This window comes from Diospyros lotus, chromosome 14 (assembly GCF_014633365.1).
Source record: "Diospyros lotus cultivar Yz01 chromosome 14, ASM1463336v1, whole genome shotgun sequence".
In the NCBI taxonomy this organism is placed as follows: domain Eukaryota; kingdom Viridiplantae; phylum Streptophyta; class Magnoliopsida; order Ericales; family Ebenaceae; genus Diospyros; species Diospyros lotus.
Window position 1 is genome coordinate 14,637,417 of NC_068351.1, and position 72,089 is coordinate 14,709,505.

Here is a 72,089-nt window from a genome sequence, read left to right on the forward strand (position 1 = left end):
TCTTAGGAGTTATGAATTCTTTCTCGTTACAAAAAGATTCAAACTTCATGTAACTGATGGAATCTAATTGGAAAAATGTTGATGCGAGTGTGTAATGTGCATCTAGGGAAATTTTCTAATGCTGTTGATAATCATGATAATTTGGTGCAGTGCTCTGCCACCACCTCTTCAGGCTGGCACATTTTCTCGTGGTGTTGTCACCATGAGATGTGATTTGTCAACTTGCAGTTCTGCCCACATCTCACTTCTGGTGTCAGGTAGTGCACAGACTTGCTTTGATGATCAGGTAATTTAAAGAAATTTTATTACTGTTTTCCTTTTTACGTACTATTAAGAGAAAGTATTATGGTCCTGGTGTTTTGGGAACTGAACTTTCCTGCCTTATTTATTTTAGCTCTTGGAGAACCACATAAAGAATGAAGTTATTGAAAACAGTCGGCTAGTCCATGCACGACCAAATTGCGGGGAAAGCAAACAACCTTTGTCAGAACCGCGAAGATCAGCTGCGATAGCCTGTGGGGCATCAGTGTTTGAAGTTTGCATGAAGGTCCCTATGTGGGCTTCGCAGGTTATTTTCTTATATTCATGTCATTTTCTTTTTTTCTCAGTACTGTACATATCATTTCTTTGGATTGTTTCCTTACTTTTGGATATTTGCTTTGAAGTTTCTATGGATGAATGAAACCTTGCTTTTAATATATGACGTCTGTCAATTTTTTGTGCACTCCCCTTGCTTGTTTAATGTTCTCCTTTAGCAGAGCAAATACTGTTGCATATCAACAATGAGATATTGCATTTGGTAAATACTTATGGTTTACTGTCTTCCTAGAGGTGCCATAATGTTAAATAGTGGAATGACTCTCCTCGACTTATTTTTCATGTTTTCCCTTTGAAAAGAAGGTGGAAATAGAGTTGGAATCAGTCCTATTACAGACAATGAGGTGTGTTACAACAAAGGTTTACAGTTGGCAGGCTAAGGCAATTAAATTCACTTGTATAAGTGGATCTTTAGTGCTTGTGTTGTAATCTGACATTGCATTGGCTGTTGCAAGATTCTGTTTTTGTAATAATCCTGTTTTGCAAACTTCCCTGTCTGATAAAATTGTGATGCTAAATTAAATTTGCATAGATGCCAAATATTATATTTTGATAAGTGTATAGATGCCAAATATGTAAAATGCATAAAATATGTGTCTTTTCCCGTAACATGGTTGAGATTTTGATAGACTGGTCATGTAACATGGAACCCCAATTGATAGGTTGATTATTGGTCATAATGCAGGCTTTCTTTCTTTTCTTTCCTTTCTGGACTTTTTATGCTGGTTATATAACCAACAATACACCAAGCCTTAATCCCCTATATGGGTTTGACTACATGGCTTTTAGCCACCAATCATACCAAGCCTTTTTTAGACTAGTTGTTTTTGTATAACCTGAGCCCATATTTTTCCCCCTTATCCTTTGTCTTGTTGCGTGGCTGATATTTTGGACTCAGGAAACATGTTTCTAATCAGTGACAGATTCTCTTGAATGAAATGGGCCTATTTTATTTAATGCCTGACTGTATTAATTTATTGGTATAAATAAATGTGCTTGTTTTCCAGGTTCTGAGGCAGCTGGCACAGGATGTTTCATATCGTAGTTTAGTTGCACTTGGCATTGCCAGCATTCATGGATTAGCTGTTGCTTCATTTGAGAAGGATGATGTGGAACGACTTATTTTCTTCTGTAATAGGCAGGGGAAAGATCTCGGTCTAGGTAATCCTTATTTTAACAGCAGCGCTCCTACCTGGATGAGACCGCCTGCACCTTCAAGAGAGAGATTTGAAATGTGCCACAAAGCAAGTCCAATCTCTAGTAATGGTTTTGTCTTTGGAAATCAAGCTTCTGTCTGTGAGGTTAAGCATACTGGATTAACCAATGGCTTCACCATGTCTGTAATACCTGGCAGACAAAAACGGAAAGTCACTGCAATGAGGCCTGTTCCTCATGTTCGTCACAAGAAAATGCTGCCTTTTTCTGCCTCAGCTGTGGTGGATGGGCATGACGGAAGCCAATTAAAGGCTAATTTATCAGTCGCTCCTTTGCCCAAGCACAGTTTAGCGGGATCCAATCCTGTTACGCATCGAAAAACTAGTTTGAACTCACTTCAAGCTAAACAAATTATTTCATTGAATCCTCTACCTCTGAAGAAACATGGTTGTAACAGAAGCCCTATTCATGTTTGCTCTGAGGTTAGTTCTACCCCCTTTTTTTTCTTTTGTTCCTATTTGGCTCTTCCTAGGTTCTAAAACATTAATTTTTTTTTTTATGAGTGGTATAATATTCTTCCAAGGCAACAAACAAGTTTCATGTCAAAAATGCTCTCTTGCCCATGGTCAGTGGCATTCTTTCTGTTTCATTCTGCCCTTGGGGCAGAAAACTCACTATAAGAGGTGGCATCCCCAACTGTGGACCCCCCTCATGGAGGAGTTAATCCTTCCTAGGTCATTGAGTTAATCTGTTATTTTAAATGTTTATATATTTTAGGTTTTAACCTGTTCATTTTTTTTTTCACACTTTTGTCTTTCAGGAAGAGTTTCTCAAGGATGTAATGCAGTTTCTAATCCTTCGTGGCCATACACGTCTCGTTCCACAAGGTGGGCTTGCAGAGTTCCCTGATGCTATACTCAATGCAAAACGCCTTGACCTCTTCAACTTGTACAGAGAGGTGAATAGCACATCCAACTGTACAAATGTGAAATTTATTATCAGCTGTTTATTTTTCATGTTACAAATATGGCAAATCAATTTTTTAGGTGGTTTCAAGAGGTGGCTTTCATGTTGGCAATGGCATCAATTGGAAAGGACAGGTTTTCTCGAAGATGCACAATCACACGGTGACCAATAGAATGACCGTATGTCCTCAAACTTGCATCCTTTTCTGTTTGTTATTGATCTTCAGGACATCTTACGGGGCAAGACTTGTGAGAAAATGTAATTTGCAACTAAGGGGATGAAAGTGTTGAGTAGTAATCCTGATTTTAGTCTTTTTTTGCTATGATTATGTTTATTGATGGTAAACCTGATTGAACACACATCCATTGGTTAGGGACATTTAAACAACCAAAATAAGCTCTTGCTAGGTACACAATATTATCCTTGTATGGATGTCTTCCTAGATGTGAAAATCTGTGGGTGTCATTCAAAGTCACACTGATATTGAATTATGAACCATTCTCATTGATTTAACGGTATTTTGCTGTTCGATCTGATGGCTGCTAGCCTATTGGTAGTTGTACAAGCTTTTATCCATTGAAGTCTTTGATTTGGTGAAAGGCTAACAACTCACTGAATAACTATTTGAATCAGGGTGTTGGGAACACACTAAAAAGACATTATGAAACTTACCTTCTGGAGTACGAATTGGCACATGATGATGTGGATGGAGAGTGCTGCTTATTATGTCACAGGTTCTCTTTCTGTATTAGATTCTCTGCTGAAATGGTTGAATTAAATGATATCATAATTATTTTCAGGTATAATATCATAATTATCTTTCGGGTGTAATATTCATATATGATCCTTGTTTGCAATCTTTCTCCAGTAGTGCTGCTGGGGATTGGGTGAACTGTGGTATATGTGGCGAGTGGGCTCACTTTGGCTGTGACAGAAGGGCGGGCCTTGGTGCCTTCAAGGTAAGTCTCTGTAATCTCAATCTTGATTTCAGAACCGATATTACAATCTTTATGCCTTCTTTCATAACTTAAGCCAACTTTTGACGGTTGTTTGACTTGGTTGGCGCAGGATTATGCAAAAACAGATGGACTGGAATACATATGTCCACAGTGCAGCATTTCAAATTTCAAGAAGAAACCCCCCAGAACTACAAATGGTGGCTAGTCTTGAACACGTTACTATTCCACCACCAGTTGGATCGAGTTCCCCTGCCCTCGATAAATTTTCTCTCCTCTTTTGTCTCCATGTGCGAAGCGCAAAATTTGTTAATTTGTTCAATGAGTAGGTCTAGGTGTACAATTTGTTCAATGAGCGCGGGAGGGGAGGGGGGAGGGAACGGACAGGCATGAATGCTGGAGAAAATGGAGAGAGCTGATGAGGAGAGTAAAACAGCAGCAGCAGCAGTAGCAGGAGAGGAAGGCTTAGTTTGGGATTTAGGAGTTGGGCTCCCTTCTAGTGAAGACGAAGGGTTGTTATGTAATATCATATGTCCTTGTTACAAATATGTTGTTTTTGTAGATTAATGAAAACAACACACCATTGGTAGTTTTGTTATTGCATCTCTTCCCCCTCCTGTTTCTTTCCTTTTGGATCATGGCAACTCCCTTCCCTGCTAGTAAAAGTGATGGAATATGAAGAGCAAATGTGAATGGCCGCCCCCCTCCACCCCCAACCAACTTCATTCAGTTAGAGATGTCATCTACCAAATTGGTTCACTAACCAATTCATCCCCATCCGAAGGAACCCATGATTTGATGCCGCTCAACCTTATTTATAAAAGTTTTTTCACGAACAAAATAGTGATGTTAATGCATGTATTTACGGATTGAAGTTTATCATTATTATGTTAAATTGGAACACTAGGAAACAGTTGACCTCTGCACGTGAGCCCCACCTGCATGGGGTCACGCCCCCTTCACTGGCGGGCAAATATTATGTTGCCCGTCAGTGGGCAACATAGCATCACTATAGTATAATATATGATATTTAGACTCAACTTATTTAACTTAAAACAAGTTTAATTAGAGCTTATTGTTGAGTTTGTTTGTAAACAATAAATTAATTCATTATGTTAAAAAAAGATGATCATAAACTAAATAATAGGCTTATTTTGGTAGATAAAAATTACATATATCTTTTTAAATAAACAATAATTAAATTTATATATAAATGAGAAACAAGTTTGTTTATAATTAGACGAGCTTTAAAATTTTCAATTAATTTTTTTTGTAAATGCATTGTAAATTTTTTTAATTAATTAATCAACAAATATAAGTGATTTAAAAAATCCAGCTTATTGATGAGAAAATGAGCAAGCAATATTTAGTTTATAATATTTAAATCTCCTAAACTTGTCAAATTATTAATGCGAAGCAAAATAATAGCAGAATGCGCTACTAATAGTAGTGAGTTTCAAAAAAACTCACAACTGTCGTTAACAAGTTCCTGGTGATCCAACACTTAGCCGGATTTTAATTAAACTACAATGAATTTTAATTAGCTGCCATATTGTGTTACCTCTGAACACATTTTATATTTAAAAAAAAAAATCGACTATCTTAAGGATAATCTGAATACACTCCGAATCCCTCAATGGTGCCCCTTGAGTTGAGAATCTTCTTCTATGTATATATATGAAGGCCAGTACATATAAGAGCTCAACCTGCAGTGCAGAACAGGAATTATTGTTATTAGTGGCTGCTGGAACAGCCAAATTAAAGCAGCCTCTTCCAGGCCACCCAATACTTCCTACAAAATTTCCATGGATGCTTCAAAACCAACAACATCTGGAATGTTGAGGAAGACGAAGAAGAAGATGATGATCGTGTTGAAGAAGAGTACTCTTCCGAAGATGAAGAAGAAGATTGTTATAATTCGGAAGAAGACCAGTCTTGTGAAAGACACAGTTAGGGGGTGTGCAAAATTGTCTGTTCAGTTTGGTTTTTAAAAAAATTCGGTTTAGTTTTTTTGTTGTTGTTGAAAATTTCAGTTAATTGATTTTGGTTCAGTTTTTGTGTTGAAAATAACCGAACCGATAATTTTTACAAAATGGCATCGTTTTGGGCCGGCATTATCATCACAGGCACTGAACGCAGAAGGACATCAATGGAGGGAGTGGGATAGAGAGCTGGGATTCATTGGATTTTGTCTCGTATTTGACAGTTGATTTTTAATTTGTTGAGATTTTGCAATTCATCAAAGGCGGCCATGGCAAGGAGGGCAACTGTCTGTAGGTCGGATGTGTAGTTTTGCAGTTGTCCTGAAGAAAGGAAGAACATTAAAACAGAAGTCAGAGAAGAATAACCCTAACCTTTCGCCTTCGATCTATGACCAACGGCCGCCGGCCTTTCCTCTCCTCAGCTCTGACTGCTCCGGTCGGGCGTCGCCCTCTTGACCAAGAGGCTGTTTGGCTTATTCTTTTTTTTTTATAATTTTAAATTATTTAACTTTTAAGTTAAAAGTTAAATACTTTTTAAACTGATGATATATTTGAATAAATGTACTTTTAAATTATCAATTAATAATTATGTATTTATTTTGAAAGAATCGATAAATGATCAAAATTTAACAAAAGACTAAAATAGATATGGTGTTGAATGATGTAAAATTTAATTATTAAATATTGATAAATTATACATAACATTTAAAAATATATTAATATAATATTATTATACATATAATATATTGCTACTCTGTTTTATATATATATATATATACATGCGCGCAACAGATGGGGGTGATTGAGGGCATAGATGGTCGACAATGAGGATGGGGACGACAGTGGAAAGCTGTTGATGGGGTGACGGAGGAGGAATTGAGGCAGATAGGGCAAGCGACTGATGGGGGTAATGACCAGTAGGGGCGATGGTCGATGAGAAGAGGCCGATGGAGGTGACGACGATGGTCGATAATGGCAATCAGAAGAGCTGGGGAAGCAAAGCCAAGGGAGACAAAGGTTGAAGAAGAAGGGCATGGTTGAAAATTAGCAAAAATGATAAGGGTAAAATTATAATTTCGTCAATCAACACAACTTATGTATAAGCACTGTTTTGCAAAAGTTAGCTCTCATCCACTAACTTTTGCAAAACATTGTATAACAACATTTAAATTGCATAGCTTAAATGCTAGTGAGGTGCACCCAAACACCTCACCAACTTTTTCTTAATAACTTATAAGCTGTATAAGAGGTCAAACCGGTAAGCCAAACACCCTCCAAGATTCACATGTTCTCTTTGCTCCCGTCTACTGCCTTTGTCATCGCCTTCCCCTTCACCTTTAGCCCTTCCTCTTTGTTTTGATTTAGGTGTTCTCAATTTGTCTTTGTCTTTGACTTTTTGGCCCATGTTTATTTTTTATTTTTTTGATTTATTAGTTTGTTCGGTTTTTGTTAGTTTTTTTTTTATGTTTTTCCAATTATTTTGGTCAATTTGATTTTTTTGTATTTTTTTTCAATTATTTCAATTTATTCGATTGGTTCAGTTTGATTTTTTTAGTCTACTTCAATTTTTTCGATTATTGCATTTCAGTCCGTTTGTTCACCCTTAAAGACACTGTCACTCGAAGAACACTGATTTTTTTAAAAATACTGTATGGAAAAAAAAATAGGATTTAAATGACCCAAATTCAATCTCTAAATAATTCGTCATAGAATTAGAAATCGAAAGTCAGTTGCATCACGAACAGGAAGTGGTGGTGTTGACTGATCAGAGGTGAATTTTGACTTCTATCTCTATTTTTAGACAAATATATTACATCTCTAACGAAAAAATATTCATCTTTGATTTGATTTAGAATCAATTTTTTATTCTATTATAAAAATAATAAAATTTAATTAAATATTCAAAAATGAAATATTTTATGTCTCTAACCACACAAAATGTAATTTTTTTTAATGTAGAGATTGATTTAGATTCGTCTCTAAAGTGTCAAAAATTAAGATTTTTTTTTAATTTTCATCTCAAAAAAGCTTAAAAAATAGCCTTTTAGAATTTGAAATGAAAAAATGTCGTCTCTTATGCAAGAAAAATTCATTTTTACTTAGAAACAAAAATAGTTCTATCTTTAACTACAACAAAACTTTGTTACCCTTTTTCTTTTGATTTACAAATTTCACAAATCTAAAATTTGCTTTCAAATGAGAAAAAATTTATTACCAAAAGTACTTTATATATATCCCCAATTCCTACAACACTCACACCAATAATGTTCCATAATCGTCCCTAGGGTATAGTTTAGCGATCAGGGGCGACTCCAATAGATGGGTATTCCGCCCTCACGTTTGCGGGTGCGCCTGAGATCGAAAATTGGTGTTGAATTTCTGATTTAATTCTCTACCGTACTGTGGGGCCAATTGATGGGGGCGTCAGTGATAAAGTGTAATCTTAAAAAAAAAAAATAATGCTCCACAATTTTGAAGTCAAGAATCAAACTATGAAAGTCTCTAAAAGATTATATAAAACAATCATACAAATCCACAAATTAAGGTTAAAACTTTCTTTGAAATTGGGATACCAAACATGGGATGAGACACGTACGTAATCCCATCACTACTTAATTCAAAAACCAAACCAGCTCTGATCCAAATCACATGCTACCTATGGAGAGTGGGTAAACATCGTTTTGATTTAGTCAAACAATCAATGGTATAAGCTAGCGGCATGCACAAGTCTTTGTTGGAAAACCACAAACTTATTTTACTAATTACTAAAATTGAACTTTAGAAACTTTGAACGACAAGATGGTTATGAAAGACATGTTAACAACTATAAAGTTAAGTATCTTAGCTAAGATCAATATTTTCAATATTAGATAATGACAATGGGGTTGAAGTGATACATTGGGCACTTAAAAAAAGAAAGATTGATATGTATATATATATATAGAGAGAGAGAGAGAGAAAAGATATATTATATAAGAGAGAGAAGGTATATTATATAAATATCTTAGTTAAGATCAATATTTTCAATATTAGATAATGACAGGGTTGAACTGATACATTGGGCATGTGAAAAAAGAAAAATCGAAGAAAGATTAATATATATATATATAGAGAGAGAGAAGAGAAAGAAGGTATATTATGTTAGATCAGCCAACCATGATAGAATTGATGAGGTTGTTATGGTAGAATCCCATTGTCAATGAGATTGTGACTAAGAAAGAAAGACCTCTATCAAGTCGTTTGTTGAAAATGTGAGTGAGATGGGGGGAGGGCTCCTAAAATATACAAGTTTTTTTTTATTATTTTTAAATATTTAACTAAAAGTTGTGAAGAAATTATAACGTGATATTGAAATGCAAAAATATTGATCATATCTTTTAAACATCAAGGATAATGACTACATTTACCTTAAATCTCAATATACCAATCACATGTTCTTCATAATCTATAGTGTTTATTTTGAGATTTGATTCAAATGTTTGATTGAATTTGAGCATTTCCAAACAATTTATGAGATAAGGAGTTACATCATGGATTTGGACAAAGGACAGGACTTACTAGGTTTAATATTAATTTATTATCTAGTAAAAAATAATTATTATTTAGACTTGTATTATTGAATTATTTTTCTTTATGTAACTCACTTATATATTCCATAAAAAATTAGTTTTTCTTAAATTTTTTAGTAAATCACAATTTTAAGGACAATTGATTGTGCCAAAATTTCTAAAACATTATAGGAATCACGTTTCTCGTACTACCCAAGTCATTATTATAAGTTAGCTTCGATCAAACATTCAAATTGATTTTAGTCTATTCTAATTATCAAGTCAATAAAATTACTCCGTTAGAATTTCAATCATCTAAATTATTCACGAGTCACATAGCCAATACTAGATACGAGTCACATAGCCAATACTAGATAGCCAAAGAGGAATCCTATGAACTGGATAATTGATATCTAGGCTCAAAATCAATCTAATTGGGTGATGATGTTGGAAAAAACAAGAAAATTCAAATAAGAGAAAAGCCCACGTCACCATAGCCACATTGGAAGTGAAAGCCTCGACAACTTAAAGTTTGACCTAAATGAGGCAAGATGAAATTCATCTCCAAGTTTCTCGAGAATACGAAAACCTAATCAAGGCAGAAGATGAACATCGAATTATTCTCCAAAGATAGATAATGATAGTAATTTTCCACAAACACAATCTATTTTGAAGACTTATCTGTTAAGCTTCAACTTGAGGAAACCCTTCAAATTTAAGGAATGGATAATTAAATTCAAACTTAGTATGGAAAATAAGAAGATATACATCCTCAGTTTTCTTGATGCCACATGTCCTAACCTTCATAAACCTAGATTATCTAGCAATTTCAGGTCAACTCAATCCTGAACTTGTGAAACAAGAGAGAATTAACTAATCCTCTATGACATGTTAGTTCATTCTTATTATCATTATCATAAAGCTCAACATAAAAGGTATAAAATAACCTTGAGTGGTAAGCTAAAGATACGATATTCAATATTATTCTTATAATTTTAATCTTCTCAAACTTTAATTGACTGGTGTCATCCTGATTGAGCCCTAGGTACATCATTCTTGTTTTCTGTCCACGTAAGCACTCGTAGTCTAAATCAACCTAACACATGATTGAGATCTTGCCTAAATATTATAAATTCAATTATGACTAATTTCTACTTCATCAATTTGGCACTATCTATTGAAAATAAAGATTTCCTTTATCGATTTGGTGAAATGACAAATCACCCAATCGATCATCCTATTATCAATGACCACCCATCAAATCCCGAAACACATCATGAAGAATGTGTTGGATGAACTAAAAAGCATCACCTCAGCGACCATCCAAAAGCATTCGACCTCATAGCTCTTATATAGTTGGATGAGCTAAAAAGACTAGTTCAAATTCTTGTCAATAATGAAGATAGGTGTAGCAACACTAGGCAAAAAAATAAAACTTACATCAATCAAAGCAACATATCAGACAATAGTTTCTTTAATTATGTTAATGGAGACTAAATTAAAAATCATGATGAGTAAAGTGTTGAGCCAACTTGCTCTATTCAAGTTCTAATTAAGTTTTGATAAATGACAAAAAATGATATTTTGAATAAATATACTAATTGAAGTACTCAATTATTTTAGATTAATTTATAAAATATTCTTTCATAGAATATATATTATCAAAAGTGGTATTTTTCAAGTAAAGTAAAAGTTTATTTAAAAGTATTTTGATTGTTGCTACAATATTTTAATCGTTTGCTACAGTGACTTTTTTACCATTGCTATAGTAATTTTTTAACCGTTGCTACAGTGACCATTTGCTACAATTTTTTTTAGCAATATTTATAAATACCCCAACCTCATTTTAAAGATTATGAATTACACATTTTGTATATCCAAAACACGCAAAAACTCTCAAACACTCTCAAGCTAATTTCCGAACAATCTAAGACTCTCAAAACTTTATTGTTCATCCAACAAAGAGCCACAATGTAAGAGAATAAAAGTTTTTCAAGTTTACTACGACCAATCTAAACTTCTCCATTTGAGCTTATCGATTTATTTATTTAAATATTATTACATTGTATATTTATTCTTAATTGTTGATTTATTCGTGTGCAAATGTGGACAAATATTTGTACCTATTTAAACATTTATTGTGGATTGTATTGGTTGTCTAGAACTATTAATATCTAGGAGTGTATCTAGTTTTCAAAGTAAGTTAAGGAGAAAATTTTGGTGTTGGTGATTACATAGAACCTATTGAAATCTATGTGTGTATCTAGTTTCTAATGTGAGAAGGGAAAAAGCCTTTGTGAAATTGGTTAGTGAAACCCTAAGAATGGTTAGATCTTGAGAGAGTGGAGTAGGTGTATGTGAAAATATCAAACCATTATAAATTGCTCATTGTCTCATTTTATTTACACAATTGCAATATTTTGTGATTTGCACTTATTATTAATCTCAAACTCACATATACTAATATACATATCTATATAAGATTAGTTTGTATAAAATTACATAACAAGAATTTTAATTAAAAAATTTGTTAAAAAAATTTATTATTTAATTCACCACCTTCTTGAGTGGCCATTCCTGAGAGGACCTACATGAAGGATTATTAATGACGCTTGAGGTAGTACATACCCTACCTTGACAGTTTCCACCCATAATCCAAATCACGGTCAAGAAGAGTAAAAATATATAAAAGAATAGGATCACCAAAACTGAAGAAGTCATTCTTAAATTAGGAGCGACGAACGCATAAGGAATTAGGATCATTGTAACACCCGAAGCTAGTCTTAATCTTGAAGCAAAAGCATGAATGAACGCAAAGTACGCGATGTCATGCAATCTCTAGTGAAACCTTCATGGAAAATGTGAACACCAGGCAGGGCCAGCCTAAGGGCTCGTGGGGCCCTAGGCAAAAATAATTTTTTTTTAAGAGGGTGGGGCGCTGTATTTTTTGGAGGCCCCTAATTTATTTATTTATTTTGTTGAGGAGGGGAGGTGGTTTGTTCTCTGGGGGGAATTCTGTGTGTAGGGGGGGAGGGGGGGGGGATGGTGCTGGTCAGTGGCTGTTTGGGGCCCCAAATTTTTTGGGGGCCCTAGGCATAGGCTTAGTGGCCTATGCCTTGGGCCGGCCCTGACACCAGATAGTGGTATTAACAATCATTCCTCTATTTGATTAACGTGTTGTTGATCATTTTGAATATTCATGCATAAATAAATTTTTTGGAACAAAAGATTTGACTGCACATGTACGACTTTACCTAGATGATGATATGGAGGGCAAAGGGGCTTCCAATACAATGCTTTGTCGAGGCTTACCTAAACTTTGCATACCAAGGTGTAAGATTAGTAAAACACCCTTGCCAAAGGCAACATCAAAACGTTTGTCCAATTAGAACAACAATTTGTTGAAAGATTTCAAGGGAATCAACACCCTATGAAATCTAGTTCTATATTTCTTCAAGTCAAACATAAGTGGAGGAAATGTTGAAAGAATATAGAAAAGTTCCAGATTGTAGCCTCCAAAGTTGATAAGGTCGACGATTAATTACTCACAATTATTGCAACTATTTCCAATGAATTTCAAGACACCGGTTTTGGCTTCCCTTTATTGAAAATTAAATCTTCCCAATATGTTGAATCACAAGGTTACATCAATGCCAAGGAACAACGTTTCGAACGAGGAGCTCATATTGATAACAACAAGCCTAGAAAGAAAGAAGACAAGCCCTAGAAAGGTAAGCTTTCATCCTCGGAACATATTGCCTACAATCGACCCCCATCCCAAATGCTTGCAAAGGTTAGTGGCAATCGTTGGTCTCAAAGGCCTGTAAGAGCAAAACACACTAGGGCCGAGGATGGACCCAAGTACCATTATATACCGAGGCATCATATAGATGATTACAGCAAATTGCAAAAAGAAATAAAAAAACTTACTACATTGAGAAAGTTACTAGCATGTTATCGATGAGTAATATAAAAGATGAAGAGAGCAACATGGGAAGTTACTAGTATGCTAGAGATTTTGCTCAGTTAGAAAACATGCAGGGGGTCATCCATATAATCTATGAGGGTCTCCCACCGCGACAAAGAGCAAGAGTTGAACAATAGTTGGTGGCGGTTCGACTCAACCTTGTCTATTTCCTTCTCTGAAGAGGATCTGGAAAAAATTACATTTCCACCTGACGACACAATTATGAGAAGAGCAATTATTAGCAACTACTGGTATTTTTCATACTTAGTCATTAGTAAGTCAACCAATATTTGGTTCTCTAAGTCTTTCAATTAGTTAAATTTGGACCTAAAATAGTTACAGCATTCGGTATCGCGCATCGATTTCAATAGGAAAGCTATAACTCCACATAAAACTATCACCTTACCCTTTCTTGTAGGGACCAGGTTCCAATAGCGGACCATCACAGTGGTGGACTTTGTGGTAGTCTAGGGACCCAACAACTATAGTGCCATCCTCGAATGACCAACACTTAACACCCTCGAAGTAGTAACTAGTCTCCACTTTTCATTTAAAAGTTATGTTTCCAGCCCTCAAGAGTGTGGGAGTCATGGTAAGAGACCGCAATGGATTGCAGCCTCCAGTTAGAAGGAGTCACAGTGTCCAAAGAATATCAACAATCCTCTCTTCCTCCAGTTGAAGAGCTAACCTTTGTTTCCTTAACTAAATTGGATCTCGAGAAAGACAAAAAAATCGGGCAAACTTGTCTTTCGAAATCAAATCAGAAATTTTGCAATTACTTCACAAATTTTTTAGACTTGTTCACATGGCAACCATCAAAACAAACCTAGCATTGACATCATAGTAATCGAGCATCTCCTCAAGTTGGATCCGAAAGTGAGGCTGGCTGTGTAAAAAAAGGAGAACTTTGCCCATGTGAAGCAAGATCCCATTGAAGAAGAAGTTGATAAGCCCTTAGCAGCAGATTTCATTAGAGACATCCACTCATCGACCTGGGTATCCAATGTTGTCCTGATTGAGAAATCTAGTAGCGATTGGAAGATGTACGTATATCTACATCTTTAATTTAAGAATTTTTCTTAAATAAAATGGTATTACAAGTTAAATAACTAGATCATCTTTCTAAAAATCCTGTAGCCTACACTTAAGATAACAATCAAATTTCTAACTGGTAGTCATTCATTCATATTTATACAATTGTCAATTGTGAGCCATTTTGATAGATATAGATAGGTAAATTTTCTGTCTAATATACATACATACATATATATATATACAAGAATGTTAATAAATCACCTTAAATTTTGCACAGTATCTTAATTATATATCACTTTGCTATAATCTAATTTAACAACAAATATGTCACTTCCCTTCGTTTTTATATCAATTTATCTAAAAAAATTTATGAGAATGAAGATCTCATTTTCCATCTTCATTGGGGTTTTTAGGACACTCAAGGGAACCGATAGTGCAATTCAGAAACGAGAAGAGAGGTGCAGTGCAATCTAAAGGGAATGCAAGGAGTCGCAATTAATACGGATACGGATACCCCTTGGATATACCTTAGATAGAATGGATCACCAAATTCTTCTTTACACTGCTATGATGACAATGGAGTCTCCTCGTATTTAGACCCTTCCATTCAATATTGTGCGACCTTTGAATTGACATGAAATTCAATAATAATAATATATGTTTTGTAGTGAAAATTTGATGTGTTTTTTGAGAGAGGTGTGGATGTGGATTTTGCTACAACTACGGGTCAAAATGGAACACCGCCCACGGCTCTCGCCACTATTCTCCATCAACAACAAATTAAAGCTAAAGCTACGTAGATTGGATTGTAAAGTTTAATTAATTAATTAATTATGGAGGCAGTGGGTATGATCTGATGTTTCAATTTGTGAATTATTATGCTCTCGCCACTATTCTTCATATTGTTTAATTAATAAATTGGAAGTGAAGATCAAACAATTGTAGCCTCCCTCTCATAAAGCATGCTTCTTAATATGTAGTGTGGGAGTAGGAGCTGTGTTTGAATTAAATGGGGTAAATATCCATTGAAAAAACAACTAGCTAGGATACCCAAAACAACCATGTCTACCCCCATGCCGCCCATGGTTGACCCTCTAAATCCCTAGCTCTCGCCACCCAGTATTATATATTTAGACTCCATCAACACCGACCACTAAAATTCAAGCATTAGAATCAAAACAACAAATTAAAAAAAAGAAAAGAAAAAGAATTGTCAATATCTATCCTGCAGTCTAGATTCAAGCTGTGCCAGAACTCAGCTGGCATTAATTAATGGTTGGAACATCCGAATTAGGTGCGGCCTCTTCCAGACCCAATGCTTTCTGCAAAATCTGCATGCATGCAAAACCAGCAACTGAAATGTTCAGAAACAACACTTGCAGCCATTCATTCTGTGCGGACTGCATCAGCAAGCATGTTGCTGTGAAATTACAGTCCTAACGTTTCAACGGTTCGATGCCCCGCGGGACTAAACTGCCCAGGAGAATTGGGGCACGAGGCTTGTCGTTTTATTCTTCCTCGACATCTGTGGGGCATTGTACTGGGGTTGCAGAAGTCCTACGGCTCATCCAGAGGTTGCCAAGCCCTGCAGCCTGCAGGAACATATGCCATTGCAGCTGGCTGAAACCATGAAATGGGAAAGATGCCCCAATTGCATGTTCTATATATGTGGAAAAAGATTAGTGGCTGCTTCCGCATTAACTGCAAGTAAAAAACTCTTCTCTATGAATTGAAAATGACGGGTGTTTCCATATATAGATTTCGAAAATAGTTACAGTTTGAAGTGTCTGGCTCAAAGAGTGAGGAGTTTCTTACATTGGAACGTTCTAATAATTGGTTGGTTACATGCACTGCAACTCAATTATACTTTCAAAAATTATTCTTTGCTCTGCTCTGAGAATTCTCCTGTCGAGCTTTGTAGGTGCGGATATCAACTTTGTTACCACTACGGATCAAAATAGGAACTGATTCACAACTGCCAACCAGCATGAATGAATGAAGAATTTGGGGGTTAAGGATACCTTCTTAGTTAATTATTAGGGTCGTAACGTGTTCTGATATTTTTGTAATATGTTATTTCTTAGTTATGCCAGTAAGGCTGCTTTGAAATTTATATAGAATTATTATACTTCGACGTAAAGCATGAGCTATATACCTTAATTTTAGACTTATTTTGCTTTATTAATTATGTCAACGAAATGAAGACCTCTAAACTTCAAAAGGTGAATGGTTAATATAACATAATATAGGAAATGGATTCGAAGAATTCAACTCAAGTGATAGGGACAACTATATAGTAATAGAATTGAATAGAAATAAAATGAAACAATTTCAATCTATTCTTTTCAAAGTTCTATTTCGTGACTTAATTAACTTTAATAAATTTTTAAATTTTAAATTTGTCTCCTAACTTAAAAATACAATAATTTTCCATTAAGAGAAGGTTAATGGTCAGCCTTTAACATTTTTAAATTTAATCTATTTTCATACCATCCTTAATTGAAACTAAAGGGGGGGGGGGGGGGGGTATTTTCATTACAAGAATACAGCTTAACTAATCAGTAATGGATTTAGCGAACAAAAAAAGTTTAGTGAAAGACTTTAACTAGTTGTAAAATTGCTCGTCATCAATTTTTTGTGACAGAATTCTGGTTGTGTTTGCTAATTAGTTTCTAGATATGTTCAATGCAGGCTGTTTGACCAACTTGTCATGTGTTTCATCTAACTTCGAGTTTAAATAACTTTTAATTTTTTTTAACGATTTTCAACAAAAATAGGTCATACAATTTCGTCTTTGTCGTCTATGGAGTCCGATATTGGTCTCGACCTAATTTGGTTCGATCTATTCTACTTTCGAGTTCAAAGTTGACTCTCTAGTTTATTAAAATTAGCTTCTTTGTAAATTTGATAATTTACACTTTGACTCTAAATCTTTTAAAAATTTTCATTATTTCATCAAAATTCTTTCTCCCTAACCCACTAATTTTGTTGAATTACCATTGGGCCTTATTTTTATTATCTTCCTATTATTTTCTCGAAAATGTAATAACCAAAAATCTATCAAGATATTTTCAGATATTTCAACTACTGCTGATAATTTTGAGTGAGCCTTACAACTCTTCCACATGGTTGCTTTTGCTATGGCCAACATTGCATAAAATCCCAGGAGCATTACTATCAGGTTCCTTCTGTTTGCTTTCACAAATATTGACTCCAACCGAGAGACCCCTTGCATCCATCACTATCAAGTCATACTATTCTAAATTCTATATGTTACTATATTCGATGAATATCATTGGGTCAGTTCGATCAGAATAAACTTTTAATTTGATAAGGATGACTCTCATGTCCAATAGTAATAGTTAGTCATAAATTACTTCCTATATAGATGCAAGTTTACCGAGTTAACTTCTAGTAATTTTGTGCAAAAACACTTCACACACGAACATCCTATAAACATACATGCCATCACAAGTAAACTGTGGTCAATTTCAAACATAATTTATAAAGTCCTTAACCCCGTACAAAAACTCATATGTTAGCCCTTAATGAGATATTATTCTATTGTACATTCATTTTTTATGCTCAAGTACATCCATAGTCTATACAACAAGTTAAAATAGTTACTATAACAAATGATAATATTGGTGGGCATTGAGATAAACCCTATAGAATGTGTCAAGTTAGTATCCGATTCTTGGATATGAGTAATCTCACTAGTAAAGGCATACAAGAGCAACAAACTTCTAGAAATTTTGATAGCCACTTTCCATGGTTCTCGAAGTATATGACACTATGCTATAATTCAAGAATAGATATATATGTATCTTGCTAAATTCTCTGATTTATCTCTCCTGCTAAAATCATGGGGCTGAACAACGGGGGACGCTCATGATGGTGCGTTAACAAAAAAAAAAAAAAAAATAGATAACATAATCATGGAGAAGTACATGTTATCAAATGACTCACAATTAGTTATCGAATATACCTTTACTATCTAAGAGAGTTATCCTATTTAAGAATAGTCCCCAACATTGGGAGTACCCAATATTTACACATTGAGTAAGCCTAAGACAAGTTTCAAAGCTTCCCAAAAAAAATTGAACATGGGACAAATTGAAAAAAAAAAAACTAGAGTAGAATCACTATAATCAATTTTGTTTTGTTCGAATAATTACTTTTATGATCAATCTATTTCCATATAAGCAAATATACTTACCCATAAGGAGTCAAACCTTACAACAATTTATGTTGTATATTATTGTAATACCCTGAGAGTTCAGAGAAGTTAGTATATATCGAAGATAGTGTAAGAAATGAAACAACACCAGCTGAATACCTTTTGAGCTGAATGTTGGCAAGGAACTCCAGGATTAAACGTGCTTGAGCTGGGAGCAGTTCAAGGATGGGTGACCCTCTCTGGGAAGTTCGTGTAGGCCCATCAAGGTAAGTTGTTCCGGTCTTTCCTATCGCTCGATGTGGGATGTTACAATTATATTCTCATAGAACACACAAATGATTTATCATAAATTTGGTGTGTATTCCTAATTATCATATTATAAATAATTTGTATTCCAACTTAATGACCTAAATAATATAGTTTAAAAAGTGAATCAAATTAAGTTTTAGACAGGAATATCAATCTCCATTGAATCTTAATTTGAAAGTGTCAAACAAGTTCCTTAGTTTTAGGGATAAATTAATTGGAATGAGTTAAAATAGTCTATTTTGCCTAGTTAAGGAACATGGCATAGTGACAAGTGCATTTCTTACCGTCCTTCAATCATTTATGCTACCTGTTTGATAAAATTCATCATCTCTAAGTGTTCTACATCTCTTGGTCTTTTGAGACTATAGAAAAAAGTGTAGTTTATGTGGATTTCTATTTATATTTACTAAACATTTTTCAATGTTTCCAAAGAAACATAAATGAAACTTATTAAAACATTTTTCAAATAAAAAGGTGGGTTACAACATATATTCCTATTACAACTTTTCTATTAAAATAAAATCTTATTTTTTATTATTATTAATATATTAAAGTAGAATAGTCTATCAAAATTTTTTGTCAAGTGACAATCAATGGTTTACTATTTTTCCTTCAAAACTTGCATTAAATTAAAAGTAGTGATTAATTAAAACTCCTAAAAATAAAAGAAGAATAGGTTTTCCAATACTAATTAAAAATTCTCTTGAAAATTTTAGTTTCTGCTCTTGAAATTTAATTTCTGCAATGATAACAAAACTTTGAAAATATAAATTTGGACTTATTTTTCTTTCACTATGTATTAATTTTCTTCCATAATCTTGAAAATATGATATATTAAATCTTAATTAATATTGAAAAACTCATGCATTTGACTACCTTAAAATGTTTTTTATGGATTTGTTATTTTGCTAAGTGGCAATTAATGATGAACTATTTTCCCTCCAAAACTTGCATCAAATTAAAGTTAGTGATTAATTAATTATTAAAATAAAACCATTTATTATATTATAGTTTTAAAATGTGATATCTTAAATCTTAATTAGCATTGAAAAACCGTACAAATAAAGCATGGGTTTTTCAATGTTAATAAAAAAATTCTTAACATATTTTTTATAATGCTCTCCTCGCTTTAATTTCTAGCTTCTCCAAATCAAAATGAATAATGCTCTTAAAATTTAATTTCTGCAATGATAACAAAATTTTTAAAATATGAATTTTCAAAATATGATATCTTAAATCTTAATTAGCATTGGAAAACCCATGAATTTGATTACGTTAAAGATTTTTTTATGAATTTGTTTGGTATTCATGGGTTTTTCAATACTAATTAATATTTAAAATATCACATTTTCAAGATTATAGAAGAAAATTAATGCATGATGACTTATTCAATTAACTATGCAAGTTTCCTTACGAGATTAATACCATGCAATGCATGCGTTTCTGATAGGTTCATTGGGAAACCCATGATTTTGAAAACTAGCATTAAATTAAAGGTAGTAATTAATTAATTATCAAAGTAAAACTATTTATTATATTATATTTATCTATAAATGTAAATTAAAATTCCTAAACGAGAGGAATCATGAGTTTTCAATGCATGGGTTTTTCAATGCTAATTAAAAATACTTTTGAAAATTTTAATTTATGGTCTTTAAATTTAATTTCTGCAATGATAACAAAATTTTAAAAATATAAATTTTGAATTTTTTTTACTATCCATTAATTTTCTTCCATAATCTTGAAAATGTGATATTTTAAATCTTAATTAGCATTGAAAAATCTATGTATTTGACTATCTTAAAGATTTTTTTATGAATTTATTTGGTAGAGCTCACACACAACATAGAAATGACCTAACTCCTAGACAAGAGGAAACTTAAGATGCAAACTTTCCCAAGGAATCAACTATAGTTACTATTTCCCAATAAATTTATATAATAAGTTGTTTAGAAACAAACAACTAAATTTTTAATATATATATATATATATACATAAATAAAAAAGAGATTAACCTTAGCTTCAAAACAACTCTAGAATAACCAACTTCTTACAATTTCTCTACCAATAAACCTACTAGGAACCCATGCATTGCATGGTATTAATCCCAAATGGAAACTTGAATAGTTAACTAAATCAGTCACTATGCATTAATTTTGTTTCATAGTTTTGAAAATGTGATATCTTAAATCTTAATTAGCATTGAAAACCTCATGAATATAAAAAACAATCATAAATGTTTTTTAAGGTAATTAAATCCATGAGTTTTCCAATATTAATTGAGATTTAATATATCATATTTTTAAAATCTATATTTTCAAAGTTTTGTTACCATTGCAGAAATTAAATTATTTCAATAGCATTATTCATTCTCATTTGGGGAAGTAGGGAGAGCATTATAAAAAATATGAAAAGTTTCAATAATTATAAAATATATTTAAATATTTAATGATTTGTTGTTCCAATGTAATGGCTTTTTTGTATAAATAGAAAATTTATGTCAATTTTTTTTATTTATATAACACGATGCAATTTAATAAAAATCTCTTTAAAATAACTTTTTAAAGTATTGATGAAAGAGTTGATTTTTGTTATTTGGCTTTTATATATTAGTTTTGATGATAAAAAACATATATTGGCTTAATCCCTAAGTCATGAGTCAAGGCTATGATTTTCAACATATATCAATTTTAATATCAAGTTCTATTTTGTTTAAATGAAAACCAAATTAAGTTCATTCTTATACATATAGAGATTTGCAAAGTCAAGTATTTAGTCTTAAAAGAATCTCCTAAAATGATTTTCAAAATAGCTTTGAAGTCGTTGGTCAACATAGAGTTAAAATTGTTCTAAGACAAAAGACCAACTAGAACATAAATGTGTTTGATGAAAAGTATGAAAAATTATTTATGTCAATCTCATATTTCGAAATAAGTTTTTCATATTTTGAAACATGCATGAAAGGTTTTGGCCCAAAATTCAAATGTCTGAAAAATCCTTTAGTTCATGCATCATGTTTCGAAACTCCTTTTGATAAGGTTTCAATATTTTTCTAAGTCTGAAAGGTTAGCTGTAGCGGCTCTCTCCCGGATAATCCCGCTAGCATAGGAAAATCCGAAAGGAGGTCGTCACATAAATGGATACAGAAACAAAAACTCAAATTAAACATCAAATGTATTTTTTTTTTTTACTTGCTCACTGATCATCAAGAGCCAAAAGAAAGCATTTCCAATGGCGATTTAACTTACACAATTCTTTGGGCTCAAGGCCACACAATCAAAATATAAGGGCAAATATCATTTACAAAATAAACCTTACTCTACATGCCCTCAAAACAAATCACTCCCATGAACCTTTTCAACTGAGATATCTCTGTACACAATTAGACCCGGGCTCTAGCCTTACTGGACTCGTCCTTAGCAATTGCTTTTCCCTTACCTTGAATGATAGGAATAAACAAGGTGAGCCACAAGGCTCAGCAAGTATGTATTACAACAAATGAAACAATAGAGTCAAGGCATGGATAAACCAAAGTGGAATAGACCCAACTTCCCAAGTACGAGTAGCATTTCCCATTAGATCCCATCATTATTATCATTTCCATGCTTTTGTCGTTATGCATTTTATGCATCATTTTATTTCTCATGAATATATAATTTTTCATGTAGCATATCAGCCCTCACGGCCTTTCATTCACATGCATGCATACATATACATAAAAAATCATTTAGCCATTCACTTGGCTTGAGCATCGCCTACTGGGTTTATGGCCACCTTACCCGGGTCAGGCGCTCTTTAGGATATCCTTTTCTCACCCCGCGGTATATAGCCGTCGCGCAAAATAATAAGTGCGCAAATAATAATACCATGCAATGCTCATGTAGGTTTCAAGTAAACATATCAAACATGCTTCATTATTAGAAATGTTCTCATCATGATCATCATGCGCACTTAGACATTTCAAGATTATATCCTCACATGAGCCAATGGTATTTTCATCACATAATTTAACATCATTCATCGAAATTCATTTCCATACCATTTCTCAAGGTCAAACAAGTTGATTACATGAATTAACCATTAAAAACTCATGATTTACATTTTTAATTTTCATCATTAATTAACTTCCCCATTTTTGGAACACATATATATCCGCGAGATGATTTCGAAGCTAACTAAAACTTCACGAGAGCTTTGGGGAAGAATTACAAGCATTAGAAAAGAATCGAACCAAAAAGAAAGAATTAATGCATTCTGTTGGTTGACCGAATAAAAGAGTTAGTTAACCGAGTGAGGACTTAGTCAACCGATGAGGAAGAGTTAGTCGACTAAATAGGGACTTGGTCGACCGAGAAAAAACACTTGGTCGACTAACAGAAATTTAAATTATCACTTGGTTGACTGACTGAAATCGCTTGGTCGACCGACTGAAACACTTGGTCGACTAACAGAGACTTATATAATCACTTTGTCGATCGACTGAAACCACTTGGTCGACTAACAGTCCACTTGGTCAACCGACTAAAACACTTGGTCAACCGACTGAAATACTTGGTCGACTAACAGAAGCTTAAATCATTACTTGATCGACAGACTAAAACACTTAGTCGACTGATTGAAATATTTAGTCGACTAACAAAAAGCAAAACATGTACTTGGTCGACCGATAGAAATACTTGGTTGACCAATCAGAGAACAAAACACTTAATTGGTCGACCGATAGAAATACTTGGTCGACCAACTGAAGAACAAAACACAAATTTGGTCGACTGATAGAAATGCTTAGTCGACCAACTGAGAACAAAACACATACTTGGTCGACCGATAGAAATACTTGGTCGACCAACAGAGGCCTGAAACTTAAAAATAACAACGACAACTCACAAAACTCAACAGCCCAAGCAAGATACACTAAATCTTGTTTCTCTAACATTCCTAATCAATCAAGTGTCATTCCTTTGAGAATTTAGGGTGAACTAGACCCTAATGAAAACTCTTAAAAAGACCTACCAATGATAAAACACCAAGTTAAGGAAATGAGAAAATAATCCACTAATCAATATAAGCTCATGATTAGATCTTCTAATAAAATAGAAGATTCGAAGACAAAGGAACCAAGAAGGAAACCGACTTGACCCAAGAGAAAAAGAACCAAAGTTTGCATTATCAAGGAGAATCAACGTGAACATGTAATGTAAAAGGAATAGAGTAGAAACTTGCATAACAAACAAGAAATGCAAGAAGAACTTGCCTTAATGATGCTTGGTCCAACGATAAGAACAACCAGCTGCAACTCCCACATTTGAAGCTTCAATGGAGATTGGAAATGGAAGAAGAAGAAGAAAAAGAAGAAGGAGGAGGAAATGAAGATGAAGATGAAGATGATGGCCGATCGGGAGAAGAGGGAAGGAAAGAAAGAAGAAACATGGAAAATAAAGAAGTACGGGAGAGGAATGACCGCCCATCAACTTTCCAACCACTCCCTTAGCCAAATTACTACTTTGACCATCTCTCTTACACACACACCACAACTCATTAAACCCATTTTGGTCTTTTACCTCTCTTTTTTTTCTTTTTCATTTTCTTTTTTACTCCATAATACTCATAAATTCATTTATAATAATACTCATTTATGAAATGCCCATTTCACCCTTACTTTTCACACACACAATGAACAACATCAAGCCCTCATTAGACTTTTTATAATTCATTCATTTTGATTAATTAAAATACACAAATCTTTATGCTCATAGACCCAATGCCCATTTCATTAGCCCAACACAATGGGCCCAAAATATATTCTTAGACCCAAGGGCTTCTCAACCTCATTCTTAAATAAAACACAACCCAAAACAAATGGTTTCAATCTAAGTTTTCTTTAAAAACCCAATCCCTTAAATTAAGCACTTCACAATATTTATAGCATCTAATTCTTGAGGCTAATTTATCACACATAGAAAATCATAATTCAAGTAAAACTCTAGACCCACTAACGGGTCATTACATTAGCACCTTATAAGAAGACACATAAGAAAATATTTTCTTTTTAGAAAACTATCTTCTGATATTTTAATAACTAATATCCATTGGTGTTAAAATGATTTTTAACGAATTTTTCAAGAAATAGAAAGTATATATCTTGGAGGTGGTAAAATCACAAAATCCTAAGTTTGTACTAAAACCCAAATTCTACTTTTTTGTTGTTATGAATTTTGATTTTCTAGATATTTTTATTAAATCCAAATGGGGGTACTTTCTTATTTACATTTATGTATTAAAGTAAATGGAATGTAAAATATAAATAAAATAAAATAAGAACATTTTATTTTATATCCTGAAGAATGGCTTCATCTGTCAATAGATACCTCATCATCTGTTGACCGGCCTTATATTTTTTATGTATCTGTCGACCGATGCTTTTGCATCTATTGACCATCAGAATGCCAATCCTTGATGCTTCTATGGTGAGCAAGCCATTTGTCGACCGATGCCTATGTTGGAAATGTATGCCCTAAAGACACGTTTTGTTTAATTTATGGTAATGATGTTTCTTTTATTCAGTTTATGGCACATATAATATTTGCATTTAATTGTTGGAAAAGTGTCCATGCTATTAAGTAAGTGATTCATGTGATGGGTCGTTCTTCACAGTTAGGCATGAATCATGGGTACTTAATAAGTAAGAAAATATTACTCTTGATCTTTTGATAGAACTGGGCATTCTATCATGATAAGATCATTGTACAATAGATCCTAATGGAGGATGGCTTGCCTTAACCAGTAAACAGTCCGTTTACTCTAATTGTACAAACGCATTTGGAATGCATAGAGTGGACCTGTGATAGAAGCTAATGACAAAGTACCAATTATCATGGAGCTAGTCTATCACTGCTACTACGTGGACGAGTACTCTAATACTTGAGTATTAGTTGGTGGTCTAGTGAACCTAGAGCTATATTCTTAGATTCACTGTAGGTGAGGTCTATCAAAGATCAATAACCTTTTGAGTTGGGAGTATGGTTTCTAATTAGCTAAGACAGACTAATACAAGATAGTTTCTGTGATTCACCCCTTGTGATTGTCCAAGAATAATCAAATAATCCAGGGCCCTGGGAACGTGACTTAAGAGTGTGTGCTTCTGGGTAGCTCCCAGTGATAAGCAAGTACATTCGAGTAGTCACGGATTATTGGACTAGTGATCTAAGGATGGTAGAAATCATTTAGAGAGGTGTTAGTACATTATTCCTTTCTAAATGATGGGTGTTACGCAGAGGGGTATTTTCGTCATTACACTAGTAGGTCAAAGACATGGCATATGCAAAATTATTCGTGGGGTCAGTGTTACCATATGGTGATAGTTGGAACACTTAGAATGACAAAATATAGCTACTAGGTAGCAGGGATATTTTGGTCATTTTAGTAGCCGTGAATAATTTGTCTTTTGGTCCCCGGGGATAGCTCGATATAACTCATGTATTATTTAATACATTTGGCTTGTTGGGTGAATTACATTGAGAGAGAATTATTTTATTCAGAATGGTCCATAATTAATTGGGCTAGAATAAAATAATAGTTCATTAGTTTTTAATTAATTAATTGGGCTAACCCAATTAGAAAATTAATTAAATGGACTTGGCCCATTAGGGTTTGGCCCACTAGGGTTTTAACCCTAGGGTTCTCCCTATATATTCTCTCCTTGGTTGTTTTTCATCAAAAAAAAAAAAAGTCGATTTTTACTCTTCTTCACCGAAAGAGAGGTCACGAGTTCGAGTCATACTTCGGAAGATCGAAAGAGAGCCTTCAAGTTCTGATGCAAAGGAGCCGAAGGATTGCAAGACAGCCGTCGTCTCCACCACGAGAAGAAGCTCCCGCCCATCCTCCGTCTGTCGCTTCATTCCGTCCGGTAATCCGTAGGAAAAGTAAGTTTCCTAGATTCTAATCAATACGAGGAGAGTTTTTTTTGGAAAAAAAACGCTTCCGTTGCATGCTATGTATCCTCGAGATGATCCTTCAGCCTATACATCTTTTGACCGACAAAATGCTTGCACAAGGAACTATCGATAGTCTCAAATGATTTGTCGATTGGATTTTGAATTTTTACTAATCTGTCGTTTGATGCCTAGCATCTGTCGACCGTTTGTGTAGCAGAAACCCTCAACGACTAGTTTTTCCACTTATCGAAAATGCTCTTTTCAATTCCAATGGCAAGATTCGAGAATGGGCTCTCAAGGCACTATAAATACAAGTCAAATGAGTGATTCAAACTAACCAAGATATTACATTACAAGCTCCCAAGTGCTAAGATCATTGTTGTGCTTCATTGGTAAATTCGTTCTCTTTTCAAGGCATTGTATTTATTTTGTAAATTTATTATCAAGCCTTGTCTTTATTTTTGAGAGAATTTGTAACTAAGAATATTGTTACTCATATCCTCTCTTATCTTGTATCTCTTTGTATTTTTCCTATCTTGTTTTGCTAGATGGCCTACATTGCTTGTAGGACAATTTTGATTCCTAGCTTGTTGTGCTAGAGGACTTGCTTATTGAAGTAAGGGGTTGAAATACCTAACTTGTTGCTAGAGGGCCTATTCGGAGAGATATGAGATTTTTAGTGGATTGATTGGAAAATCCTTAGTGAGAAGCTAAGGTAATTGATCGGACTTAGTTTAAGCCAAACCATTGTATATCGTTGTGCCTCTTATTTGCTTGTACTCTTTGTTTCATTTATTGTTTCAAACATTTCATTAATCTTTACTTATACTAAAATCTCATATTTTATTAAAAGGATTTTCAAGTTCAATCAAAATTTTAAAACAACTCAATTCACCCCCTCTTAGTGTTGGTGCCATTGATATTCAAATCTAACAATTTTGTCAATCAAATCAACACTAGCGAGACGCAATGGACGTTGAAGGTTCGAATTGTGAGGCTTTGGGAGATTCGATGTTTTGAAGATAAGTTAGAAACTTATAGCATTGAGATGGTTTTCATGAATGAACATGTTTTTTTTTTTTCCTTTATAAATTTAATGTTAATTATTTATATAATATCTTTTGTTTTGTATAAATTATTTAAGATTTTGCAATCAAATTTATAAAGTAGAATGATTCATGCAACAATCAACTGGCATTGGTTCAATCTTTCAAAACATTGGTTCGTGAAGGACAATTATATTTTATGTGCAATTTTGTAGTTTGATACAATAATATGAAATACAAGACTATAAGCTAAACTTTATGTCAAAGACTAATGTTGTAGATGTTATGGATGAAAGTTTTTAATACAAAATTTTATCTGCAGATCATTTGCTGATATTTTAAGTGCAATTGAAGTCGACAAAAATGAATTGTTTAGTAAATATAAAGGTGATTATGTAATGATTTATGCTCTTATAATTGACATCTTTTTTTAAGAAAATTTATTAAAGATATAATTGGAGATGTCATTCGCAAAGACAATACTAACTGTCAAGAATCTTGTGAGAAGACAAGCGGGCTCATTCATATTGTGCTTAAGGAGCTAGAGTATACTTCATCCATAATTTTTTCAAATGTTAAATAATAATTTTATTTGCATATACTATGATATATTTTTTTGTAGATGAGGTTAATGGTTATTTAGAAGCTGAAAAAGCAGAACCTATAATTATCATACTCCAAATGTATCTTGTCAAAAGATTTAAAGTTTATATTTATAATTTCTAAAATATACATACATTCCAATTTAAAACTTTATTTATCTAATATACATGCTTGAATTAAAAAATATTTCTTTGCAGGTGAGGTTAGAATATCTAATACTTATTATATTATGAAGCTACTAATGAATGCTCCTATCAAGGAAGTTAATAAATTTCAAAACAAGTATGGCTAATTTTTTTTTTGGCAAAATGTTTGACTATTAGTATCGTTATTTTCTTTTATTCTAATTGAATAATTAATTCTTGTGAAGATTGTTGAATGAAAGAGATTGTAGATCTCAAGTGATAAGTCAAATATCTTCTTTTATCTATTTACTCTATCTCTACCAACCTAGCAAATGAAGTAACTCATGTAAAAACTATTGAAGAATTGGTGAAATATATAAGGGTAAAATAAGTAAATCATAACTACATATATTTAGTACTCGTGTTTTGCACTTTATTTTTTTAAATAAAATTGTTTTATAATTATTTTATTATTTTTTACTACTATTAATTTGACCATATTTTTATAATTTTTTATCCTAAATTGGTAATTCTTGAGCCACACACAAGGTCTATCAAGAGAGAAGTCTCTAAGACCCTAAAGATTCCCAAATTAATCATGCATATTCTTACCAAATTAGCAAAGGGCAACATTTTAAGTTATCTTTCATGTATGAAGAGGGCCTTTGTTGTCCTCTACTTGTTTTTTTTTTTCTTTTAAGTTCATCTTCTTTGTACTTACATTTCATTTTGCTTTCATCATGTTGCCCTTGAAACCTCTTCCTCTCACCTCTCATGGATTGTCAAGCCCACCAATGTATACCCTAGAATTTTAGGAAAAATCTAATTAAGCACATATTCATGTGTGATTGATTAGTGTCGTCTATGAAATTAATAACAAATAAAAAAGTTTATAATTGTTCAATAACAAGGGTAATGTTGTCACTTTCAAATACCTACACAAAAATGAAACTTTATTTATTTTTCGTATTGAGAAAATAAAAATAAAAATTATAAATCTTTTGTGAATTTAACAGCTTCCAAAGCACATCTACCTACTCAAAAATGGTTTTTTGACTCATCCATGGAATGGACAAACAAATTATTAATGATTTTGCTTGAACTCTCTTTTTCAAAGAAAGAAAATACAAGTTATATAACTCATCTAGAATATTTGGATAGGCAAACTAGTAAAGTAACGTTTGTTAAACTGAGTAAGATAAAATTATATTAGCATAAAGTTAAAATATTTTTTGAATCAAGATAAAATTAAGAATTATTTTAAAATTTTTATCAAATTATTTATTAATTTTTTTACAATGCACTAAAGGACGTAAGCGTTATTTTTTTTTATCTATAAGGTTCTATAAATGTTTTTTTTGAGGAAAGAGAAATAAATATATCTGAAAAATAGCAAATAAAAAGTCACGTGACTTCTTTTTCAAGGATCGCTAAATAAATTTAATAAATATATTAAAAAGAACAAAAATCTAAAATATTTTTTATATTTTATTTTTTCAATCTATATCTTAATTAATAAACCCTAATTAAGTAAATTAAAAATTTTAAAATTACACAAGTCACAAAGTTCAATAGCGACAAAAAACAGTTCATAGAAACATCCAAACCATATGATTGAACGATAAAGTCCAATCTCCCATGGTTTTCTCTTCACTTTCTAGCCCACCGTACCTTAATCATTGCCGCATCCTTGCGTGTGTAATTGTTGTCTTCTATTTCTTCACGAAATTGCCCAACTACTATCACTTCTCCATGTGCACATTTGTCAGGTTTTTTTTTTTTTTTTTTAATGTTTGTTTTTTTTATATATATTATTTTTATTTTTTTTACCTCTCGTAGATGAAAAAATATATATATATATATGTGACATTATAATATTATATTAATGTGATATCATAATCAAGCTTGTAGTTGATAAAGTGACAAAATCATATAATTTTACTTAATAGGTAAAGTTTAACTTCGTAGACTCAACATTTTCGACGACGAATTCTTCTAATCTCGTTAATCAAATTATTTATCGTAAGTTACCAAGATAGCAATTATAGGTAAAACGTAATAGTCGTAAATAATAGTTCAGAATTAAAATTGAATAAAAAGTTAAATGTCCTAATCGATAAATTTAAAAATTAAAAATAAGATAAAAATTAGGCATTTGTTTAGCTATACAAAGCATTTTTTTAACTCTAATTTTTGGTTCAATAATTAAATATATCATTAAAATATAATTTGTTTTTGAAATTAATAATTTGAAATACTCAAATTTTAAATGAAATTTTTATGATTTTAAATTTTAATTACATTAACATTTCTTATTTTTCTATATAATAAGTATATATACATATTAAAAATATTTGTAATCATAATTTTACCTTTATTTTTTTTAATTTTAAATTATATAAACACTTATATGCTGCATGTTATTTAAGAACACTTTGATGAATGGAGATGTCAAATGGGCCAAGCAAGCAGCTCGTGGGCCTCTCGTATTGACCCATTAGGGTAATAGATAGGCTAACTAGTCAAAGGACCCAGCCTGGCAAGCTTAACTGCTTAAGACTCCGACACGCGGCCTAGCTGGACATATTTGACATAGCATTTCTCATTTGACATTTCAAATGCTTCATTTTTCTTATAAACCAGCGTTGGATTTAAATAAAACCAAAAAAAAAAAAAAGGAAAGAATTTGGAATAACATTTATGTTTGTGTCATTTCAAACAAACACCTATTTTGGTGTCATTTTAATCATTTTCATGTTTCTTGTTCACATGAATATAAAATTATATTATTTATATATCGAGAATTATATCTTAAACTATATATATACGAGTAAATGATTAAAATATCCCTCGTCCCTCGCATCGCTTTATCACTTTGGGTGAGAGAAATTTTAATCATTTGTGCATGTATGTGTAGTGGAAGATATAACCCTCAATGTATAAGTAGTATTTTTTATAAATATAATACTAATATATCCAAAAAATAAATTTAAATGGTTAAAATCTGATGATAAATGAAAATAGCTACATAACCTTATATACAAAAATTGGCTCTAAAAAAATATATTCATATAAAATTTAAAATTTTAATTGATGAAGATAAAATGCTCATAAAAAAAGTCCAAAAACACTACTTTGATTTTGAAATTCGCACCTCATGTCACGACACCAACATTTGCAATTGATGCAATTGACTTTCTCTCTCGCGTAAGTCATGGAATTGAGTTTTTATTTCTTTTACAACAATGAGTATCATTTTCGCGTAGGCAAATGCCACGTTGTTTCTTGTCATGTCAAATTTATTAACTATATCCAGTTAGGATTACGTTCCTTGTCTTTTGGCTCTATTATTTTATTTTACATTCATGAAAAACACACATGTTGTCTTTGTTGTCAATCGATTCACATACTGAGACTCTCATATTATTGTTTACGTGTCCCAGTCATATGTTTTAAAATTAGACTAAATACAAATGATTTAATAGTTGTTTGACATATAAGAACATGTAACCCACACAAGGCATCGATTAAAAGTATTACCAAATGGACTGCAAAGTATTGCACTTAACCTCGTATCTTTAATATTGACCTTTCCTTGTTACATAAAGTACACATTTATGCGGGACATAATATAGGGATAAAAATTTGTTTGAAGTTGATTAAGAAGAAAAAATAAATTTAAATAAAAATGAGAAGGGTAGGCCAAATCAATAATGTAAGAATGGTAATGGAATATTTAAAACTCTAAAATAATAATAATGTAGATATTGACATCTTTAAATAAGAATATTCTTCATATATTATGAGAAAAATATTCTCCATACATTATGAGAAACATCACTAACAAAAGCAATCGAAGTATATTCTCATTGTAACTCTTTTTTATCTTATTTTTTGGTGTATTTATTTCTTAAGCCAATTTTATTACTAATTTTGAATTTCACTTTTGTTATATAATTTTTAAATTGAGATGATGGGTTGGAGGGTTAAAAAAGTATATATTATTTACCAGCAGAAAGAATAATCTTAAGTAAGGGGGTTGGAAGTAGAATTTTTCAAAATTGAGGTGTGGAAAAAGTAGTTGAACTAAAAAGTCTGCAAGTAGGTGTAATTTCAAAAACATAATCCTCGCTGTCGCTCAAAGACAGCCCATGCTTCGGTGGTGGAAGGTCACGCATCCCAGGTGTTGAGTTGCTCGAACTAAAGTACAGAATTACATGCACGACTCGTTCCGAGTCACCGTTCGACTCGGCTCCCTCGGCACCGTTCGAAGGGTGACGTCGTGGTATTTTGGACAAATAGGGAAGCCAAGTGCGAAAAGGAAAACTTGAAGAGTCCCGGCAGTATAAAAGCCGAGGAACTTCGCTTAGGTATTTTTTTTTTTATTTTTCTGTGGATGCGGTCGCCGGAGCTGTTCCTTTCCGTGTTTCGCCTCCTCCTCTCTCTAATTCTCTCGCTCGCTTGATCTGAGCCTCTGAACTGCACGGGAAAAGTTTGCTTTTTCTTAGAGCTTTCTCAGGTTTCATCTCTCCTGCCACATATCTGTTCATCTGTGCGTAATGTGTATATTGGCTTGTTCTAGTTCTTCATCGTTTTTGTCGCAGCTCTCTATTTGGGCCGGTCATAGCTTTGCTTTTACTTCCCCTTTCTACTGATTGTTTTGTTTCGTAGATTCAAGTTTGAAGCTGCTGCGCCGATCGCATTACGTAATTTCGTGACGGAAATTGAAGTTTGGAATTTGGTTCTTGTGCAGGAAACGACGTGGCAAAAAGCGATGCGTTTCAAGCTGCGAAGCGAAGTCTAGGGCTTATGGTGCTGTCTTGACCGCGATCTCTCGGTTTTTCTGTATGTGCGTGTGATATAGTCCGGGCCAATGGCTTCGGACAATGGGCAGCAGGCTTGGATCGAAGTGGAGGGGCCGAAAATTCCTCCCTATTTGCGCAAGTTCAAGCTTTATGAGACTAACTCGGTACATTTTGGCTCTTCGTCCTTCAATTCTACCCTTCTTTCAGATTTGGTATTTGTGAGCTGTTTAATCGCATTTGTATTTGTTAATTTCTGCTTGCATGTTAAGATTTTAATGTTCGGATTGCTTTTGTGGCTTTATGATCAGTAATTAATGCCTTCTTTGGTTATGTCTTGTTTTTAATGAAAATAAATTTCAATTAATGATAACTGAAGTGCAACAGTTTAGATTTATCATTTATGATAAGATAAAATATAAGAGGTCTTTACTGTGTGTGATCACCCTGTATGGTTGCAACTACTATTTTATCAATTTCATCATATGGTTATCCACTCAATAGTTCAGTTTCATTGAGATTGTTGGTTTCTATTTACTTTCGGCTTGATTGAATTTGTTACTAGTTTTTATGTGTTTGCCTTTAGTGTTTTGCGATTACTTTTGGATTTCTTTTAAAATTATAAGAACTTAAATATGTTTTTGATAATATTGTTAGTTTTAAACTTAAAAAGGGTCATATTTGATCGAAGTTTTGTTTATTTCATATAGTTATTAAATATATGTAATGATTTAACTTATTGGCCAAAACACACCCTTAACTTTATAATTTTTGCTATTATTCTCTTCCTCCTTCCTTCTTGACCAGTGGCGCCACTGGTTCACCAGTTGGAACCCAAATATGAGTTTGATCAACGAATTGAAGCCCACCAATCATTCTTCTCCTTTTTCTCTCCATTGCCAGTGAACCCATACTTGTGTTCTTCCTAAATCCAAATGCTGGTAGGTTTGCAAATCTAGTGAACCCAAACCAAATGTGAGTTTGAGAAAGAACCCAAATCTGGCTTGGCCAAAGAGAAAAGAAAAAGAAATGACCAAAAAAAAAAAAGGGGAAAGGAAAGTCAAAATAACTTATTTTCCTTTATCATGAGAAAGGTTTAGGTTCCGAAGAACTTGGACTTGGTTTGGCTGAGAAAAAGAAGGAAAGGAGCAAAAAGGGGAAACATAGCCTTCCTTTGGCTCTACTGCAAGAGGAAACAAGGATAGGGATAAGCAGAAGTAGAAGATTGAAATGTTGTTGTCGGAGCCTTGGATACAATGCATTCTTTGACTATGACAAATGTGTCGGAAATGTTGCTGCATGCAAGGAGAGGAGGACCGAAAGAATGAGCCAAAAAACAACAAATTGCTTTGGCCATGACTCAAAGGTGTGACCTTGAGGAGGAAAGTCCATGTTTTGCAACTAAACCTGCAGCAATCATTTCTAACATAAACGAACATGCCAAAATGTTGACCTTGTTGGAGGAAGGATCCATTTTGGCAACTAAAACTGCAACAACTGTTTCTAACACAAACGAACACGCCAATTGGTGTGTTTGTTTTTTGCAGAAATAAATGAAAACAGAAACTGAAAATGTTATGAAAATCAAAAGGGCAGTAACTAATTCTTTAATTAAGTTAGCTATATTGGCTTCAAAGGAGTACATATTTTTATTTTGATCACAATGAATGTGATTCTCCTTCTTCTTCTTCTTCTTTTTTTCTTCTTTGCTTAGGTAATGCAAGGGAGAAGCAGGAAAGCAATCCTTTCACATGGTAAACAGGAGCTGAATAGAGACCATGTAGTAGGGAAAGTGTGACCCACCAACCCACCACTTCCAGGCAAGTGCTGACTGGAAGGGCAGTTAGTAGCCACTTATTTACTGCATGAATCCTCGCTCCTGTGTCGATGTGGTATTGCAACACCCTTCTTTTTTGCTTAGGTAATACAAGGGGAAAGGGGGAAAAGCAGTCCTTTCACACGATAAAGGGGAGCTGAATAGAGACCGTGTAGTAGGGAAAGTGGGACCCACCAACCCACCACTTCCAGGAAATTGTCGACTAGAAGGGCAGTCAGTGGCCACTTATCTACTAGATGAATCCTGCTCCAGCACTGTGGAATTGCACCACACACTTTTTTTTTGCTTAGGTAATACAAGGGGGAAGCCGGGGAAGGGTCAAAGCAGTCCTTATCAATTTGATTCTTCAATTTGTCAATGTTACTTGCTTGTTCAATAGTTGAGGAGATGATGATTGTTCACTTTGGTGTCTATGTATTTAATAGTTGACAAAGGTTACGCTAACAATTCATGCAGTAAAGAACTGTAGCATGTTAGTATTAGTACGAGGTTATTTGTGTATATATATATAAAAACATACTTAGTAGCATATAGTCACATTAACTTATTCCTTTTCTATGTGGAATCAGAGCCAACTAAGAAAAATAAACCCTAACCCTATTTTTTAATCAACTACAAAACCCTAACTATTTTCTAATGAGCCTCCATTGCCGCCTTTAGCCATCAGCCACGCCTCGCTCACCAATAACCCCATTTGCTATTCTCGTTTTTATATTGTGGTTAATAGCTTCGTGAATTTGAAGCAACAAGATATGGATATGCAGACTTTTTCCAGACAGATTCAGTCCCTTGTGAAAGAATTTGAAGGAACTAGTTGCCTATTACTACTTGTTATGATGAACAACAAACTTAATGGGACAAATTCTTAGTGGTACTTACTCTATCGACACTTAAGTCAGATCTTGAGTCTGTTCTTTCTCACAGTTGTTGGAAGTGTCCTAATCCTTCACTATCCCATTTGAGTCTGTTTCCACTAATCATTCTGACTTGGCCTCTCAGACTAGTGGTAGAGGAGGCTGTAGAGGTAACTGCAATAGTGGAGGATGTGGTTTCTGCCCATAGTGTACCTTTTTTAATCATCATGGCCACACAAGAAATCATTTCTACTCTCGTCATGGAAAACCTCATCACATTTCTAACATTGCTCAAACAGGGGCAGATGACAATTCATGCAATAAAGAACTGTAGAAATGTGAAGGTCAAACATATACTTAGTTCACCATCCACGGGTGCCATATTACTCTTTTGGAAGCTGTTGGGTCCTTACATTGCTATTTACTCGAATGCATTAAAAAAATTTGGAACTATACCTGGACCTCTCTCTCTCTCTCTATAGAAAATATATAAATTATATAATTTTTGATATTCTTCTCTCCCTCCCTTCTCAACCAACTGGTTCACCTGTTGGAACCCAAATATGAGTTTGATCGATGAATCCTCCTATTCATTCTTTTTTTTTTTTTTTTCCATTTTTCCTTCTCCATTGCCAGTGAACCCATATTTGCATTCATCCTAAATCCAAATGCCGGTCTATGTCCAAAAATCTAGTGAACCCAAACCAAGTATGAGTTAGCAAAATAACTCAAATCTAAGGTTTGCTGCCCAAATCTGGTTCGGCCAAAGAAAAAAGAAAAAGAAGAAAGGAGAAAAAAGGAAAAGGAAAGAAACAATATCCTATTTGTCTCTATCATGAGACAAATTAGGTTCCAGAGAAGCTGGACTTGGTTTGGCTGGAAAAAAAGGGAAAGAATGAAAGGAAAGGTAAGAGACAGTCTCCTTTGGCTTCTATTGCGAGGGAAACAAGGATGGAGATAAAACAGAGGTAGAAGATCATGTAGCAGGAGCCTTGGATGCAATGCATTCTTCGACTATGACAAAGGTGTTGGAAATTTTGGCTGTATGAGAGGAGAGGAGGGAGGAATGAGCGAAAATACAAGAAATTGCTTTGGTTGTGACTCAAACGTGTGACTGTGAGGACGAAAATCCACATTTTGCAACTAAACCTACGGCAAACATTTCCAACACAAATATGCTCAACTGTGTGACCTTGAGAAGTAAAGCTCCATAACTAAAACTGCAACAACCATTTCCAACAAAAAAGAAACACGATCAATTTTTGTGTTTGTTATTTGTGGAAAAAAATTTAAAAATGAAGACAGAAACTGAAAATGTCAAGAAAATCAAGAGGGCAGTAGTTAATTCTTTCTTTAAGTTAGCTACATTGGTTTGAGGGGAGTACAGGTTCTTTTCTGATCAGAATCATTGTGTTTTTTTATTTTCCAATTTGTCTATGTTTACTTGCTTGGGCAATAGTTGAGGAGATGACTGTTTACTTTGGTGGCTATGTATGTAATTGTCAAAAAGGTTAAGATGACAATTCATGCAGTAAAGAACTGTAGAATTATGAAGGTCAGACATGCACTTGTAAGTTCACCATCCACAATTGCCATATTACTCTTTTGGAAACTGTCAGGGCCTTACATCTCCATTTACTCAAATGCATCCGCAAGTTTCTCTCTCTCTCTCTCTCTCTCTCTAATTTTTTATATTCTTTTCTTCCTCCTTTCTTTTCAACTAGTGAACTCACTGATTTGCTGGTTGGAAACCAAGATACCTCTGAATTGAAACCTGTCAATCATTCTTGCTCCTTTTCTTTTTTCCTTCTCCATTGCCAGTGAACCCATATCTGTGTTCATCCTAAATCCAAATGCCAGTCTGTGTGTCACAAATCTAGTGAACCTAAACCAAATATAAGTTTCTGAAAGAACCCAGATCTGTCTTGGCCAAAATAAAAAGAAAAATAATAAAGGAGAAAAAAAGGGAAAAGGAATGGCACCATACCTTATCTAGCTCTATCGCAAGACAAATTTTGGTTGCAAAGAAGATGGACTTGGTTTGCCTGGAGAAAGAAAAAAGAAAAGGAAAAGAAGGTAAAGCAACAGTCTTCTTTGGCTCTGTTGCAAGAGGAAACAAGGATAAAGATAAACACAAGTAGACGATTAAGATGTTGCTGAAGACTCGGATACAATTTGTCCTTCAACTATGACAAAGGTGTCCTAAATGTTACTGCATGCGAGGAGAGGAGAGAGGCTGAGCAAAAAAAGATTGCTTTGGCTATGACTAGAACCTTACATCTCCATCTGCTCAAATGCATCCAAAAGTTGGAACTATACCCCACTTCTCCCCCACAAAGAACTTCTTGGATCTTTGTGGGTTTCATCAGAAAATGAGACTCATCAATCTCTAACATGGGATTGCCTTGCGTGTCTGTTTTTTATTAGAACTACCTTCATAGGAGGTTATTTTCTTCCTGAATCATGCAGAGTCCATTGGAAGAAAAATTTGTGCCTATTCTTGGAAATGCTTAAGACATCTGATTGCATGATCAAACCTGCCAAACCGTATTGAACTGAATGGAGACAAGATGCCAGCTGAATGCATAGTTATCTGTCTAGATCCATCAAAAAGTTTTTGGAATAAATCAAGTGGTTGAAAAAAAGTTTTTTCTTTGAATATTTCCATCTGGGTCAAATAGTATGATTTCCTTATTAGTTGGAAGCCAGAGATGTTCAATAGTAGCTAATCCACTCACTCATGTCCCTATAACTTGTTGCAGGCTGCACGAGCTCTAGTGCCATTTCTCTCCATCTTAATCAGAAAGTAGTAAATATTGCCATGAAATCTTATCATCACTTCGTATTTACTTATTCTTTTGGGCATCCCCTTGTTATTTTGTTGTAAAATGAAACTTATAAAGCACTCTATCTGTCCCTTCTTTATTGCTTCTTGTGCATGATAAATCAACTTGAATGCCTTTTTGTTGTCATTCATTGAAGTTGAATGCCTTTTTGTTGGAACTTCATCTCATCATTCCCTCATTAGGGGGTTGCAATGAAAGGGAATCTGGCATAAAATTTTGCCACATTCTTTTGCATGGATTTGTATTGTTAGTGTGACTTTTAGAAGTCAATTGACATTATGGATGCCATGCCACTGACCCTAATATGGTTAGGATAGGAATTAGGGTGCCATCAATGATGAAAACTTTTGGATTCCAAGTCCTGTTATCACATTACTTGGCCTTATGGGCATACTTTTGTTTACCACACCATGTTCCTTATTTTTGAATTTTTAGGTGGTAAAATGATGTTTCATGTTATTCTGATTGTGTAGGCACATGTAATCAATGTCAGAATGTAGTATGTGCATGGTCCAAAATGTAGCTCAATGGTAGGTCCTTATTGTCCTTAAATCCAGGATACTTCTACAACAAATCTTTATAGCTTACATCATTAGGACGGAAGATACTCCTAGAACATTTCTTTTGACAATTCAGGCAAAATAAGCAAACAACTTAAAAGGTTGCTCTGTTCTGACTTGGAATAATGGGTTCAATAACATAATGGCAACCTCTTTAAACATGTTTATATTACATGCTAAAATGTATTGTACATAAAGAAGCGTATCATAATGTTTGTTAGCATTGAATATGCCAACCAGTCATCTCCCATGAAGTGCAGATGTGGACAGGAGACATGGATATGGCACAGCACGACACTGAGCATGCTAATTAAAAAAAAAAAGAGACAGCTTGTATAACCATGTCAGTAATAAATTGTATTTATGATGTGTATATGTGAAAATAACTTTTGTTGATTAGGAAATAACTTTAATAAGACTTCTTATATATATATATATATGCATAAGTAATATATAATATACATACATATATTAGAAATCTCTGATGCATAGAAATGCTGAAACGGTGCTATTTTGCATTTTCGAAATGTTTCCTGGATCGAAACGCCAAGAAATACAAAAAAAAAAAAAAAAAAAAAGGGCCATTTTCATAATTTTGGAAATATTTTGGGGCCGTTTCGTGATATTGGAAACGCATTTCCTATCCCAACAACCACATTAGAAACGAAAGCAATTTTGTCTCTGACTGAAAACTTTAGCATAAATCTGTTCTTCCTTCATCATTTTGTGAAAACCTAAATGCTCTGCTGCTACCATCATCCTTTTGTCTCTTCTCAACCTTCCACAATTTCGTTTGGTTGTCATCCTTCCGTCTTCTTGATCTTCCGCCATTCCATCCGTCGCCATTGTCCTTCCATTTTCTCAATCTTCCACTGTTCTATCGTTCTTTCCACCGCCATCGTCCTTATGTCGTTCTTCCCTCCATCTTTGATCAGCAACTGCAACTCTGAGCTATTCGATTGGTGACCAATGATTGGCAACTGTCCATCTTCTCATTTATATGTGTATATATATTCTTGTTCCTAACTATGTATTATGCATGTGCATATATTCTGTAAATGTATGTATAGAGAAAAAGAATGATGATGAAGTGGAGGAACTTTCATAAATTGTATTATGTTTGATTATTTTTTTTGAATTAATTGTTTGTTTTTAATTATGAAGTCATGATTCATGGATAATAGAACTTGTGTTTATGTTTGCTTGAATAGATGATGGAACTTATGTTTATGTTTGATGGAATAACTATTTTTTTATAATTTTCTATATTAAAAATTATATTTACAAAAGGGCCCCTATATATTTTTTTATTTACACATTCCCCCGAGTTTTCGTTTTCTACTTTTTTTGAAAAATGCCATTTTCTCGTTTCTGTTTCATGTTGTATCCATTTCCTATTTCTGTTTCCTTGCAAACTAGTTAGAAATAGCTATTCATAAACAAGGTATAAATTTTGAAATTAAAAATTCATGAATTGAGGGTGAGCATTGTTAGCCATTGTGAGGTTGCTTTTTCATGACTAAAAGGTCATAAGTTTGAATTGTGGATCAACTTCTTTGCAAAGTAAGGGGAGATTTGCGTACAAAAATGACTCTCCACTGACCTCTGCAAAGTGAGTAGCCTTATGCATAGGGGATGCCCTTTATAATTGAGGAAATTAAAAGTGTAAATGAGGGAAGAATAATAGGTAAATCTATATTATTTTTATTTTATGATTTTAACTTTTTCTTTAAAATTGTTACTGTCGGTTTAAGTGATGGGCATTACACATCCTGCAGTGGACATGATCATGGAGGTGTCTACAAGATGTTTGGTTTAGGAAAATTATGTAATTAGGCAATTTTGGACCAGTATTCCCGTATTTGAAATTGTTTTGACAGTATTCCCGTATATGATGTCTAATTACAATTATCTGTGTTTGAATAAGTAAGTAATGACTTAACAAGGAAATGAGGATCTTCAATAATGATGAGTAGTTGTTGATGTCCTTAAAAGTTTCTCCCTGAAAAATCTGAAAGAAAAAACTTCTCTTCTGGGACAAAGTTTTCCTTCTAATATATATCAGAATATTCTTCTTTAGGCAAAGCAGGGTCTTTGTTTCAAATAGCCTGTTGAAACAAAAAAAATAAATTAAGGTGAGTTAAAGACATTCATACCCAGTTTTAATGAAAGTTGAACAACTGTTATGTATGTGACGTATGATCAGAACTAGTACACAGACACACCTATAACTGCCCACAGACACATAGACTTAGAGAGCAGCTTAGACCCAAGAGGCTCTGGATCAACCGATCAAGCAATGGTGTAAGTTAGGGAGTTAATCATTGACAATAAACTCTTTGATCACCTTCTTTTCTTTTGCTTTTTATAAGAAACCTTTCGACATTTCCCCCATTTTGAGGTATTGATACTTGATTCCATTATAGAATGAGTGAATGAGAGTTTACTGGTTTGCTAAGCTTTAGCTTTAGCTTTAGCTTGCTGTAGAGCATTGGTTCAATGACTATCTTAAACTCTATGTTGATATGATTATGCATTTGATGGTGACATTGATTCTCTCAATTCATTTGAATTGGTTTCCGATTGTCCCCTTACATAACATTGGCCTTTATGAATAAACTAATATTCAGGAATGCTAGGCAATATGTTATTTGTATTTTTTACTTTGAACTTGTATTTAAAATAGACCTTTTTAATTACTTTTTAGCTATACCTGTTGCCTGCCTTTTGCATTCATTCATCTATTTTATGGTCAGAAGCTTAAGAGTAGAAGTATTCATTTTACCCTGGTTTACACAGTATTTACACAGTTTAAATGTCCTATTCACATGCAACAGAACTTCTATATGATTGGATGTGACAAGAAGAGAAATGTTTGGAGACTCTTGAAGATTGATAGAGTAGAGCCTTCTGAACTGAACATGTTCGAAGATGGTACAATCTACTCTGAGATTGAATGTTCTGACTTGCTAAGACGAATACATGAAGGAAACAAGTCTACAGGTGGAATTAAATTTGTCACCACTTGTTATGGAATTGTGGGTATGTGTCTGCAAGATTTATTACCTTAACAAGGTCTTCTTGTTTCACGGTAATCTCACTGTATTCTCTCTGATTTTAGGGTTCATAAAATTCTTGGGGCCTTATTACATGTTAATTATAACAAAACGAAGGAAGATTGGCAGCATCTGCGGACATGGAGTATATGCCATTGCCAAGAGCGAGATGATTCCAGTTCCCAATTCTACTGTGCTATCCAATATGGATTGTTCTAAGGATGAGAACAGGTCTTTTGTCAATTCTTCATGTGAATGTAAAATGCGACTGGTACTTGTGAAGAGATATTAGCCATTAGAATTCAGAATTATTTTGATCCCATTGTACCTAGTTTGAAATTTGTTTCCAGTCTGGTTTTATTTTGATTTGAATTGATCTCTTTTTGGACAAATAGTCTGTGTTTGGACGTGACTTTTCATAATAAACAAGTTCTACACTGTGGAGGTAATCTCTATACTACTGTTGCAGACATTACCCTTCAGTGTTATATCAACAATGTGGTCTTATTCACTTCAGAATAATGTCTTGTTTGTCCAATCATTATGCTTGTTTTACAATTCTGAAACAAAGAATACATCTATCAAATGTCTGAACCAAGGAAATTAGATGTCACCATGTGCATGCTTTCTATTTAATATTGTTACTAGAGGCTATTGCCAGTCTATTTCCTGCAAGTGTACAGGGGCAAACTTCATTGCTGTTATGATGTAAGGTATCATCTTGGTTTCGGGGGGATTTCTGTTATTTTTTTCATCTTTGTGGTTAATGTTGCAAGCAGATTGGTAGGTGGTTTGTTTTATGTTTCCTGTTTGACCAGTTACTGAATTTATACTTATTGACTCCTTGTTTCTTGTTTCTTTTTCCTTTTTCTTTTCCTCTCTCTCTCTCTCTCTCTCTCTCTCTCTCTGATGATATAGGTACAAGAAGCTATTGAATTCAATGGATCTTACGAAGGACTTCTTTTTTAGCTACTCCTATCATGTCATGCATAGTCTCCAGAAGAATTTTTGTAATCATGAGACCGGACACATCCTTTATGAGACAATGTTTGTTTGGAATGAATTCTTAACTCGTAGAATCCGCAATCACCTTGGAAATACTCTTTGGACTGTCGCGTTGGTATACGGCTTCTTTAAACAGGTAATTTCTGTCTTTTGGGTAGTGCAAGTTTGTGGGAATTGGAGTTCTTTTTTCTTTGTCATTTTTTTTTTCTTATGTTGCAGATTGTTCTAACTTTCACAATTGTGTAATGATATGCTTCTATGTTTTGCAATTCCAGGTCAAACTTTCAATATCTGGAAGAGAGTTCAATTTGGCCCTCATTGCCAGGCGATCGCGCCATTATGCTGGGACAAGGTGGAGAAAACATTCTAACCACCTAAAATATGTTTCTTCTATAGATGAAATCAATCCTTCCCTAACCTTTGCAAAGTGGGGAGCCTCGTGCACTGGGGGCTCTTTATAGATAAATGACTATCTACAGTATTGCACATACTCACACTTCTAGGAAGGTGCTTTATTGTGTTTATCACCATGTCAAACAAAGACACTTCACGGCCAATTCTAGATGTGCATGCTAAACTCTTGTCCAAATGTGTTGTATGATTTCTTTATTTTAATGTTTTCTAAAACTGGACATTTCTAAGATGCCTTAAGAAGACTTCTGCCTGTGGTAAGATCATGCTTGCCCATCATTTAAAAATTAGATCCACATTACAGGATGATAAGAATAAGTTCGAAATTGATTTTAAATATTATCCAGTGTGTTGTGTATCTGTTGGTACTTTCTGTAGATTTTTAAATCTCAAACTCTTTATATTTTAGATCTTTTAACTGGCTATGCATAAAGGCATGCAGCTTTCTAAATGTATATGTAACATAAAAGAATGAAAGATATTTATTGTTTCTAGGTGTACAAGTAAAAGTATGTCTTTATTGAGGAAATCCCTAATATGTCATGTTCTAACTTATTACAAAAATTGCCATGTCCATGTCCTGTGTGCTTATTTAGATGCACAAAAAGGGAACAAGACACAATGTTTAATGGTATGCCATAATTTCAAGTTTTTAAGCACTGCTCATGTAATGAGTGCACATAAATGAAGATTCCCTATCCTTCTAGTAGTAATTCTCTCATCCTCACTATCATTTGATTTTTATTTTTTGGGTTGTAGATACTTGAAACGAGGTGTGAATGAGAAGGGTCGTGTAGCTAATGATGTTGAGACAGAACAGATTGTGTTTGAAGATGTCCCAGAAGGATGCCCAGTGCAAATAAGTTCCATTGTGCAGAACCGAGGCTCCATACCCCTATTCTGGTCGCAGGAAACGTCAAGATTGAATATTAAACCAGATATTATATGTATGGTTTGGCCATCATAAACTCTTATTTAGTGAAGTAATGTTCCATAATGTTTTGATGACACTCTTTGTGCTTCCAGTAGAAAAGAAGGACCGAAACTACCATGCAACGAGACTTCACTTTGAGAATCTTGTCGAGAGATATGGAAATCCTATTATTATATTGAATTTGATAAAGGTGAGCCTCTGTTTCAACTGATGAACCAGTTGTAGTATTTCAGTAATGTTTAACATTTGTGTGTTCATTGGAGGGTTAACAATTCCCTGATTTGAGTTATCAATCTTCTTTTGCTTTTATCTATTGTGATGGTTTGTGGTCAAGACTAATGAGAAGAAGCCCCGAGAATCCATTCTGCGAGCGGAGTTTGCTAAGGCTATTGATATAATTAACAAGGATTTAACTGGGCAGAATCGCTTGATGTTCCTTCACTGGGATCTGAACAAACAGGCTAGAAAGTATACTCACCTCTCCTTGCATCTGTTAATTTTTTTATTCTCATATATCCAGTATCATTGATGTGTGGCCTATTTTCTTCCCCCAGCAAAGCAATAGATGTGCTCCCACTGTTAGGCAAAGTGGCTGCAAATGCACTGAACCTCACTGGCTTCTTTTACTATCACGTGGTGCCAACATCATGCACCAATGAATTGCTAAATTTGTCAAACTTTGAGTAAGTTTTAAAAGGAAGCTTCATATATGGCGTGGGATTCTTGATTTCCTGCTTTTATTCTTGCTTACTTTGATTATCTGTTAACGCTATGAGGAAATCTGATGCAGGAACAATGATAATGGTACTTGCTGTGTATGGAACATTTATTATTCTAAAAAAGATGCTGATGCTGAAACAGGAGATAACAGCAACAAGACCAATGCCAATGAAAATCACTTAAAGCCTCCTATGTTTCAAAAAGGGGTCCTGAGGACTAATTGCATAGATTGTTTGGATCGCACCAATGTTGCTCAATATGCATATGGATGGGTTGCCCTTGGGAATCAGCTGCATGCCCTTGGATATGTTGACAACCCAATTATTGATATGAGGTCTCCTTTGGCGAAGGACCTAATGGGGATGTATGAGAGAATGGGCGACACGCTTGCACTACAGTATGGTGGGTCTGCAGCACACAATAAGGTAATATTTCTAAATGCTAGTAAACTGAAGATATTTAGATTTTAGGTTGTAGATGTGAACAGAGAGAGTTATATACTCTGATATTTTTCATGCCAATAACCAAGAACTCTAATTGATGTTAATTACCAATATAGGAACTTTTCTCTCCTATCTGAAGCTATGCAGTGGCTTTGATGAAAGTTTTTGGCTTTGATGAAAGTTTTTGTATATAGTTTCCTCAATTAGAAAAAGATGATGCAATTTTGTTTCTATATTCGATCTGTATGAATAAGGAATAGGGAATTTCATAATTTATCCCCCTCCCCCCACCCACCAAAGAAAAAAGCATGCGCGCACACACACACACATGATGTTAACACAAGTGTAGTTTGGCACTCCCAATGATTTTTGACTTGGTGATTCTCCATTTTTATGGTAAGCGCAACATGCAACATTTATTTAAAGTTTTGACTGTTGATTTACTGGAAAACAATCTATACAATCATTATGGTACCGTGGAGAAGAAGTATGCTGGTAAAAAAAAGAGTTACTGAAAGTAAACTTTTACTTATCAATTAGGGTAGCGTTTGTTAAAATGAGCAAGATAAGATCGTTTCAAGATAAGATTGGAATGCTTTCTAGATCAAGATATAGAATTGTCAAGATAAGGATTAGAAACATTCTAAGATTTTTATCAAATTGTTTGTTAAATTTTTTGGAATACATTAGGAGATATATGAGCCATTTTTTCTTATCTCTAAGGTCCAAGATAAATTTATTTGGAGGGGGGGGGGGGGGAGATAAATTTTTCTGAAAATTTCTAAATAAGAAGTCACGCAATTTTTTTCTAAGGATTGCCACATAAATTTAACAAATACAATGGAAAACACTTTTGTCTGGAATGCTTTCCTTATCTCACTTTTTTCAGCCCATATCTTGGTTAACAAACACTACCGGGAAAAAACAATCTTATTCCTCATTGTAGGGTTACAAGATTATATACAGTTGGTAAATCTACATTAGGCAGTTTCCTAATGTAGCTACTACTGAAAATAGGAAAGATTTACAATGATACAGTCAAGATAAGGTAAAGGAATAGAAAGGAAATATAGAAATACAAATCAAGCAAATAAATCCTTGAATGGGAATATGGAAATTTCGGTATTTTTCTAACAATTTTATTCTCTGAAAGCAGCAGTTGACATCCCACTTAATTTTTCTGATGTCAGACTTCCAGTTCAACAACTAATGCACTTCCAAAAATTTGCTAAACCTCCATTCTAACACCATGAACTCATTTCCTTTTCACACCTCTATTGTTTTATGACTTTTGAAGTAGGTAAGAGCCTGCCTGAGGACCCTGATTTAATGTGGGCTTACAAGTTTATTTCCATTTTACATCACATCCCAAGCCAATCACTACTACATTGTTTATTCGGGGCTTTTTAACTCCAGTAATGCCTTAACCATGTCTTCATCCATATGTCTAGTCCCAGATATAGTTGAGATACATTGCATAGACAACAATTCACTGAACCATCCAAATTTTATTATGTTCCTTCTTGATGCAGAAGTTTTTAAATCGGTGTTATTTCTACCCTCACGCCTCTGAAATTCTATACAGATATTCTCCCAGAGTAGAGGGCAATGGAAGGCTGCAACTCAGTCCCAGGAGTTCTTTAGAACTTTACAGCGTTATTACAATAATGCATATACAGATGCTGAGAAGCAGTATGCTATTAATGTGTAAGTCAGATGTCATTGCAACTCTGTGAATACCTGTTTCTTGGAAGAAAATTGGGACCTGTATGTTGCATCCTCATGTATTGATGAAAATTCTTGAAATGCGACTCATCAACTTGGTCTTTTTTTTGTCACTTCATTTTGCTTACCTATTTCTTTTCCTGCTTACTCCCAAGGAAAGAGATGCTTGTTGGGTTGTTCTATCATTAACTGTTGGCATTAATTGTAACTTAATTTTCCTCTATTTGAGCAGATTCTTGGGACATTTCCAACCTGAACAGGATAAGCCAGCTCTTTGGGAACTGAACTCAGATCAGCATTACAATATTGGAAGCCAGGAGTATAATATTACAGATGAAAATGCAAGGTATAATGGTTGTGATTTTGTAGTGCAATCATTCTATTAATCTCAACTGGATGTTATATAGACTTTAATTTATGCTTAAAAATTGATAGACCATAGAATGAATATGCTTAATCAGTTAGCCTTCTGTTTGATCATTCTTATTTCATCAAGGTTATTTGTATGTATAGCACTATATTTGTGATACCTTTTCAACAACTATATGACACAGGATGAGGCTTCTTCCAGAACAGTTATTAAGTCTACCTTCTGAATATGTAGGGTTTTTAAGAGGTCACTCTCAGATGGAGACATTGCTTGTGAAAGCAATTCACCAATTGAAACACTTGATGTTGGACAGAATGAAGATCGTGACCAGATTTTGCTTGATAACACTCGTGGTGGTAACAAGGGCCTTTCAGAATCAACACCAGAAATCTCAACTTGTGAAAGTGAATTATCTTATCCCAGGCAAGCTTAAATCATATTGGTCTAGTCAGTTACCTTGAGGAGCTCCATTATCATTTGACTTTGCTTTTCTACCAGTGCACTTGGACATTTCCCACTATTTTTGTTTAAACAGAGTCAATACAATGTCCACATTAGAAAAGGTTAGATTGATGTACGTTTCTTAATAATAAATTAAGAGGATTGTGATTAAAGTTGCTCTCTACTCCTGATTCAAATCCAGTCGGGGCCATAGTTAAGAAACATTCGTCGACCAAAAGGGATAGTAGTTAAACATATAATGAGTTACTCGACTCATTTAGTGTATTGATAGTTCTTTGATTGTTTTAAGGAAATGGTCCCATTTCCTTTTCTTTTCTTTTTTTTTTATTGAGGGGGTATTCTTTTTGTCTTTTTTTAGTTGCTTCCTGATAAGTTGTATCTGCCTACTGATATTTTAAAAAGAATAAAAGACATAAAGAGAACTAATTAATGAAAAGAGGTAGAGAACACACCAAGACATGCCTGATTCGGACATGATTGGGTGGAAAATAATAGATTTTTTTTTTTTTGGGTCAGCACGTTGTACAAAGAGATAAGCTTATCTGTATTCTCTTATCTGCCACTTAGCACTGATCTCCAAACCACTTAACTCGGTCTGGTGTAATCTTTTCAAAATATGGTTTTGTTTGTGAATCTTAAAGAGAAAATGGTTTATGGTTTTGGTTTCAATTTTTAATCTTGAAAAACCAAAACCAAATCATAATTTGTAATATTACAATTATACATGTATTGATAAAATAATATATATACTCCTATGATAATACAATTACATTTTTGGTTTTTATCACTTCTTGTAATCATAAATTTCATATATTTTGCATGTGTTCTAAATCTTTATACGAACACATTAATATTGTACTGTTCTTTATGTAACTTTTCAATTCTTCCAGATGTATTCTTGTGTTATTACTTATTTGTGTAGTTTGAATTGAAATGTCAAAAAATTTATGTAATTTTCATGTTGTCCAAAATTTGTAGTTTAAACCAAATTGAACCATAATTCTATAATTTGGTTTGACTACCAAAAATGTTTTGGTTTGATTTAAAATATAAACAAATTGTAATTTACAATTTGGAATCCAAGTCATTCCGAACTGGCTCTGCATGCCATTACTTCTCTCTATACTTCAAACTAGAGTGTAAGAAAAAATGAGTTATGGAGGGGGAGGGACCTTCCCCTCACCTCCCTCTATAAATTGATCTCCCAAGCAAGAGTAAAGCTTAACCCTCTTCTCCCCTTCCTTACCCCCATCCAAACATAGCGTAAGGGGCCTGTGTGTGGCCATACAACAACATAACCAAGCCTTTATCCCACCTTAGTATAGCTTAAAATGACTGAAGTACCAGATATTTGTAATACCCTTATGTCCCTTACAGAGGCCCAATGGCCCGTGCTATTGGTAAATCCCAGTAGGGACGTTAGATCACCCCTGCCCAAGTGAAAATCACACTTATTAAAGATGGGTTTTTTCCGTTACTTTTCCCTCTCTTACAAAGCTCTATTTAACCTCCAACCAGGAACATACCAAGGGATTGTGTTAGAAACAATGGTTGTGCCTAAGTTGATAGCTGTACACTGCAATTACATGACACAGAGAGCTACATTGAGAAGTCCTTTTGAATTATATCTCATAAAGTAATTAACCACCTGTTTTTAATTGAGCCGTATGCTACTTGGACATAGCATGTACATCTAAAACAAGTCTCATAAAACTACTGAAGCTATTTTGGCTTTTGATGCTTCTCATTGTGATGCAATTGTGAGCTAGTCTTTATGCCAGTCGTTGAACCATGAATTTGGAATGCATATACTGATTTCACAGGACCACTTTGTTCTTGATTACTTCTTCCTATTGCATATGCAATGTTGACATGAGTAATCGAACTTGGAATAAACCTATTTGCATAAAAGCTCATATTTGTCTTCTAACATGGCTAGGCTCAGGTTCATCACTTTTGTGCTCATACTGTATCGTTTTGCTTTTGCTTCTTGTTTTGTAGTTCATTTCTATAAAGTAGAAAAGGAAATCATTTGGTTAGGGAAGGTGCTATTTGTCCATGATGTAGAGGGAAATTTTATCTCAATTTGTAGGCCGTGGTTATAGGATTTGTAACTTTCTTTTATACCACTGCTGTCCTTTGCAGGTATACCGCCTCAATGTCTACTAGGCAACCTTTTCCAGATGTGCAGCCAGACCAGTGTCTGCAGAGTGATGCTATATCTGTTGATGAACATAGGGATTTATTCGACTGGTCAAATTTTCTTGATGTGGATGACCTTTCTTCATGTGGAAATTCATGTGAAGATGACTTGTATGACAGGTGGTTTTGCATTTCTTTTAATATTTTTAACATTATTGTGGGTAATCTTTAAATTAAAAATAGCTTTGTTTATTTGTTGTTGCTGCCACTGTTAGCTTCCCTGTCCTTTCCTGTCGTCACCATCATCATCACATTTAGACATTTAGATCACCACATCATTATCACTACGTTAAACAATCCATCCCTCCCCCCCCCCCAAAAAAAAAAAAAAATCTATTTTCAGGCATTCTTTGATCTCCTAATTAATTTTCTAGAAACAATAGTAGTTTGAGATCATGATTTCCTGTACCAACATTTGCAGTGCAGTGAAAGAAATAAAACATTTTTTTTGCATTTAAATACATGCATATAGATGTATGCATAGATTCACTCACTGCCATTCAAATTTCTATTATTTCTACTTGCCATATTTTCTCGTTGATATGCACCCTGTTGCCAGATTCCCAACTGAAGATTGTTTTAATGGAAAGAATTATTGTCTTTGGAAGTATCAAATGCCTATTTGTATAAGTTATATGCCACATTTTCTATTTGATATACCCTTGCCATGTTCTAAACCAAAGATTGTTCTAACTGAAAGAACTTTTAAAACATCAATTCTCTATAACTTCATAGATGCTATTGAGAGCCAAGAGTATTGTTGGCCAGATTCAAAATTGAAGTCAACTTATACTCTAGAGTGGCAAAATTATTCCACAGCTCTCTACATTGCAAACTTAGATGCTTGCGCATCTTTCAAATATTAAAAATTCCTTTCTGTCTATTGGTTCCTATAATGGAGGATTGTCTGATTCAAGGGATAGGTGTTACAAGGATACCTATGTCTGGTTGGTTGATTCCCCAAATGGTGGAAGAGGCTTGCAGGGGATCGACTACATGAAAGACTTGGAAGTGAACAACCTGTAATTGGCAATATCTGTCCCCTTAAATTGTTATATCTTTCAGGTTACAATGCATTATGTAGTATGGTCTCAAGAAATGGATAATCTCATCTTTCTTTCATTGGTTACTATTTTAGATTTTGTCAATTTTTAAGTTAAAACAAGATTGTTTATAGACTTTGGGAAAGTTCAATTGAGGTTTTGATATTTGACTCCTGAATGAAATGGCTTTAGATCTGCAATCATAAGCACTTCAATGGATGGTGGATCATCTGATGGTCACGTAAGTGGACTTAGAATGGAATCAAGTGCTTCTGCAAGTGAATCTATGTCCAGCATGAGGGTTAGTACTCTGCTGAAACTTACTCTTGAGCATGTCATAACATGATGAACTTAGTTATAAACTGAAAATAAGTCTCTACATGTGTATGCATGCTGTTGGGGGTTGTACTGCATAAAATAGCTGAGATCTAGTGTTCTTCCATGGCTGATATTTATGTAGAGAACAATCACTTAGTTATGGAAGGGACATACTATTCATCGCAAAAAAAAGACTGAAGGGGGAATGTTTGCTTGTTGGGTCAAACACTACATTGTAATGGTTATGTTGGTGTGCAAGAGTTTTATATCTTTTACCATCCAATGAGAATGCTAGATTGTTCTGTTGTCTGTTGGTCATCAATTTATTGAATGTTTATCTGTTTCACATCATGCTTGCAACTTGCACCTCATTCTTTATTCCTCCTCCTCCTCTCTCTCGCTCTCTCAAGTGGTTTATGTGGGCTGCGCAGAGGGGGAAGGAGATATTAAAGTCCTTGATGCATTAAAGGGCTGTAAAATTGTGAAATTCAAGCTGCCATCCATACATGTGCAACTTGCCAAAACATGAAGCGCTTGTAATCTTTTCCATTGGAACTGTTATGTTGAATGCAGATATTAAACTCTTTCATATATTAAAACGCTATAGAGATGTGAAATTTAGACTACTGTCATTAGATGTTCAACTTTCCAAAACATGAAGTGTTGGCAATCATTTATATTGGAATTTCTATTTCTGCTAAAGTTGCAGGAGTCACATTTAGTAAACGATCTTTAATCACTCGCCTCTGTATCTTATTATTATGTTTATTTACTACTTTTGACAACAAAGCGTAGTGGTCTGATTCCATTTATTGTGCTATACAGAACACCAACAGTCTTGTCCAATATTCTGATCGCTTTGCAAATTGGGTTGACCGTGGCGACACACTGTTCCTCTGAAGTTCTGCTCAAAATTCTATATCAATGTCAACTTCTCTTTCCAGCATTATCCAACTCAATTATACATCCAGAGGGTGAATGTCTGACCAGTATAATCTGTGCAGGGGACTCGACATTGGAGATACAAGGCAAAAGAGGGAAAGAAAAAATAACCAAAAAGAGTTTGGCATTGGCATTGGAGATACAAGGCAAAAGAGGGAAAGAAAAAACAACAAAAAAAAAAGCCGGGCATCAGCATTGGAGATGCAAGGCATAAGAGGGAAGGAAAAAAATAATCCAAAAAAAAAAAAAAGCCAGGCATGAGCATCAATTGTAGATCCTGCTGAGGAAGCAATGTGCAGATCTTGTAAATTTGCAGCATCTATCCTGAATTTCCATAGATAGTCTGCAGCTAATTGGCTGTTGAAATTCTCAGTTGCCATCAGACATCAGTTTATTAACTCATTAGATCAATCAATATTGTAAATATTTCAGTAGTTCTGATGGTTATAGCTTGTTTTGCAGTTTTATTTTATAGTTGCTAGTCATTTGTTCATTCATTTCATTTAGTCAAAATTCAATAATTCAGTGCTTGCTGTTTGCTATGTATGCGGACAAATTATGGACGGTAGCCAGCCTGCTTTTGGGATGAATTTCTAATAAAAAAAAAAACACTTCCGAAGTTCTACCCATTACATTAATGCTTCCTGCTGTGTTGCATTGTTAATGTCTTCTTAAATTGCGGCTTTTCAACTCTGGCCGAAAGAGGATGTTTTGTATTGGTTTTCGTATATTTGACACTTCTAACTTTTGTTTTTCAGTGCAAGTTTCTGTACAAATTTTTACTCATGTTAGCATGATCTTACTTGCATTTGGGTTATAATTTGCGAGAAATTCATGCATCTGGCTATATGCTTAATGTTAGTTATGATATATGCATATTTCTGTTAGTTTCTAAATGATTTTTATAGCTTGTCCTTTACCAATTGCAATAATACTTAGTGCAGTTTGACCTGAGTCGTCCTTGTTTAAGGAAAAGACCAATTGTCTATTTTGTGAGAGAGTGGATGTAGATATTCCTGTAACTTTTGAAGCATAAACAATCAAGTTTTGGCAATTAATAGATGCTAGTTTCCCAGTTTTTTCTAGGCTAATGCGTGCATCTTTCGTTGTCTGTGACTATCTGCCAACCTTCTTTGCTAATTATTTTCGCCCGTTTTTTCCAAGTTTTGTGTGTTCTGACAGGCACGCATAAAACGAAACAAACATTAGCACAGAATGGCTTGCAAGGACTTCATTATTGATGTAAGGAATGGCAGGTCGTCCGCCTTTTTGAACGGTGGGCTAAGGTTGCTTCTAAACCCGGATTTAAGTTCTTATTCAAATGGGTTAATACATTTATGGATATGTGCAAACAGGACTCCTCCAACCATGAGTGAGATAGAGAACTGTAGAGTACATGGGTGTCTTTGATTGCACAAGATAGAAAATAAAATGTTTTTCAACTTTTCTAGAAAATTAAAATCAGCCCTCTTTAAGAATTGATTTTTCTTATTTTTTTTTGGAAAATATGATACTTTTCTAGTAGAAGACAAATTTTATGAAAAAAGTTATCAATCAAACACTCAAAATTAAAATTTGGCTAAAAAATATTTTATTTTTTTTATATTTTCCATGCTAATCAAACACACTCGTAAAATTTTTCTCTTACAATTGAGTCATCTTTATAGAATTTTAGGGTCTAAATGTACCAGTACATTTAGTGAATAGTTTATGAACAAATTTAATTTGAGCTCATTGATATTTATCTATTAACTCAATAAGCAAATTTGAACAAAAGTTCTGGACTTATTTATTAAGTGAGACTTGAATAAAAATTTATTTAGCTCATTTATATTTGTGAATGAACAGGCTTATGCTCATACATAAGAGAGTTCATTGGTGAGCTTGTTCATAATTTGTTTAGATTTATTTAAAAATCAATTATTGTTAATACAAGTAATTTTTAACACTAATACAATTAATTTTTGTCAGTAATTTATTAAATGAGCCTATTAATGGTATACTCATTTAATATATTTATTTATTATTGATAACAACCTCAAAGTATAATGAATGAGTTTGAACAAAATGTAAACATAAAAATATATAAAATGAACAAAGCTCGATCATTACAAATTTAGACTTGATAAGGAATTGAGTTCACACAGTCCAACTTGACTCGTTTACACCCCTACTAGAATTATACTATAGTTAAATATGTTACTCTCAAAACACCCAATATTTTGGTAAAGAAGCTTTTCATATGCTAATATCAACATAATACCAAATCATTATCCCAATACAGAGAGTTTATTATATGAATTTTAAATTTTCATTCATTTTATTTTATTTTTTGTATAATCACATATTTATCTTTTAACATCCTCGTCTAGCTCATTTGGTTGAATTTTGATTCTCCAAATCTAGTTAAGCTATTATACATCTCTACCAAGAGCACCTCTTATTGGCTTTTTTTCGCGGTCAGCGAACCCCCCGAGTAGCAAATTCAATCGAGCTATTCTGAGTTCAGAAGGCCACTTTATTAGGCCCCTTTCACTTCGGATTTTAGAAACCATTTTGTGCTGAACAGAGTCTACATCTGAAAACAATTTGATATATTTATTTGAATTTGGTTATGTAAACCACCTCACAAATTAGTTAAGACTCAAAAACACCCCAGGTCACAGGAAGAAAGCTGCTGGGGAATAATTACCTTAAACAGAGAAATCCCAGTTCGGATAACATTCTCAAAATTCTATGGAACTTGAATCGTCAACTACAACTAAAAATTGTTTGTTGTCCCATAATAAAAATTGTTGTAAATATAAAACCTCTAAATTGAACACCCCCCCAAAAAAAAAAGTTTTAAAACGTAGTCTCTGTTAAAAGTAGTTCCTCCTCTCGCCAACTTGTCTCATTCCCAGTTGACCCCTCCTTCTGTGGCTGGCATAGGAGAAGGTGCAACTGCAGCATCCCATCCATCAGCAGGAGCTGGAGCTGGAGCTGGAGCTAGAGCTGGAGCTGGAGCTGGAGCTGCAGTTTTATGAAACAGCATACCCCAATCAAAGTTTAAGAAGTGTCGGCATAACCATGAGGGTCGCAAATATAAATTGCCAACGTTTCATAAGGGGAAAAAAAAAAAAATTGGACATGTAAAAGAAGGCTGCATAATGACATGTATTGAAGGGACTCTTGACCGATGGTAATGCTCAATATACAAAAACTAGGCCCACTGAAAGCTAAGGTTGGCATGGATGAACTTGTTTCCATTTCTCAATTTTGTTTTTATTATTTTGACAGTGAAAACAGAAAATGGCATTTGATTACTCAGTTTTTATTTTAAAAAATTCTGAAATCTTTTCAAAACTTTTACAAAACAGAACAAATTTTCATAATTTTCATTTTGTATTAATTTTCTTCCCTTCCCCCCACAACCAGTCACCAGAATCTCAACAGAGGTGCTTGCCAACGACCTTACTCCAGTTGGGAGCCACCAGCATCTCAGCAACTTGCCAGAGGCAGTGAAGTTGGGAGAAAATGCAACAGTAAAAAAATTGAACATAGAAGCATAGGAGTCAAACATGTTCAGTTTTGATTTTTGTAAATGAAGACGAAAACTTTTCACAAAATCAAAAATAAAAAAATGAAAAATGAAAGCTTCATCAAACCACCCCTAAATAAATGTTCCACAAATCTTGTATTATTTGAAAGCAGAACAAGTGGCACAATATACACACCTGGAACTGAAGTCCAGTCGGCAGCAGGAGCTGCAGGAATTGCAGCAGGAACTACATCACCAGACCATTGGACATCACTAACTTGGCCACCCCATTGATCGCTGATACCACCAAGGGCAGCAGCTCCATAATCTCCATAATCTGGGGCAGCAGGTGCTTCCTCTTCCTGTTGTTCCTTTGCTTCCTCGGGCTCCCGGTAGAAAAACAAATCCACCTGTGACCAGAAAGATAGTTTGAAGAGATAATATCACCAGCACAATGTTGAGCCATACAATCCTAATTGTTAATTGTTGAACAGTAAACTCATTTAAAAACTAAAATTAGTAGAGACAGACTGGGAAGATTTCACTACATAACTAGGCTAAATAAACGGTTAAACACATATAGCCATTCAAATACCAAGTTGGTGGAAAATTTCAACAAACAATGCCTTTGCCTATAAAGATAAAACATTATAGTGTTGACTATCAACTCATTTTAAAGTTTAAACTATTAGAAATATGGATAACTTCATCTTATAATATTATTTTAGTCTCAACACTAACCATAAACCCTTATTTACCGTAACAAGCAAAAAGAAAACTAAGAAGACGAAATTAAGGAATGGAAATACAACAGCTACGTATAATATTTACCATCACATCCCATTTATGCCCTTGAGGAATTGTGTTCCGCATCTGTAGAACCATCCTTGCAAGCAGCCAAAAGAGACAACCAATACTGTGCTTCCCCTTGTTATTTGCAGGGATACCAATGTCAACATATCGCATTGGGGAATCAGTGTCACAGAAAGCAATTGTTGGGATGTTTCCAAGGGAAGCTTCCTTAATAGGCTGCAGGGTTCAGGTTAAAAGTTAAAAAGGATCAAAATGAATAGACTGAAAAACAAGAGCATAAAATCACCAAAAAACATATACAAAGCATAAGTACCACCTAGTGACCCTATTTCAGCATACTGGCTATTCGAGGATAATTTTAGTCCAGTTGGACTATAGCTAAGGCCACTTCTATAAATGATATTAATTCAAAACTCCAAGTCATTCAACAATCTACCATGCTATCATGAACAACTGACAGAGGCACTGTACCTGATGATCAGTTCTAGGGTCAGTAAGGATCAAAAGACGAGGCTCATTAAATGAAGTCTGGAGCTGGTTAGTGAATGTTCCAGGAGTGTGGCGACCAGCAATTGCATGAGCACCAGTGTACTGGGCAAACTTCAGGACTGCCCTCTGACCATAAGGCCTCGCAGACTGAACAATAATATCTTGAGGGTTTTCAATTGCAACAATAACCCTGGCAGCCATCTGAAGCTTCTCCCATGTCTTGCCAAGATTGATTATATAAATCCCTTACATCAATGTAACAAAAGTGTGAGGGGGAAAAAAAAAAAAAAAAAGAAGCAGCAAGAAAATTTGTTGGCCTAAGCCCACTCAAGCTTGCAATTTTGTGCTATCAGGTTCAGTTGTCTCCTGATGCACTAATGAGTTTCAATATGATTTTTTCCCTTTTTGTTTTATTTAGTTTTGATTTTCTTGGATTATTATTGACATGTTGGGGCTGTTGTCAGGAACAGTTCATATGACAAAGACCATTACTTTAGGGTTTATCTGAGTCCTCATTTGACACAGCTCTTGTTTGTTAGACACCGGATTTATGCAATGAAAACCTAGCATTAATTTTGAAGTTGCCAATAAGTAGAATGAAGTCATCAATCAAACTATCAACACCTAGTAGCATTCTAGCTTGTTCTTGAACCCAATACCATGAGCGCATGTAACAACAAACAAATATGAATATGACCAGTAAACAGCTTTTGTTTAGATAATCATTAGACATTATTACAACCATAACACCTTTCGTATGTCATGTTAGTTAAAAAGTTATTCTGCGTCAGGTCTAAAAAAAAAAAAAATCGAACTCTTATATTCACATACATAAATATAAAATATTGTTCATGCAGTGGGAAAAACAAAGAGTAAGGCCTCCAATTTGCGAACCATAAAGGCACCATTCAGACCGAATAAAAATGCATGATCAAATTCTTCAACATAATCACTACTACTGCATACAATGTACATCTTAGATCTAAAATAATAAACAGAAATTAAAAACATAGGTAAGGAACACTTAAAACCGAGAACACTAAATGGAAGAAGAGCCAGACAACCAAATACAAACGCAAACACGAATACATCAACTCAATTAAGAACAAACGTGAATGTGTGAACTGATATAAGAAAATACCATCATTGCGGCGCTTGAAAACATAGCGCTCCATCTGGAAGTCGCAGTTCTTGGTGCCCAAATGCACTTCCGCCGCCAGCATCATTTGAATATCCGCCTCCTTGGTCGTCAATGTCCTTCCTGCGCTCGCCATTCTGATCGATCCCTCAACCTCTCTATCTCACTCTCAACCTAGCAAGTTAAGGTCCTAGATTTGTCAAAGGACGTGACTGCTCTGAAACGGAAAGACGAATTCAAAAACACTGTAAAATTTATATGGGGAATTCTCTTCATCATCTAAAACCCTAGGCTTTACTTGGGCCCGCATATTGGGTTGGGCCTCTAGGAGCCCAATTATAGTTCGGAATCATTTGACTGGAAGTAATACCTTTAATAATAATAATAATAATAAAATCATTCTAGTTTTTATTTTATAAAATGTAAAATTCTAAAGAGTGATGTAGTTATCTCTTCTGATATTTTTGAATAATATTCTAATCTATTCTACTTAAATTCTTGAATCTTATTATAAGAAATTGGTATATAAAATAGGAAAAATGTGTTTGGTAGCTTTGAGTTTTAAAGTAATTGCATTTGCTACTTTTTTTTATGTTTGAAAAAAGTATAAAATATTCTTATATTTTAATATCAATTTTTTATCTATCTATTCTGTTAGTTAACCATACCTAAATATTTAAAATAAATAAAATAGTCTCATACATTAAAATCCTTATTTATCTTTTATTCTTTTCTTACATCTCCAACTCTTTCTTTTCTCTTTCTTTCTTGTTTCTAATCAACACCGATGATTGCCTATTCTCATTCTCTTTCATTTTTTATGACAAGCTTTCTCTTGTTTTTTATTTAGAACTAATGGTAGACTCTCTCTCTCTCTCTCTCTCATCTTTCTTTATTTTTTAAAATTAACACATTAGCGATAGAGTTTTCATGGAAGAACCTTGTTGCTTATGTGTTCAACCATGCCATGACAGAACCCCATCTCTAGTGCAATCATCTCTTTCTTTAATCTGGTGGTCATCAACCCAATCTCTATCAAGGTTTGTTATAGAGATGGATAAAACCTAGTGAAGAAAAAAAAAAAACCCATCTCAATTGGGGTTTTATGACAACCATAAGAAATATTGGGTTTTCCCATCACCAATAGGGTTTGGGACCATCTTGAATCTCCATAGGTGCATATGAAGTTTGATCGGTGCCATTAAAAAGCGAGCTTAGGTCATTAGAGAAGATCTCGTCTTTCTCTCTCCACTAATAGTGACACCATTGAATAATACAATACTAATGATCAGATCTCTCCCGTTCATTCTCTCTATTTCTCCTCTTCTCATTATCCCATGTTCCCATTTCTCCTTGGTATTCTTGAGTGTTATGATTTAGGATTGAAAATGAACCACAATCAAGCTATCAACCACATAAACAACACATAATTTAATATGAAAAACTCAAATCAGAAAAAATCACGAACAGAAAGAACAAAATATCACTCTAATGATATTAGTATAATAATAGTGATATAGCTGCACTAATTCCAAGGTGCATATTTATAAACTTAAACACATCTGTAGATGTATATAAGAAATTATATCTTGATTAGAAAATGAGCCAAGATGATATTCCTCAAAATGAGATAAATTTCAATCACACTTAAATTTAACGTCATAATTACAGTCAAATTTAAAATTATAATCACAGTCAAATTAGAAGTCGTAATCTCAGTCAAAATTTAAATTCTAGGTTATAATTATAACACTAGGGTTTGTGTCAAAACCTCATTGAAGAAGTTGTGTGTTTATAGGTTCAATTAATTGGTTTTGAAATTGGGTGAGCTTTATGGGCAGTCAATTTGGGTATGAGTTTTTTATTTGGCTTTGAATTTTGGGGTTTAGTTTGGGTTTGTGTAGGATTTGCAGACCATACCTAGAGTTATGTGAGAGTTAAGTTCTTCATCATCTTTGTCTTTATCGTTGGCATAGTCATCTTATTCTCTATCTCATTTTCTTTTACTTTTTGTTCTTGGTAATTTTCCATTTTTCTAGTAATAGAAATCATACCTTAATATAAGAGTGTGTTTGATTGCATTACTTAAAATTTAATTTTAAATAATAATTGCTTAAAAAATAAAAATCACCATACCCCTTTAAAAAATGAATTCTATAGAAAGAACCTTTAAATGCTTATATCATACATAATTTTTTCATAGAAAAGTTAAGGATATTTGATTATTTTCTATAAAAAATATGTATAATAATTATACATAATTAGACATTTTTTATAAAAAAATTTGTGCTATCAAACAAGCCCTAATTATTGGGGTTTGGGCGATGACTCCAATGGAGACTGGTTACTCACAGTCGTTGTGGACCACCACTTGGTGTTTAGTTTCTTTTTTTTTTCAAAAATTAGAAAAAAAGGTGTCGCTGCAATTAAGGCATGCAAATCTCGAAAGTAATCTTTGTAAATTACTCTAAAAATTATGAATATTTCAGTCCATCCTCCTGAAAGATATCTTCAAAAATTTGTTATAAAAAATTTTATATGATAAAGAATTTTAAATTTTTGTCTCTCACAACACGAAACTTATTTTCCAACGTAAAATTTGAGGTGAATTCTTTTTTTCAATTATTTACACCAATTTTTTTGTCTTTTAAAGTATAGAAACCACAATTATGAGTACTCATCGTGGTTTGTAAATTTCCTACAGAACTTAGTAACAAAGCTAATATGTGGTGAGCCAGTAAAAAATTTAAATTACATAGCAATATATATATATATATATATACACATTGTGGAGGTCAAAACATAAAAATTATTTTTATATAAAATTTATCCTAATTTTTTTATATAATATAAATATAGTTTTTAATCTCAAGGGTACAATTCATTTTTTTTATAAAAACAAAATGAATTATTTTCGAGTTTTTGCTAAAATGCATCTTAGTAAGATTATCCTAATATTAAAAACTTTATTTTGTCCAAGGATTATGTCAAATAGCACTCCAGAATTAATTAAAGTTTTGATTGTTAGGATGGTTAGTCAAATGAGTATTTGTGGTGGACCAACACTAGACAAAATATGGTATTTTTTAAAAAAAAAAAAAAAAAAAATTCTCAAACTGATAAGTCCCGTTGATCAATTATCTTATTTTGGTTGATCAAATTCCAATAATATGTTAAGCATATCATTATGTGCTAGTTTAGTCAAACACTCTCTTACATACGATCTATCAATGTTGTCTAAAATCTCTAGAATGTCAAATTATACATTAGCCATCATTTAATCAACTAAAACGTCATCTTTAACAAATGAATGGGTCTTAAAAACTTTAAATCATTTCAGGGTACCCGTGTAATCGACCAAATATCCTATTTGATCAACCAAAGACCGTCGATTCACTGAAAAACCCTTTTGATATACATGTTTGTATGAACCTTCATTTATATGCAACTTTTCCTCCCTTGGTACTGAGGACAAACTTGTGACTCTTCCCTGTGTATGAGTGTTCTTCACTAAATCAAGCTTTTTATAATCTACTTCATTTTTTATCTTTGTTTAGAAAATCTTTTTGCCTTAAGAATTGTCCCACTTCCATTTTGTTGCTTTCTTTAGTCTTCTAAATATAAATCACCTCAAAATGTATGTGACCATCCATCTAGATGCAACCATGTATATTTTAGACCTACATTTTCTGTATCTTATTTCTGATCCTTTCCAACCTGTCGCTCAATTTGCTGGGAATTAATCCCTAGTACTTGGATTGACCTCAATTTGGGATTATAAAGGCCAATTCAGTATTGTTTAATGACATTTTCGTTGCAATTAATTTATTATATGAAGATGGGTTTAGCTTTATTCGTCACCATTTTGCGTTAATACCAAAAAAGAAAGCAACTCTCAAAGGCCTAGTGAAATTAGGAACGCTCGAAGGGCGCCTAGACGTTAAGGTGTTACGCGAGAAATATGCTAGCTCTATGACTTTTGTTTAATTACTTGATTCACATTATTTATAAGATATTTAACGACGTTTATATCTTAGGTGTGAAATAATTAGAAGAAAATATAATACAACGTTAAGAAGAAGTGATGCAATACGAATAAAAGTGTGATACTGTGGTGCAAACCGAAGAAACATAAGAAATAGTACTCTTTGAGTACTTTGAAATTAGTTAAATATAAAAGTAAACTATGTTAATAAGATTTAAAAATAATAACTTTTAAATAAAAACTAATTTGTAAACAATATTATCATAATAACAAAAATTATTTTTTTCCTAAAAAAGTAAAAAATAAAATAAAAATGGCAAATATCACCTCATAAATATTCATTTATAATCTGTTACTCTTTTATTTTTGCACATATATAACACGAGTCATCCTTACCTAAAAAGATTTGATAAACTATTTTTATTTTGATATCAAAAGAAAAACTCAATTATATTGACAAACAGTCATACTATTTTGACAAACAATCACTCTAGTTTTTTTCTTCTAAAAGCATATTTAAAAAAAGTGACCAAAATTTGATGATGCACAATAGTGTACTATGAAGAATAGATGATTAATCTGGAAAAAAAAAAAAGAATAGATGATTTGGAGAGTTTAAAATAGAACAATGCTAAATATGGATAGTGATGGCTTGGCAAGTTGAATAAGCCTTCTTCTCTAGTGACATGAAGAGCCTTTTGAACACCCTATGGTCGCGCAGGGTGGAGGGTTGTTGCAACAACCACATTACATGATGGGCTCAAGGGTACAAGTGTATTTTTATAAAACTTATTTTGATGACAAAAAATTATCCAAACAAATCTTCAAATAAGTTTATAAAGTATGAATGATTACAAATGCCTAAAGAACAACCTTCATACGTCTCAATACATTTAGAATGCTCTCCTTCATTTTAAGCTTTACTTGGACCTTTAAACAAAATCCTTTAAACGTCTGAACTTTTCTAAAAATGCATCACTTTGTTAGATTAGGAAGTGCTATAGCATACACCAAGAGAGGGTGAATTGGATGATTTAACAACTTAATTGAACTTGAAAATTTTTTTAATACAAATTGAAGTTTTAGTGATTTAAAAACGTAAAGCATATAAAATGACAAATATAAGTTTGCAAAGATAAATATGTGAATTAAGTGAGGAATAATGAAATTGCTTGGAAAGATAAATAAACAAAGAGCGCAAGTAAGAGATGGACACAAGGATTTATAGTGGTTCGGCTTAACTCAAACCTAATCCACTACCTTACCTCCTCACTAAGGATTTTGCAAACAATCAACTAAAACCTCCTATCACTTCGGATAAGCCCTCTAGCACTAAGTTAGGAAATACAACTTCTTGCTTTCAAGCAAGCCCTCTAGCAATACAAGGTAGGAAAAACAAGAAAGATACAAAAGAAAATTTCTAAGAGTATACACTCTTAGTTACAATGACTCTCAATAAAGATACAAGGCTTGAATCAAATGAAACAAATTTAGTACAAAGCCTTTTGAGAGAAAAATTGAAGCATAAATGCAAATCGAGAAGTATGAAATAATTCTTAATCTCACTTCACTTCATTCCCATCCATTAGCTTTTTCTTGGTCATCAATGAGTTGTATATATAGGCATCCAAAAAGATTGAAGAGAAAACTAGCCGTTTGTGACCGTTGGGATTTGAAAAACTAGCCGTTGTGCTTTCTGCGAAAGAAACTTAGTTGATAGATGAAAATGGTTAGTCGACAGAATCAAGCAAAAATAACAAACTTAGTCGACAGAGAAAATAGGTTGGTCGACCAAGTCATAAAGACAACAAGGCACTTAGTCAACCAAGAAAAAAATAGGCATGGTAGTTAGTCGACCAAGTCATATCAAAACCACTGTCAGTCAACCAAGGTTTAAGGTTAATCGACCAAGACCATAACATATATATTGTTAGTCGACCAAGGCACAAACAAACACACTGTTAGTCGACAGATCCCATAGCTTTAGTCGACCAAGTCAAGCTTTAAAGGTAAATGAGCATACTGTTAGTCGACCAATCAAGAGCAAATTTAAACCAATACATTACAACATATTTATATTTCTTTAGTTTAAGTAAATGTCCTCATTTTCCTTAATTTATATTTTACCTTCCATTTACTTTAATACGTAAATGTAAATAACAAAGTACCCCCATTTGGATTCAATACAAATATCTAAAAAATCAAAATCTATAAGAATAAGAAAGTAGAATTTGAGTTTTAGTACAAACTTAGGATTTTGTGATTTTATCACCTCCAAGATATACACTTTCTATTTCCTGAAAAATTCGTTAAAATCATTTTATTACTAATGAATGTTAGCTATTGAAATACCGGGAGTTAGTTTTCTAAAAAGAAAACATTTTCATATAGGTCTCTTTATAAGGTGCTAACCTTCCAAACTTGGAAAAAATATGATTTTGAAATCTCGATACTTGAAATTCATTTAGTTTTCATTCTCACAAAGTAATACTTGATATTGGAATTGATTTATGTTGAAAACCACAACCTTGACTCATGACTTAGAGATTAAACAAAATATGTTTTTCATCATCAAAACTAATGTACAAAAAGTACAACAACACACTTGTTGCAAGTCTTACCTAAACGTTTGAAGGAAACCCTGCAGACATTCAAGCCTTCCTAGAAACCCATCTTCTATTGTAAATCTTATTTGAAAGTTAAATCAAATCCATTTAGACTTCTAAACCTTTCTAAAATAGTTATTCATATGCCTTAATATAATATCTCAAGTGTCTTAATCAAGGAATATCTTTGATCATGACTTATTTAGAAGTTTAAACCAAGAAATTCAGACATCTGAATAAAGACAATCTTATGCACCATCTTCAAAGTTTCATGATCTTTAGAGGTACACAAAGAAGAAGATGTTTTCGGTTGTTTGGGACAATCTTTGTTGAAAATCAAAAAAAATTTAAGTTGTTTTATTTAAATTTTTATTAAAAATACTTCCTTATTCTAGAGTATTACTTATTGCATGGAGTTTGACTACTTTTTTATATTTTTAGTCTCGTCAAACCCTAGAGACATTTCTTTTAGATTGTTGTCTTCTTTTTTAAGCTATATATCTGTAACGGCCCGCCTCCCGGAGCCCCTACCGCGGATAGAGGATCCGTGAGAGGGTCATTATAAAAATGATATCGAACAGTGACGCACCTACAACACACACATAACCCTTTTTGAAATCATAATTTTTTTTTTTATTATAACATCTCATCATAATCTTTACAACCATTCATCACTTGGCCCCACTTGGGCTTACATAACATACGACAAACTCTGAAAACATAAACATTAACCTTATTAAGACACGATGACACCCAGGATCTAGGTTTGGGAGAGCTCTGCACTTGCTACCATGACATGACGGTCTGGACCCAAACCCCGATGAACACACCTGCGATCTCAGGATATGCTGACCTGGAATGATGTAAAACAACATGAGTCGCGAGACTCAGCAAGCTCTAGAAAGAAAGTTACGGGTTTAGGATAGGACTCTTCCCATGACACCCCATGCAATTCATGTCAATGAAATCACACCATGTCATGAGCTATACATACCTTACTTCTACATGCATAACATAAAATAAAATGCACATAAGGAACCAGGGGCCCACATAAGTCAAACATTGGCACCCGGGTCCCACATACAAACCTGTTGTAGCCTAACATAGGCTACCATATCATCATTCTCTTAGACCAGCCTTTTCCTGACATGGTCGGCTTTTCCTGACATTCAACTTTTGTCTTTTCCTGATACTTGTTACATACTTTTCCTGATTCCCATCATATTCTCATGTGTTCATCATGTCATACATCACATAATCATATACTTCCGCGATCTTGGTCTTCCCTCGGGCCAACCCCGAGCTAAAATCTAAGCCGAGCCGAAGCTCACATGAGTCGGTACTCCCGACACCTGGCACGGTACTCCCGTCCAGATTAACAGTAACATTAGAACCATGGAATGCAACACATAAGAAATGCAAGGGCTTCCGTAGCATAAACGTGATGACAAGGCCCCCATAAACCAAACATCAGGCCCTGCTACGCCCACACATAAGAATTCACACATGCGACATGCTCTAAATGCATATGCTCATCTAGGGTACCCAAATTGGCTCTTGGACCAACCGGGTCATGCAAATGCTCATACATCCCATCACACACAAAGCATGTCCCCACGTGAATGCAACCCAGCCCTTTGTAGCACACGCATCATGAAATGCACAAACCAAGGCGGGAATCTGGAGTACCAGCTCTTCTGGCCGTCTAGCGCTTATCGTAACAACCGATGACTGGCGCCCATACATCCAGCCATCAACTGCCACGACCCACGGTCAACAGTCAGTGGCTTTGTATCCATACCCTTAGACACACTTAGTGACCCTATTAACTTTAGATTCTCTAAACTTAACATTACACAACATTTCTCCATAACTTTTCATGTACATAATCACATAGCATCATGACATCATTCTCATTCTTCCTCATTCATAGAAAACCATCTCAACATACATAATAGACTCTTTGACACATTTTCTTAATTCTGACCATAACCAATTTCTCTAAGAACCTAACCCCAATGGGTTCGGCATCATTCCCAAGGGAAGCGGAGCGATACGAAGCTCCATGACGGTTGAAATAAAAGACGCCATGACATCCTTACTAAACGTATCCCATTAACAATAAACTCATTAATAAAATAAAAGTCGTAAAATGGTTACTACGCAGATTATTATTATTTATGCGTAGAACCGAGTCAAGGTGAGGGAGGGTTTAGAGTAGAAGAAGCCTCAAAGACTTTCAAGGGAAATAAATAACGCGAAGAGAGGGTTAGGAGCTTGCCTGAAAATGGTTGATTTCAGCCTCTCTTGTGCTCCCGATGCGAATTAAAACGTTTCCTATCAAATAATACAACCGCGACTTAAATCGGTTAATTCTAACGCGTAAACTGTATAATCTAACCGTATAAAATCTATGATTTAAACATATAACACTTATATAAATTTTACCCACTTACCAAAATATTTTAAATACCGAATAACCTCGAAGACTCCTTAATTTTATCACTTCACTTCCATTTCGTAGCTACCGTGCGCTTCCCCAATTCTTTTCTCCTTCCTTTCCCTTTGCTGCTCGCGGTCTCCCTCTTCTCCAAGCTCTGCTCGCGAACTCCCTCTTTTTCAAGTTTTCTTTAGCAAATTTGTATCCCTATTTATACTCCTCAGAACACCTTCGCCACTAAGTTTTTCCCCAACCCCAATGGCCATCATTTAAACTATCAAATCTCATTTAATTCTCTCACAGTCTCTTGACTTTTGAACCAATTTCAGCCGCATTTAAGCCATTTTGATTGACCATTTTCCATGAAAATAAGAAAAACACAAATTGGGAAAAGAATTAAAGGCAGCACATGTTGCCAGCGCGCCACACGTCCCACACACACACACTATATTACATGTATACATATATATATATAATGTTATCTCAAACATTCCATATATATTATGTAATATAATATATTAACTTAAGATTATATTTTACTTCACATATAATTGCGTGCGTTTCCTTCCAAATTACTTTCATTCCTTTATTTAATTATTTAATTATTTTATATTATATGCAAATATATTAATTGCTATAATATTTTATTTATCTTAATCACTTAATAATCTAAATCCTAAAATTCTACAAACTTCCGATCACTTCCCCATTTAAGAATACAATAAATTTAACATCCTCATTTAAATTTCTTTAACTCACAAGTATTCCATAAGTCACCAATCACTCTAAAACGTCGAAATTAGTACTTATTATTTACCTCTAAAATTTCGGATGCTACAATATCTATAGGTTATTGATATTCCATTAATGAAAAAAAGTTGCTCCTAGTTGAGAGCCCATAAAAATTGTTCCCTCTTTCTCTAACAACTAGTTTTTGTAACATTACAAAAGAAGACTTCTATAGAGCCTTAAAATACAAAAATTTGGAAACACTTGTAAGAACATTCAATTCTCTCAAGACAAAGAAGGTGTGTTACTAAAGTTGGTATTAAAAAACGTGATCTAATCATACACAGTGGAAAAATAAAATATGATTTTATTGGTATCACGTTTTTCAAATCTTACGGTTTAAATCGAATACACAAAACGAAAAGTTACCTCGAAACGAAATCTGATTTCGTAGCCGATAACCCGCCTGATATCTCCCACGCGTGAGATGTCAAGTCGGTCCACCCGAAACCTTTAATACTTTAATAGACTTGAGAGAAAAGGGACACAAAAATTTTCTCTAAAATTTTCGTTTTGATTCAACTAATTGATTATATGGATTTTGGGTTTAATGTTATATTTATAGACAAAAAACCCTAAAACCCTAAGTGCTATTGGACTGGGCTTTAGGTATTAGCCAAAAACCTAATCCAACTTAATAATTAAATAAATAATCATATTACTTATTTAATTATTCTTATTTCTTTAATAAATAATTACAATTATAATTTAGTAATTCCATAATTACTAAAATTTGTCGCTTTTTCTTTTAAAATGATTTCTATTAGGTGGGACTTTCTGGGTTCAAAATTAAATTGGTAACGAGAATTAATCAATATGTCATGAATGACATCTAGCAATATGTCATGATTACCCAATTTAATGTGAAGTGAGAATGTGAACCTTACACTACGGTGTCCTGCAATACAGTCCTTTTATCATATTATATCCCGACGAGATATGAGATCACGGTCAGCGAGTCAAATCTCTCGATCTCGTCATATAACCAAATCCAATAATCACACTTGACTAATATGACACAACCTCTACGAAATCCAAATTCCGTCGTTATATTACCTTGGCCAAGGATTTATCGTCAAGTGACCACTAGATCGCATAGGATATCCTCCTCGTATATCTCGAGGTGATAAATTCCATGTCTGATGCACACATACCTCATGTGTCACTGAATTAAGCACATAGATACGTACGACTATCCATGATTAGGATAACCATATAATATCGTTGATATCCTAATCCACCAACACACAGATATCCATGTCATCTCAAGTCTAAGGACTAATGCAAATCCATAGTTAATATTGAATCATTGACCCGTGAGATAAAACCCATGTGATTTAATATTAACAGTCTCGTTCAGTGAATTCGTTTCTACAACGAGCACCTACTCGTCTTCCTTCTGTATCTCATACAGAGTTGTACGAGACCCATCAATCTTATCTTTCGATATCTTATACCGAACAAGGAAGAAGACGATGTGTCGACCTTTGCGAGTTGCTAATTATCGGAATTAGGAATTCTATGGCCAGGAACATATTTATAGTATAATGTATTGTGGATTATCCGTCTCGATTATTCTTAACAATTAAGAATAGTATCCACTCCTTATTATACTAAATGATATTTGTATGTTCAATTCAAACCATATATATTGCAATTTAAATTAAACATAAAACTTGCCATTAAATAGTGTTTAAAGAATTACAAGATTAAACCCTATTGTGTCATTATAACTGGTCTTAAGGGCTTATATCTAATAGTTGGAGCATTAAAGCAAACTCTTTTTTACATCTTTTTTATTTTTGTTGTATTCAAAATTTTGTAAATTGTAATGATTTTCTATTAGTGTAATTACTCATGTAAGTGAAAGGATTCTCACATTGGTGTGAGAGATGTATTCTTACCTACAAGAAGGTTTGCTTGGTTTGGTAAGGGATTTATGTTAGGTCCCGCTCTCAGATTACCTTGTTAGCATAGGAAATCCAAGAGAATGTCCATTCAAGATGGATACAGATACAAACTCACGCAAAATTTGCCAAAAAATTCTTTACATTCCCATATTTGCTCACTATCAAAAGGAGCCATAACAAATATTACATCATTCATCTAGGGCTCACCACTCATACACTTTCAAATTGAAAGGCTCCAATACTATAAATACAAAATGAAGCCCAATATTGAAGCCCTCTAAAATTACACCCATAGATCTTTAAGACCAAGACATCTCTGTACACATTTATCAGAACTCACCCTAAATATCTATCTTCCACTTTCCTGGAATGACAAAGAAGCAAGGGCGAGCCACAAGGCTCAGCAAGTATATATAGCAAAGGGAAATTACGATAACATTAATATACGAAGGCATGAATAACAAAGAGCCAAGAGAAACTCACTACCCGACCACTAAATCTCAACTGAGTTCATGCCTTCCACACTTGACAACAACCTCCTTAGAGGCAACCACTTCTTTATAATTTAACAAAAACCTATTTTAAATTTTCATAAGGTATACATGCACATGCACAACAATTGACATACAAGGTTTCTCTAACCATATGCATCATAACATGCATTTCACATTAGTACCAGACTCATTTTTCCCATGCCATGCGTTATTCCCATCATCATGCACACGAAACCATAACAGAGAAATCCACGTGACCCCCAAGGCTGCCACTACCATGCATGTATGCATATATCATGAAAGATACTTATTATTCAACTAAATGCCATGCCTTTATAGAATCGTTTCATACTCATGTCACAATTTACAAGGGATGCAATACACATGCATCACAATAGCTCAAGAATTCACCATGTTTATGCATATGCATACAAATATACTCACATATCAAACTTCCAATAGCCAATCCTAGCTCGAGCATGCCTATCGGGTTTATGGCCACCTCACCCGCATCAGGCTCTCATAAGATACCCTCTTCCATACACGCAGACTTAGCTGTCGCGCTAAAATAATAACAGTGGCGGAAATTATAATATCAGGCATGCATATGCGAAATCAAGTACATGCCACATCACGAGTGACCACCATAGTACATGCAAGCCCTTTACACATAGTATATACCCATGGCTATATGCATAATACATGTATGCCCTTTCTTTAAACTATTAGCGCCCAATGATAATTACCATGCCATGCTCAACGCACCCATCACATACAAAGCATGACCTATCATCATAATGCAAGATAAAATAACACACAATGCCATGAAACACATCCACAACAATGCTATGACAAATGATGATCACATATACTTAATTTTTGCCCATTAAAGCTCATGGCTCTTCCACACAATTTACATTGATTATTATTATTATACTTTCTCATACAAGTAAATTATATTTCTATCTCATAAGT

At 33.8% G+C, this 72,089-nt stretch overlaps 3 protein-coding genes across 7 annotated transcripts in view; 2 read left to right on the forward strand and 1 right to left on the reverse strand.

The window, feature by feature from the left end:
• The window catches only part of LOC127790588 (AT-rich interactive domain-containing protein 4-like), a 9,567-nt gene extending 5,295 nt beyond the window's left edge, over positions 1 to 4,272 (forward strand). The window contains exons 10-17 of the mRNA XM_052320158.1: positions 151 to 286; positions 395 to 568; positions 1,605 to 2,234; positions 2,573 to 2,710; positions 2,799 to 2,897; positions 3,352 to 3,452; positions 3,587 to 3,677; positions 3,787 to 4,272. Of these exons, the coding sequence (XP_052176118.1) occupies positions 151 to 286; positions 395 to 568; positions 1,605 to 2,234; positions 2,573 to 2,710; positions 2,799 to 2,897; positions 3,352 to 3,452; positions 3,587 to 3,677; positions 3,787 to 3,882 (1,465 nt within the window). The 3' untranslated portion in view covers positions 3,883 to 4,272. The remainder of the gene's footprint in view (positions 1 to 150; positions 287 to 394; positions 569 to 1,604; positions 2,235 to 2,572; positions 2,711 to 2,798; positions 2,898 to 3,351; positions 3,453 to 3,586; positions 3,678 to 3,786) is intronic.
• A 28,488-nt stretch (positions 4,273 to 32,760) lies between these two features.
• Positions 32,761 to 53,364, forward strand: LOC127790146 (phosphoinositide phosphatase SAC2-like). Of its 2 annotated transcripts, XM_052319440.1 has the most exons (18): positions 32,761 to 32,919; positions 33,154 to 33,369; positions 42,137 to 42,341; positions 42,421 to 42,586; positions 43,274 to 43,496; positions 43,636 to 43,712; positions 44,531 to 44,718; positions 44,798 to 44,895; positions 45,040 to 45,173; positions 45,260 to 45,388; positions 45,496 to 45,850; positions 47,454 to 47,575; positions 47,826 to 47,939; positions 48,198 to 48,386; positions 50,571 to 50,747; positions 51,863 to 51,971; positions 52,814 to 52,914; positions 52,993 to 53,141. In XM_052319440.1, the coding sequence occupies exons 2-17, from the start codon at positions 33,274 to 33,276 to the stop codon at positions 52,886 to 52,888; spliced, it is 2,457 nt and encodes an 818-aa protein (XP_052175400.1). In that variant the 5' UTR covers positions 32,761 to 32,919; positions 33,154 to 33,273; the 3' UTR covers positions 52,889 to 52,914; positions 52,993 to 53,141. The 2 variants fall into 2 exon arrangements, with proteins under 2 accessions (XP_052175400.1, XP_052175399.1); XM_052319439.1 differs by lacking the exon at positions 51,863 to 51,971 and having other exon boundaries at positions 52,814 to 53,364.
• A 2,139-nt stretch (positions 53,365 to 55,503) lies between these two features.
• Positions 55,504 to 59,119, reverse strand: LOC127789543 (40S ribosomal protein SA-like). Of its 4 annotated transcripts, none has more exons than XM_052318447.1 (5): positions 58,894 to 59,119; positions 57,735 to 57,997; positions 57,282 to 57,479; positions 56,647 to 56,860; positions 55,504 to 55,912 (listed from the first exon to the last, which is right to left on the reverse strand). In XM_052318447.1, exons 1-5 carry the CDS (start codon positions 59,024 to 59,026, stop codon positions 55,824 to 55,826), a joined length of 897 nt encoding a protein of 298 aa, XP_052174407.1. In that variant the 5' UTR covers positions 59,027 to 59,119; the 3' UTR covers positions 55,504 to 55,823. The 4 variants fall into 4 exon arrangements, with proteins under 4 accessions (XP_052174407.1, XP_052174406.1, XP_052174405.1 ...); XM_052318446.1 differs by having other exon boundaries at positions 55,504 to 55,918; XM_052318445.1 differs by having other exon boundaries at positions 55,504 to 55,936.
• Between the last annotated feature and the right edge of the window lie 12,970 nt (positions 59,120 to 72,089).

Bases quoted from the DNA above. Each gene is read 5' to 3' on its own strand.
- LOC127790146 (XM_052319439.1), top strand. From the start codon at position 33,274: ATGGCTTCGGACAATGGGCAGCAGGCTTGGATCGAAGTGGAGGGGCCG. The intron at 42,342-42,420 runs GTATGTGTCTGC...CTCTGATTTTAG, and splicing joins CACTTGTTATGGAATTGTGG to GGTTCATAAAATTCTTGGGG. The intron at 48,387-50,570 runs GCAAGCTTAAAT...TGTCCTTTGCAG, and splicing joins AGTGAATTATCTTATCCCAG to GTATACCGCCTCAATGTCTA.
- LOC127789543 (XM_052318444.1), bottom strand. From the start codon at position 59,026: ATGGCGAGCGCAGGAAGGACATTGACGACCAAGGAGGCGGATATTCAA. The intron at 57,998-58,893 runs GTATTTTCTTAT...CATTGATGTAAG, and splicing joins TTTCAAGCGCCGCAATGATG to GGATTTATATAATCAATCTT. The intron at 57,480-57,734 runs GTACAGTGCCTC...TGAACCCTGCAG, and splicing joins ACCCTAGAACTGATCATCAG to CCTATTAAGGAAGCTTCCCT.